General features: G+C 52.7%; 4 protein-coding genes across 5 annotated transcripts in view; all 4 read right to left on the minus strand.

Moving 5' to 3' along the window:
- Positions 1–730: 730 nt before the first annotated feature.
- ADRA2B (adrenoceptor alpha 2B) lies at positions 731–3,767 on the minus strand. Its single transcript, XM_081254401.1, has one exon. It carries the CDS (start codon positions 3,618–3,620, stop codon positions 2,277–2,279), a length of 1,344 nt encoding a protein of 447 aa, XP_081110527.1. The 5' UTR covers positions 3,621–3,767; the 3' UTR covers positions 731–2,276.
- Positions 3,768–11,604: 7,837 nt separating this feature from the next.
- ASTL (astacin like metalloendopeptidase) lies at positions 11,605–26,177 on the minus strand (the record flags this gene model as incomplete). The annotated part of the gene is given in 11 exon segments (XM_081254599.1): positions 11,605–11,703; positions 11,781–11,806; positions 11,809–11,994; positions 17,476–17,630; positions 17,725–17,806; positions 20,483–20,664; positions 21,433–21,550; positions 21,975–22,065; positions 23,311–23,372; positions 25,299–25,424; positions 26,126–26,177. Coding segments are annotated over 11 exon segments (1,179 nt in total).
- Positions 26,178–29,950: 3,773 nt separating this feature from the next.
- On the minus strand, positions 29,951–32,286 carry DUSP2 (dual specificity phosphatase 2). The gene is made up of 4 exons (XM_081254188.1): positions 31,790–32,286; positions 31,577–31,689; positions 30,900–31,119; positions 29,951–30,779 (listed from the first exon to the last, which is right to left on the minus strand). The coding sequence occupies exons 1-4, from the start codon at positions 32,175–32,177 to the stop codon at positions 30,565–30,567; spliced, it is 936 nt and encodes a 311-aa protein (XP_081110314.1). The 5' UTR covers positions 32,178–32,286; the 3' UTR covers positions 29,951–30,564.
- Positions 32,287–63,181: 30,895 nt separating this feature from the next.
- Positions 63,182–70,671, minus strand: part of STARD7 (StAR related lipid transfer domain containing 7) — a 22,083-nt gene continuing 14,593 nt past the window's right edge. Inside the window, exons 7-8 of one of the 2 annotated variants that reach the window (XM_081253624.1) lie at positions 65,867–65,951; positions 63,182–65,062 (exon numbers count right to left, since the gene is read on the minus strand). In XM_081253624.1, the coding sequence (XP_081109750.1) occupies positions 64,878–65,062; positions 65,867–65,951 (270 nt within the window). In that variant the 3' untranslated portion in view covers positions 63,182–64,877. The remainder of the gene's footprint in view (positions 65,063–65,866; positions 65,952–70,671) is intronic. The other variant, XM_081253625.1, reaches the window with a different exon arrangement.

Below are 70,671 nucleotides of genomic sequence, written 5' to 3' on the forward strand. Positions count from 1 at the left end.
CCACCCATCAGGGCTGGCTTCAGGCTGACTCTTGAACTGCCACAAATTCACCAAACACAACATGTTTTGCCTATGCTTTCTCCCACCCAGAATACCTTCCCGTCTTCCCTCTTGGTATACTCCTGATCTTCCCCCAAGACCCTGCCCAAAGGCCATCTCCTCTGGGATGCCCTCCCTTCCTTCCCTTCCCGGGCAGCCAGTCTCAGGCTCCCCTGGCGACTCTCGCCCCCACTGACTTGTAATGATGGATAAGGGATGCTGAGTGGACAAAGCAGGCAGGCAGGTGTGTGGGTACCAGCCAGCCGCACCCAGAGGAGGAAAGGGCAACTGGCCCTGGGAGGGCGCCGATGCCCAGGGTCTACTACTCAAGTAGGTGAGGAATAGCTACTCCTGGCAGCCCTTGGACAATGAGGACGCAGCTTGCTTATTACAAAATATCCTTTATTGATAAAATAGCTCAGACTTAAAAAAAAAAACCCTGCATATCACAACAAGGGAGTCACAGGCAACACTAGCAGGGGTCCCATGGGGCACACACAAGACCAGTCAGCAGATGTCATAAGCCAGCCCCTCCCCTGGGCCCAACTTCCCCAGCCCTGCCCAGAGGCAATGCACTGGCCTCACACTGAGACCAGGGAATGAACTGGACAGCCTCCCACCCCAGGAGGGACTCTCTTTGGTCCCCTCCATCCTCTCCACCCCAGAAAACTCCCTCAGCAGGCCTCCCAGTCTAGCCAGGCCCATCAGCGTGCCAGCAGTGCCTGTGCTGCTCAGCCCCGCCCCCAAGACAAGATGCTCACCGGCTTAATGGTGAAGCCAGGCACTCACATGGGGAAGACTGCAAAACATCCTCCACATGCTCCCAACTGTTCCAGGTGCCAGTTCTGTGGTGGGGGAGGGGACCAGGAGGGAGAGGCCCCTGGAGGCCCATCAGTGGGGTGGAGCAACATGGCTGGGTCTGAGATGGACAGACGGTACCCACCCGGGGTGGAATCAGTTATGCATCAAAGGGATCTATTTGGGGCTTGGAGCTCTGCCCAGGAACTCCAGTGGGAGGCTCCCCTGGGAGTCCACGGGGCTCCTTCTCACCTGCTCTAGCCCCAGCACCCCACCACATGCTCTCATCTCAGACCGTTCCCATGCGGTGGGTATTTTTAGCGATACTGGGGAAACAATGTGCCTGCTTGATGACAAAAGACTTCTCCCCCATTGGGGGGTCCAAGCCAACGAAAACCCTCTTGGTGTTGCAGGTGAAATGTCGAGAAGTTGTCATGCAGCGTAATGACTCCAACCTTTGCGGGCATAAGAACACATTCTCGAAGAAATCCTTTAACTGAAGTCGGTGGTTCTGTCTGCTACTCACCACTTCCAGTTTGGGGTAGGAATTCACACCCCAGGCACAGAACAAAAGTCTATAGGAAGACAGGCGTGGTAAACCCAGAAGAGGGGGATTTTTATATCACCGAATAATCACATTTTCTGGTTCTCTAGTGCGTTCCCCCACGGAGCTCAAAACTTTCTGCGAAGCCTTTCATCTCCCTGCAGCAAGTAGGCGGCAAGCTATTGTTGCCCTGGGTCTTGCAGGCGGTGAATGCTAGTGATCAGGGCTCTCCTGTGGAGGCAGAGGCCAGACTCCCAGATCACCCCCCACCCCGAGGCAGCCACGCACCCACCAGCCTCCCAGAGGGGCGCCGGGTGAGGAAAATGATCCACAGTTCTGGAGTTACAACTCCAAAAGCAGGGGGAAGGAGAAGAAGAGGCCAAAGATGGTGCCAGCCCATAACCCCCCACCCAGGGTCTAATGGGGACCACGGGCACACAGCACGGATGCCCATCATCGTTTCTGCCTCTCCTCAGCAGCAGGCCCTCCTGGAAAAAGCGGAAGGCTGGCTTCCTGCTCTTTTCAAGGGGAAGATGAGAAAGATACAAAACACCACAAGCAAGTGATCAACCAGAAAACACAGGGTCCTCAAGGTTTGCAGGGATCTGGGGTTCTGCAAGGGAACCTGGCCACAGCTACATTCAGGAAGGTCCAAGCCTCATCCATCTGCCTGTGCACAGGCAGGGGGTGGAGAAGATGGCCCCCCACGGCCAAGCCAGCAAGGGGAGGCTTCAAATAGACCCTGCCCCTCTGAGGGGGTTCCTGGGATGAGGCCTGCAGGACCAGGGAAGGGGCCAGAAAGCCCTAGGGAGGGGGCCACATAAAACAGGGCAAGAAGCAGGGCGGCCCTGGCACCACCTGGCACCAACCCCACACGGGGAGCAGGCAGGCGGGCTCACCAGGCCGTCTGGGTCCACTTGCGGCAAAGGATCCTTCGGAAGGCACGACGGAAGTCCTGGTTGAAGATGGTGTAAATGACAGGATTCAGCGAGCTGTTGCAGTAGCCGATCCAGAAGAAGAACTGGAAGAGGCCGTGGGGCACCTTGCAGTGCTGAGGGCAGATGGCACCCAGGCTGTAGCTGAAGAAGAAAGGGAACCAGCAGAGCACGAAGACGCCGATGACCACGGCCAGCACGAACGTGAACCGCTTCTCCCGGGTCAGCTGCGTCCGCCGCCGCCACCACGGCCCCCCCGCAGAGCCCTTGCCCCTGCCCAGGAGCACCTGGCCACGTAGGGTCGCCAGCAGCCGGGAACCCCGTGGTTGCTGCAGGGATGGGCTGCAAGCTGAGGCGGGAGACGCTGACAAGGCCTTCGGCTCACACCCCTCCTCCTCCTCCTTTACAGTCCCCTCCTCCTCTGGAGATGTCCCACAAACACCTTCCTTTTGACCCTGGCCTGAGCTGGGGCGGGCAGGCCAGCTGGGTGGCACGGCGGGGGTCCCAGGGTCTTCAGGGGTCTCCCCCTCGTCCTTCTCCGCAGTGGGCTGGGAGCATCCATTGGCCTCTCCAGCAGTAGCCAGTTGAGAGGACAGAGTTGGCAATCTGGCTGAGGCTGAAACTTCCCCAGGGACAGGGTGGGCCTGCTTAGACCCACCCTCCCCAGGACCCCCCTTGGCCCTGGGACCTCTGCAGTGGCTGCGCTTGGCGATCAGATAGATCCGCAGGTAGACAAGGATCATGATAAGGCAGGGTGCAAAGAAAGATCCAATGCTGGAGGCCAGGATGTACCAGGCCTCTTGGTTGAGCTTGCACTGAGGGCGCCCTCGGGGCTGGGGACCCGGGTCGCCCTTGTAGATGAGGGGCGGCAGCGAGATGACAGCTGCGATGAGCCACACGGTGAGGATGATGCATTTGATGCGGCGCGGGGTGCGCTTGGAGTTGTACTCCAGCGCGCGGCTCACGGCCCAGTAGCGGTCCAGGCTGATGGCACACAGGTGTACGATGGACGAGGTGCAGAAGAGCACGTCGAGCGCCAGGTACACCTCGCACCAGGTGCGCCAGAAGTACCAGTAGCCCAGCAGCTCGTTGGCCAGCGAGAAAGGGATGATGAGCGTGGCCACCAGGATGTCGGCGGCGGCCAGCGACACTAGGAACAGGTTCTGCGGGGCTCGCAGCGAGCGGCTTGTCAGCACAGCCAAGATGACCAGCGCGTTGCCGAAGATGGTGAAGAGGATGAGGAAGGTGATGACCGCCGCGATGGCCGCAGTGGCCTTCACGGAGTAGGGCTCCTGGTGGTCCATGGCGGGGCCGGACGCGGCCAGAAGGGGCGCTGCTCGCCCAGCGCGTGCACAGCCGGCGACAGCGCTTTCCCACCCAGGTCGGCTAGACCAGGGGGTCGCCCCCGTGGCTGCGCTGAAGGTGCTGGAGCCCCATGGCCAGGCCGAAAGGGGCCAAGAGGGCGGGGGACGCCCGGGGCCGGCCACCGCCCTCCTACATCCTCTTGCACCAGCGCCTGGGCTCCCTGCCGTCTGCCCCGGAGAAGTTTACCAAGATGTCCCGCTGCCGTCCCCGCCCCGCCCGGGACCGAGGGAAAGTTGGGCGCCGCCGCTGGGAGGCTGCTGGACTCACGCTGGGGCGCGGGGCCCCGGCCGGCCGGGCAGGGGTCGCGCCGCCGGTTCTCGGAGGAGGCAAGGAGGGCGAGGCCCGCTCCGCTCCGCCGGCTCTAGCCCGGAGCCGCGTCTGCAGGCAGCCCGCCGCGGCAGGGGAGTGGGGAGGAGAGAGAGCGCGGCTGGAGGAGGGAGGAGACTGGAGGCGGGAGCAGGAGGAGGGAAGGGAGGCGGGGCGGGCGGTGAGACCCAGGGTGGGTGGGAGGTGCGCCTCGCTGAGGGGTGGGCGGACCGCAGCCTCCCGGCGCCCCCGGCCTCCGCCTTGGCACCCCCACCCCATTTTCCTCCCGGCCTCCGCTCTGCGGCAGGTCAGAGGGGCCCGGCGTCTGGGGTCTTCGGGACCAGGGGAAGGATGCTGGCAGAAGTGGAAGGGTCGGTGCACGCGGGGAGCTGGGACGCGGCGCTGGCGGGTCCGCGGGCGCCGAGGCGGGACGTCTCTCCAGCGGACTGAGGGGCTAGGGCCGAGCCCCCGGGTCTAGGACGGTGGGCGCGAGCAGACCTCCCCTCCCACCACCCAAGAGCCCCAAGGAGAGGGTGGGTGGGTGTGTCGGGGCGCCGGAGCATAATAAACCACACCCCCTGACCGGAGCCCGCGAGGAATGAAGCCCAGCGGAGGGCGTGAGGTGAGCCGAGAGACCGCTGGGAACCCCTTCCCCAAATGCCTTTCCGCACCGACTGGACTCCGTCGGGCCTGCGGAGCCCGAGGAGGCGCGGGTGGCCAGGTGGCGAGCGCCCCCTGCCGCCACCTGCCTGCCGAGCTCGTCCGCGGCCAGCCAGAGACCCGCCGCCTGCCGCGTCCCGGGGCCACTGAGAAGGCTCCCAAGCCCGGGGCGGGGGGCAAGCGAGTGCTCAGAGCCTGGGATTGACGACTTCAGCTTTCCCGTTTCTCCTGCAGCTGCCTCAGTTTCCTCCATTAAGGGCAAAGAGGTAAGAAAAAAAACTGGCTTGGACCCAAGTCTCAGCAACAACTGAGACTCAGGCGGAGGCGGGGGCGGTAAGCGGGTGGCGGGGGCTTGCAAACTCCGACCTCGTGACCAGTAGGAAGAGGATGTCCCCAGGTGCAGAGCAAGGAGACCTAGTGAAGGGCGGGGTCTTTTTGACACAATTCAGAGAAAATATTGGTCTCAGGGGCAGCTTCGAAGGGAAGAGCTTCCCTTTGCATTTGTAGGGACCCCCTCCCTGCTCCAGTCCTGCTGACTCCGCCTCCACCCCGCAGGCTACGCACCCGCCTTGGAGTAGCCCTAGAAAAAGCAGTTGGGGTGAGAAGAAATTCCCGACTAAGCACACACCGCACCCTAACCTCACTCTGGCCTCAAAGAGCTGCGCAGGACCAGCGGTCGTCACACACCCTCCCCCTACCCACGCTCCCTGTGGCCACTGCCACCAGCGCCAGCCTGGGCCGCCTCAAGGGCGCTTTTTTCACCGCTTCCGGAGCCCCTAATGCTGTAACCCCAGCCTAGACCCAGGCCTTATATTGCTAGCCCACAGCTGTGCATGGCATCCTCTGTATAAAGCATCAATCCACTTCTGAAAGTAAGTCTCCTCCAAAGGACATGATCTTGATCCAGCGTGCCTGCTCCATCTTCATGGGAGCAGAGAGTATGACCTCAGGGTGCCCAGAATGTGTCACCCCTACCCAGGCTCAGAGAGGTGGTACCCACCCACCCCCCAGCCACATGGCAGAGCTGAGGGACATCCTCCTTGATCCTGGGCTCTCCCTGCCTCTTGCCAGCCTACCCAGCTCCCCTGTTAGATGAGAGTGCCTACAGCCTGGTGGGGTAGGTACTACCTAGGCTAGGTTTGGAGAGGCGGCCAGCCTCCCTTGCCCCCTCCAGAGATAGGTTTCATGAATGCATCCTTCGACTTGCTGGGCTTCCACCCCACGGTCGCCAGGGATGGAGAGGTCTCAGAAACCCCTTCCCTGAGGAAGGACAGAGGGGTGGCCTTTGGATCTGGGGAAGCAGCCACTTAAGCAAGTTCCTTCCTGTCCCCATGGTTCCCTGTCCCACGGCAGGGAATCTCAACACCCTGGTGGCCCAAATGGGCTTTGAGAAGGACCATTTTTCACCCTCTCCCACCATTCTCAGGCTGGGGCGCCAGTGGGTATCTCCCCAGACACTGCAATCAGCAGCAGCCTTTTGTCTGTTGGCTTGTTTTCCTTGAAAGGCCAGGCCTCCAGGACTCTGCAGGAACTGAGGCTAGAGCTGCTCATACCCACCCCACCCCATCCTTTCCCCCCTACAAGTCAATGCTGATGCTCACCTGGGCCTTCCCTGAAGGGGCAGCACCGGGCCCGGCTGGGTACCAGCCTAGGTTGAGGACAGCCAGAGAGAGTCTGCAGGAACCCTTGAGGCTCAGCCACCACCCAGGCTCTGTGCCGCCCGCTGCTGCCGCCCAGCCCCACCCACCCCCAAGGCCAGCGGCTGGCTCTCGGGGCAGTGGGCACTGTTATAACTCGATTCCCGTTCCTCTCTGTGGTCTTCATCTCCCCACACACCCACAGTCCCCAGCTGCCTGCTCCACCGAGCCCTGCATGAATCAGAGCCTCGGGCCCCAGCAGGGCTTCCTTCCCTCATCATCCTGCTCCACCAGGGCTGGCAGAGTCAGTCCCAGATCTACAACCAGCCAGCGGCAGGAGCTGCCTAGATTACTCTCAGCCACGTTTAGGGGGAGGGGGAGGCAGTGTCAGGCACTGGCCCACCTTCCGGGCCACACCAGGCTACGTGCTGGTCCCTGGACGTGCCCTGAGCTCCCATATCTCGTCCTTTCCAGGGGCTGTTTGCTCTGCCAGAAACGCCCTCCTTACCCTTCCTCCTGTGCTTGGTGGACCCCTACTCTGTCTTCAAGGTCTGCTCACCTGTCACTGCCTCTCAGGCAGAGGGAGTTACCCTGCCCTCCCTCGGTGCCAATTTCACGCTCAGAGCGAGATGGAGTCCGATGGTTCGTTGCACCACCCCCTCCATCAGAGCAGACATCACTTCTCTCAGTACCTGGCCGAGATTGTTGAAAGGTGAAGAGTAATGGTAGCAGCCATCAGCAGATGACATACACATGAGTTTTTCTTAGACAGGTGGTACCCACATGAAGGTGCCCCCAAGGGATGTCCTTGGAAAGAGGGGACGTGGGGGGAAGGTGACCTAGTAGCATCGTTTCCAAAGAAAGGGGAGACAGTTGTCCCATCCCTGGCTGTGAGAGCACAGCAAGAGATGTGCCATCTTTTTTTTTTTTTTTCTTTTTTTTTTGCGGTACGCGGGCCTCTCACTGTTGTGGCCTCTCCCGTTGCGGAGCACAGGCTCCGGATGCGCAGGCTCAGCGGCCATGGCTCACGGGCGCAGCCGCTCCGCGGCATGTGGGATCTTCCCGGACCGGGGCACGAACCCGTATCCCCTGCATCGGCAGGCAGACTCTCAACCACTGCGCCACCAGGGAAGCCCGAGATGTGCCATCTTAGTTGAAAGCCGTGGAACCACTTCTCCAGGTCTGAAAGGTGAGACTGGCCCCAGTGCCTCCTGGGCCAGGGTTCCAGCAGCTCAAGGTGCTGCCCTCCCTGCCCTGAGGGCCCATGGGGATGATCCCCAACCAGGGTTCACCCCCACCCCAGCTTCCACCAGAAGCTCCAGCCTTTCAAATCCCTGGGGCCCTTACCCCAGACCACCCTGTATGACCCAGCCTCCGCACCTCCCCAGACCCTTGAGTCATGCCCTCTGTGATGTAAGTCAATCATTCTCTCTCCCTCCATCACACCTCTCCTGACAAAACCCCAACCCTGGTCAAACCTAAATCATCCACCCTGCCTTTGACCAAGCAGCTGCTTTTTCCAGAGCAAAGCACGCACTGCATCGACCGGCCTCGCTTTAAATTCATGACCGCAAATCTCCAGACTTTCCTAGTGTGCTCACTTACCCATGCTTCACAATCGGCATCCTCCTCCTGCCTGCCCCCTACCTGCAAGCTGGAACTTTGCTTTGTACTTAAGAGAAAATGGTAGCCACCCAGCAGGCACCCATCCCCCAAGTGCACCTGTACCCGAGCTGCATCTCCACTCTTAGGGCAAGTCCTTGGCATATGCCCTGGACCCCAACCCCTCTCATGTCCCCCAGGACTCTGCTCCTTCAATTACCCCCTCCCCTACTATCGCTCCCCCTCTCTAAGGGCCAGCCCCCTCTTTAAGAAGCCCTCTATGCCCCCCTGCAGCCGCCACCTTCTCGTTTGCCTGGTCATTGTCTCTAATCCGTCACATTCTCCCCTTCACCCTTGTAGGGCATCTGCACCCCACCCTCCACTGAATCTACTCCTGGTGGGTCATTTGTGACTCCACGCCACCAAGTGCCAGGCTCATTCTGAGTCCTGCTCTTACTGTTTCTCAGCAGCATTTTCTACGATGGACCCTTCCTGGGGGACACTCAGCTCCCTCCTCACAGGCCACGTCTCAGTTTCCTTTCCTTCTCCCAAACCCTAAATCAGTGATTCTCACAGAGTGATTTTTGCCCCTTCCCAGGGACATTTGACAACGTCTGCAGACATTTTTGAATTTAACCACAGGAGGAAGGGGGCTGCTACTGGCATCTAGCGGGTAGAGGCCAAAGATGCCACCAAACATCTTACAAGGTCCAGGGCACCGCCCCCACCACACAGTGAAGACTCATCCGTCACGAAGTGCTGTTAAGGCTAAGAAACCATGCACAGAGTGATGCAGCGCTGGTTCAGCCCTGGGATCCTTTTCTTCTGCACCTGAACTCTTCTTGGGTAATTTCCTCCAGCCCCTGGCGCCCACCTGGATGCTGATGACTCTCCAAAGTATCCCCCGCCCTGAACTTCAGGTTCACTCAGCCCACACACTCCCTGACCCGCCCATTTGACATCTAGTAGCCTCAGACTTCACACGCCCATTTCCCCTGAACCAGGTCTCTCCCCTCAGTTCTCACTGCTGGGATGCCCTCACCCCCTACATCCAACTGCAAGTGCACTTGCCTCGACCTCCAAAACGTACTCCCAAAGCACCCACTTCTGCCCCTTTCCATGACCCCCATCACCTTCACTTGCACAACTGCAGTGGCTACCAGCTGTTCTTCCCGATTGCAATTCGTTTTCCAGGGAGTATCCGGCATGACTTTTTAAATTTTAAGTCAGATCTTGTCCCACCCTTCCTTAGAACCTTCCAACAGCTGCTCCCTGTTGCTCGTGAAATAAAACCATCGATTTCTGGCGGACCAGGCGCTGCCTGTGTCTCCCCCCCACCTCCACCCTCACACACATCCCATCACACTGGCCTGACACACCTTGCTTCTTCCCGCCTCAGGGCCTCGGCACTGGCTGCTCTTTCCCTGGATGTTCCCGGGGTAGCAGCCTCCTGCCATTCAGGTCTCAGGTGAAATGCCAACAGCCTACAGAAATGCTCGCCCTCCCCCATCACTTATGAATCCCAGATGCTTTATTTGACTGTTTACTGTCCATCCCTCTCCCTGTCACTGAATAAACTGAGAATAGAAAACATGCCTTGTTTCCCAAGTTATTCCCAGTGCCTCTAACAGAGCCTGCCTGGCACCTAAATTCAATAGATGTGTGTTGGATGAGTGAATAAACTGATGAGCGAGCCCACATAGCTGTGTGGTTGGGGATTGGAGAATAGGCTCTAAGACTCTGGGAGGTGGCGGCTATCCACCAGGCTCTGGTTGACACCCCAGGGCCCCATATATATCACACCCTCCATGCTGGGGCTCCAGGGGCTGGACCAGGGCTGGACCATCACAGGAAGGATGGGGCTCATGGAACAGGCCTGGGCCCAGAGCTGGCTTGAGGCATGGGCTCTGGAGTGATAGGGAAGGAGAGGACAAGGACAGCTTTGTCCCTGATCACCCGCAAAGAAAGAGTAAGCAGTCTTCCCCATGAGCCATCAGGATCAGCCGGCCCCACCTCCCTCTCTGGAGAACCCAGAGTCCGAGATCAAAAGCCACATCTTAATGGAGGCAGCCTCTGAGCTGGGAGGGCCTCACAGCACACAAAGCACATCACCTCCTCTGACCCAGCGTGGCCACCGAGAAACCCCAGCTGGGTATCAGAGGCCTGGCTTGGCTATTCAGAGACCCACAGGTCGTGATACAGCCACACTTATTTCTGATAAATGGGTATGTGTACTTTCTCTATCCTAGGGTTGGCCCAAAGTCTTTGCTTGGGAATCTCCCAGGGGAGCTGTCACCCTGCTGTGGCCAGAGCCTCCGCTCCCCTACTCTAAACTCTGACACCCCACGTCCCACGTTTGGGAGCAAGGCTATAGGGAGAGCACCCCCAGCCATGATCCTTCCCTGACACTAACACCTGAGGTCAGACCCGTGTTCAGTCTCAGAAAATCCTTGGCTCAAGACTGAAACCCAAGATAGACTGAGGACAGGGGCTCCAGGTCCCCTGACACAGTGAAGAGGTTGGCAGAGGGCACGCCTCAGCCCTGCACGGCTGCACAGCCGTGTTCCCTTGGGCACAACCATTTGCTTCCCTGAGTCTCTTCCCTCCTCTGGAATATGGGTCTCACCACCTGAGGGTCCCAGGGCAATCGGGAGGGTTCAAGGCACTCGGGTATGAGGTAGTCAGCACAGTCCAGCACCAGACTCCTGGAGCAAGTTCCCAACTTTATTTCTACCTTTTCCCAAGACACCTGAGGGACCTGGTCCCACTGGGACGGGCACGGGCTCCTGCTTCCCTTCTACCCCAAGCGGGCCCCCAGAACAGCACCACTGGGGGGCTCCCAGCTTGCTCACTGGCATCCCTGGAGACTTGCTTTGCCCCAAGAACAGCCCTCACGGGGGAGGCCAGGAGCTGATGAGGAGTGGGCTTGGCTGAAGGCAGACCAGCAGGGGGACAGCCCCTTCCCACCTTCCGGGGCCTCCTCGGGCCAAGTCCCCAGGAGGGGCGGGGCGGGTGTCGGATAGAGACAGCAATGCAGGGTGACAACAGCTTTTGAGTCCCGACTTCAGGGTCCTCGTGTTCTGGCCGTTTCCCACGTGCAGTCCTGGAGGGCCGCCACCCCTTCGTCTCCCTGGGCGGCAGGGGAGGATGTTGGGCTCCGAAAGCCTCCTGGAGAGCAGGGCTGGAGGCTGTGGCTGCAGAGCCACGTTCCCAGCACTCAGACATCAGGGGGCGAGGCTGCTCCCAGGGTCCCAGCCACTGGGTGCCCCTCCCCCAAGGCCGACCCGAGGGAGAGGGAGAGGTACCCTTAGCCCATGCTGGGGGGCTGGGCCTCAACTACAGGAGGGCTCCCAGGGGTCTTCAGGGAGGACCACCGCTCCAGATCCCTGTCCCTAGAGCCCTGGAGAGGTCATCTCCCATTCCCAGACTCCCCCAGGGCTGGGGCAGGAGATGGCAGCAGGCAGAGTCAGGAACCCCCCGGCAGGCCTGCCTTCCCCCGACAGACCTAGAGGGTCCCTCTGTTCCCCAGGAGCTCTTGGGGGAACATGACAGGGAAGCAAGGGGCAGAGGGAGAGGCCTGGGCCTTAGGGTAGCCAGAGGGGCTAGAGGACAGGGGTGCCGCCTAGAGGGGCCAAGGGTTATACAAGCTGGCCACCCTGAGCACAGAACGCCCTTCCCACTTGGGGGCAGAAGCCACAGGCGTGACCTCTGGGTGTCCTTATGAAGCGTTTTCTGGGGGCACGGGCTCCTGGCAGAGCAGGGTTCCCCAGAAGAGCCTAGACGATTGCTGGCTGGTCTTCCGCTTCTGGAGATGGGTCTGGGGGTACAGCGGGCACTTGGGCCTGCCAGGACTGCTCCAGGGCAATGCCAGGAACCACTGCTCCAGGTCTTGACCTTAGGGAAGAAGCTGGGGGCTGGGGGGGCCTTGCAGAGGCCTCCACACCAGAACTCCTCAGGGCGGGGGGCTTCCACACACGTGGGCTCTCTTCAGCCCCGAAGCCACCGGGGCCAGGGCTCCCGGATTCTGCCAACAGTGCCTTCAGGAGCTGCTGCAGGTATGGTCTGGATGCAGGAGTGGGGCTCCTACCATCGCTGTGGGTCTGGAGCCCTAGAGGAGGAAAGATACGTCCCGTCCCAGAATCACAGAGGGACAGTGTATGGCAGCTGTGAGAGCCAGAGCCCCCTTCCGCCTCATTCACAGTGACCTAGAGCTCGGCTCACGGGATACGACAACCCGCCGTGCTCCTGCTATGCTACTACCCAATGCCTGCGAGACCCTAGCTCCCAACTCCCCCTTAGAGACAAGGACCACAGAGCCATCCCATTCCCGCCCCGCTTGGCCCCAGAGGTCACCAGCAGAAGGTCAGGCCTCTGGGATCTTCCATGACCTCCCACCCACACCCCCGGCTGCTCTGATGGTCAAACCCCAGATCTAGCATTGCAGCCCTCGTCACCCAGACCACCCGGGGCTGCTCTGTACCGGGCAACACCTCACCTCTCACTCATATCCGAGGCCTATTCCAGAACTTTTCCTACACTTGCAGCTACGCCCAAACCCAGGGCGTCAGCAGGACACACGTGAGCACCACCAGGCCCGTGTGCTCAGTGGGGTGGGTCTTGCTGGCCCTTCACTGCCCCTCCCAGACCACAGCTGGCTGCCACCGGCTGCTTTGTAAGACTCTTCATTTCAGGCCCAAGTTATCTGGCCAGTCGGTCCCATCCCCCCTTCAGCACTGCCCTCATCCCTGTCACTCCTGCCCACCCACCAACGGCTTCCCGATGAGCCATATCTTCCATGCAAGGACACTGACCAATCTGAGCTGCCATGCTCCAACCAGTGACTTCACAGCCCAGTCCCTGCCTGCACCTGCCAAGACCACACCCACTAAAGTCACGGGTCCCGGCTGCCCACCCTCTGACAGCCGCCTCCTTTACTTCCAGCCCACTCGCTTCAGTATCACGATCCTTCAGCCCCACTGAGCCCCCAGACCCCTTCTTGCTCCACAGCCTCCTCACTTCCGAACCCCCCTCATCACCTGGCATGGGTTCCACAGCCCTCGGTGCAGCCTCTCCCTTGGAGACATCCCCAGGCACCTCCCCCTCTGTCAGAACTGCCCATAACACCCCAGTCCTAGAGGACCAGGTGACTAACCTACACCACGCCTCGGCCAGCAGCCCAGCACCACCCATGGCCCGGCCACGTGTCTCTCGCGGGTTTCCTCTCCTGCTCTCCAGTCAGCAGCTTCACACCTTTTCCTTCACATCCATCCTCTTCTCCCCAGCCTCTCGGCTGGAGACCTCACCTCACTCTGTATGCCGCCCGAGCCTGGGACGGAGCCCCTCATCTGCACATCAAGATCTGCACGTGAACTCGCATCTGTTCCCGTCTTCTTCCTTCCCATTAGGTCCAAGGAAGCTCCCCAGCTCCCAACAAGAGCAACTCCTCCCTGAATGTTCTAGATATTTTTCTGCCCCCCCACCATATCCATTCCCCCTTCTCCACTGGGTCATTATTTCAGTATCCAAACTTGCTGTGTGTCCACCATCTTGATAAACTTTCCATTGACCCATGACCCCTTCTAGCCACCTGTCAATTCTGTTCCTCATGTTAGTCAAGCCTCAAATAGTTACCCACAAAGCTCTTACCACGTCTCCTTTTATTTTTAAAAAGGTATGTAATATTTGATATTATATATAGGAAAGAATAGTCTATGAAATGGTGCTGGAACTAGACAGTCACATGCAAAATACATAGGACTAAATCTACATGACCTCGAGTTAGGCAAGTCCTTCTTAGATATGACACCAAAAATACAGTGATAAAATAATAGATAAGTTGGACTTCACATCCAAATTTTAAATGTCTATATTCAAAGGACACCATCTAGAAAGTTAAACTATAACATGTGAGGAAATATTTCCAAATGATATATCTGATAAGGAACGTGTATCTGGAATATATAAAGAACTCCTACAACTCACCAGTAAAAGACAACCCAACTGAAAAACGGGCAAAAGACTTGAACAGACATTTTTCCAAAAATATACAGATGACCGATAAGCACATAAAGAGATGTTCAAAGTCATTAGGGAAATGCAAATCAAAACTACAATGAGGGACTTCCTTGGTGGTCCAGTGGTTAAGACTCCACGCTCCAAATGCAGGGGGCCCAGATTCGATCCCTGGTCAGGGAACTAGATCCCGCATGCCGCAACTAAGAGCCCGCACACCGCAAATAAAAAGAGCCCGCACACAGCAGCGAAGATCCCCCGTGCTGCAACGAACACCTAGCACAGCTAAATAAATAAATAAATATTAAAAGAAAAGAAAAACAACAATGAGATACCACCTCACACCCACTTGCGGTGGTTATAATCAGAAGAATAAGTGTTGACGTGGGCTTGCAGAAAGTGGAACCTTCATACATTGCTGGTAGAAATGAAAAATAGTGCAGCCAATTTGGAAAACAATTTAGCAGTTAAATATGGAGTCACCAAAGGACCCAGAAATTCCACTCCTAAGTATATATCCAAAGGAAAAGAAAATATATGTCCGGGGCTTCCCTGGTGGCGCAGTGGTTGAGAATCTGCCTGCTAATGCAGGGGACACGGGTTCAAGCTCTGGTCTGGGAGGACCCCGCATGCCGCGGAGCAACTAGGCCCGTGTGCCACAACTACTGAGCCTGTGCGTCTGGAGCCTGTGCTCCGCAGCACGGGAGGCCGCAATAGTGAGAGGCCCGTGCACCGCGATGAAGAGTGGCCCCCGCTCACCGCAACTAGAGAAAGCCCTCGCACAGAAACCAAGACCCAACACAGCAAAAATAAATTAATAAATTAATAAACTCCTACCCAAAACATCTAAAAATATATATATATATATGTCCACATAAAATCTTATACATAAATGTTCACAGTACCATTATTCATAATAGCCTAAAAGTAGAAATAACCCAAATATCCTTTGATAAATGGATAAACAAAATGTGGTATATCATTCAACAATAAAAATGAAGTATAGTTGACCCTTGAACTACACGGGTTTGAACTGCATGGGTCCACTTATACGTGGATTTTTTTTCCAGTAAAATATTCACAGTACTACACGATACATGGTTGGTGTATCCAAGGATGCGGAGGACTGACGGTAAAGTTATAGGCAGATCTGACTGCATGGAGGGTCAGCACCCCTAACCCAGGTTGGTCAAGGGTCAACTGTACTGATACACACGATAACATGGACAAACCTTGAAAACATGATGCTAAGTGAAGAAGCCAGTCACAAAAGATCACATACTGTATGATTCCATTTATATGAAATGTTCAGAGTAGGCAAAACTATAGAAACAGAATGTAGATTAGTGATTGCCTATGGCTGGAGCTGGGGGTACACACATGCAACAAGACCTAGGAGTAGGGTCATGGGGTATATACACTTCAACTTCATAAGCTATCAGATTGTTTTCCAAAGTGGTTGCAGCAATTTACACTCCTCGAGCAGAGAATGAATGTTATCACTGCTTCATAGTCTTATTAGTATTTGGTAGTATCTGACATTTAAATTTCTACCAATTTAGGGGGTATAAAAAGGTACTGTGGTCTTTATTTGCATTTCCCCAATTATTAATGATGTTGAATATCTTGTGTTTCCCAATTTGGTTTCTTCTGTGAATTGCTTGTTAAGTCTCTTGCCCACTTTTCTACTTTGTGGGGTTTTTTCTTACTAAGTTCTAAAAGTTTTTTTTAATATACTTTGAGTATAAGTAGTTACAAAAATTCTCTTCTGATCTGTAACTTGTATTTTCACGTTTATGTCTTTTAATAAATAGTATTCATTATGATCAATGTAGTTGGATTTTTTCATTTTTCCAGCTTTGTCTCATGTTGCCTGTCTTATTTTTGAAAGTCCTTACCTATTCCAAGGTCATGAAGACATTTTACTATATTTTCTTCTAAAAAGTTTTAGAGTTTTTTTTGGTTTACATGGAAGTCTTGTATACAACTAGAACTTCTGTGCATGATGAATTAGGAATTCATTTTTTAAAATGAATAACTAGGGACTTCCCTGGTGGCGCAGTGGTTAAGAATCCGCCTGCCAACGCAGGGGACACGGGTTCGAGCCCTGGTCCGGGAAGATCCCACATGCCGTGGAGCAACTAAGCCCGTGCACCACAACTACTGAGCCTGCACTCTAGAGCCCACGAGCCACAACTACTGAGCCCGTGCGCCACAACTACTGAAGCCCGCGTGCCACAACTACTGAAGCCCATGCACCTAGAGCCCGTGCTCTGCAACAAGAGAAGCCACTGCAATGAGAAGCTGGCATATGGCAACAAAGAGTAGCCCCTGCTCGCCACAACTAGAGAAAGCCCACGCACAGCAACAAAGACCCAACGCAGCCAAGAATAAATAAAATAAATTTTTAAAAAATAATTTAAAAATAAAATGGATAACTAGCTGTCTTTAGACCTATTTAATGGCTACCCTATTCTTTCCCTAGTGATCAGTGCCCTTTTATCAAGTGTCCACTTCTGAGGAGGATTCATTTCTGAACTCTCCATTCTGTTTCAGTGGGCAATTATCTACCCTTGTACCAATGCTACACGTTTATATAAAGGTATTTTATATACATTCTGTGTACATATATGAATATATGCATTTATACATTTATATGCTATATATATATATATATATATATATATAAAGACATTTTATAATCTACATAACTTCAGGTCTGCTAGGGCAGTCCCTCCACTTTTTTCTTCAGGAGTGTCTGGCCTATTATTGGTCTTTTGCATTTTTAATACAGATTTTAGACTCATTTGTCAAGATCTCCAAACTTATTGGGATTTTCAACGGGAATTTATTGAGTCTGTAGATCAGTAGAGAATTACATTTTTATATTGTCTTCCTTTTAATATGATACATCTCTGTATTTACTTAAGCATTCTTTAATGATTGTAATAAGGTTTTTTTCCATAAAAGTTTTATACAGCTTCTGTCAGATTTACTCCTTAGGACTTTATCTTCACTATTATAATGGTATCTTTAAGAATTGTGTTTTCTAACTATTGATATACAAAAATAAAGCTGATTTCTATATATTGATTATATTTACTTTTTAAAATTCTTGTTAGTTCTAGTAATTTGTTTATAGATTGCTACTTTCAATGTAGTCATATATGAATAGTGGCAACTTTTGCTTCCTTCCCAAGCCTCAGACTTTTAATTTTGTCGTACCACAATGGCTAAGACTTTCACTACATTGTTGAATAGATGGGACAATAGTGGAAAAACTTGTCTTGGTCCTAATTTTAATGTTTTGACATTAAAAATGAGTTTTGCTCTGGGTTTTTGGTAGGTACGTTAAAGTTAAGAAAGTGACCTCTATTCCTATATCTAACAGTTTTATAATCACCAGTGAGGGTTAATTTTTTCACGTGCATTTCCTGCATCTCCTGCGGTGAGGCCCTGGTGATCTCCCCGTGCTCACCTCTACAGCCTCACCTCCTAGCACCCGACCCTCGCTGACACCACCTCAACACAGGAGCCTCCTTTGGCTCCCCAAATCACTCTGTCCCCTGTCACTTACCTTTTGCACGGGGGTCCTGGCCAAGCGGGCTGCAGTCATAAAACCTGAGGACCCGTGCGATGTCAGAGGTGCTCAGGTTCCATCGTTGGCCAATTTGGACACTGGGGGCCCAGAGCGGCGTGATGGTGGGCCTCCCGCGCCGGCTGAAGGCGAGCCTGAAACCCAAGCAGGCAGGGGCCTGAGTGCAGACCACGGCAGGAGCTGGCATGGCAGCCCAGAGGGAAGGAAGCAAGGAAAGGGGGTCCTCACCTCCCGTAGTGCATCACTGACGAGTAGTCATAGGGCACCAGCATGTTGCTGCTCCGAGATTTGATGAAGTTCATTTCAAAGCCTGAAAAAATACTTGGCGATGTGGGAAGAGGGCCAGGGGAGGAAGGGTAGGTGATAGGGGCTTTCTGGAAATGTACAACCTACCTGAGCCTAGGGGTCCAAAACTACAGCCAGATGTGCATCTCCCCACCCCCGCCACTGATCCCTGATCCCTGTCTCCTCCGTGCCCTGGGAGGGTTCCAGACCTGCACCAGCTGATGTACAAGCACAGGGACTTGGTGGTGGCCTGCGATCGCCCCCTAAGACTTCTCTCCACCTTGCTCCTCCTCTCAAGCTCACCTTGTATGAGACTATCTTTATACGACCTGCAGCTTCCACGAAGTCACACGCTGCTAAGAGTGTCTTGGATGCCCCCTACCGGCGAGATAAAGTGCCTACTCCTCACCCCAGCCTTAGAGGCCCTTGAGCCCATCGTGTGCGGTGGGGACAGCTGGTTCCCAGAAGCAAAGCCACCTGCTCTCCCTGCCTCGGGCCAACAGCACCCGCCCCCCACCCCCTACCCCCACCTCCAGGTGTGGAGTCCAGCCCTTCGCCACCACCGGCCAGAGCACCTGCTTCTCCCTGGCACTTGGCTCCTCCAGGCCTGCGAGGGGCTAGATTCCCTCCGTCAAGTCCTGCCCTTCTCAGTGAGCCTCTGAAAGAAGAGCTGTGCCCTCCAAACCCCCCAGGCCCAGCCAGCCACCTCCACATCCACCCATGGTCACCAGCAGCCTCCTTACCACTAAAATGGAATTCCAACCCCTTTATATCCCATCACCTGCCTGAAAATACCTGCCCAGTAGAGTGCTTAGTTCTTCCTTTTAAAACCCTTTAAGTTATTAAACATAATTTTGAATAGGCAATAGATTCAAAAATCAGAAAACATTAAGATTCATAATAAATCTCCCACTCCGTCCCCCTCCTGAGTCCTCACCTCCCCACCTCCAGTTAATTACTGTTATTAGTTTGCATATTTTAGCAATCTGTTCTGTACATATTAACTAAGTACAAATGTATTCTCATTTCTGTCCATTCTTAAGCAATTTTTTCCATTAGGGTAGCTGGTGTTTAACTTGTTTTATTGTTAAGAAACAAAAACAAAACAGCTTTTCAGTTTATTAGTGCTGTTTGTTTTCTAACTCATTAATTTCTGCTTTTACCTTCAGTAATTCCCTCCTGCTTTCATTTTTTTCTTAACTTGGTTTGAAATGCCTAATTTGTTCTCTATGTTTATTGATGTAAGTATTTGTCTACATGTTTTCCTGTGCATTGCTTTAGCTGTGAACCATTGGTTCTAATGTGTTTTTATGTTTTAAGAATTCCTGCAATTTCTTTTACTTCATAGCTAAAAGAAAGGTTTGTTGTTTTTTAAATTTTAATTTCCAGTTGGATAAAGTTTTTCATTTTGATTTATTATTAGTTTCTGCTTTTTACGTCATGATCAAACTGTTTTTATTAACTCTACTTTTTCAAATTTGAAGTTTTTACAAGAATTCCACGAGCACTTAAGCTTTTTTTTTTTTGGTCGCACCATGACCAGGGATTGAACCTGCGCCCCTGAAGTGGAAGCGCAGGGTCCTAACCACTGGACCACCAGGGAAGTCCCTCCATGAGCACTTAAAAGGATTATCGTCTATTTTCAGGCTATGGTGTCAGTGTCTCCTCCCCACTTCCCTAGACTAATCTCTGATCTCAAGCTCCAATCTCCGTCCCACTGAGAGGCGCTACCCATCTTCCCATCCCCTTCTCGGAGCGGAGGGGCATCCTTGCATGCATCTTGGGCTCCAGCCCTGACCATTTCACCTGGCTAACCCCACAGCAGCAGCAAAGGCGCTCACACCAGAAGCCTCCGCTTACAGGAAGCCTTCCAAACCTTCTTCTGTTTCCGTACCCGCAAACCGAAGTCATCACTTACCTCCTCTGCCCCCCTCCCTCACAGAGCGATTGTCTGGACTCCCCTCACCTCCTGCAGCAGGCTGTCCCCCTCTGCCAAAGGTCAGGGTCCCCGCATTGCTGGAGTCAGATCCCCGGCACCATACCCCGCACCCAGCTGCTGCTCCCTGGCATTCAGTGCAGTGGCCCACTCCCCAGACCAGCCTCAGCTTTCCCACTGCCACCTTTTAGAGCCTGGCCTCCCTGTACTTTCTGTCCCAGGTGCCCATCAGCACCCGTCTCACACACACCGAGCCCCACAGGACTGCCTTGCGCCTCTTGCGTCTGACACTTGGCCCACTACCTCCAGGACTTCTGTCTCGGCTCAGCGCCCCAGCTGGAACACAGTCCCTGCCCTGAGTCCACTCAGCAGTGTCCAGAGCGTGAGGGGCTGCTAGTTGAGTACGAGTGAGCAAGATTCCTAAGACCATCAACTCCATCCTCAGGTAACTGCCAGTGCCCGTGAAGAGAAACGAGGCACACAGCAAACTGCTGCCCTAGCTCAGGGTAACTGTGGGTGGCAGTGAAGGCTCAGGGCCCAGAGCTGCAGCATCTGGACTATTCTCCAGGTCTCGGAGGCAAGCAGGAACCCCACCTTTCCCATGGGAGACAGGCGAGGAGTGGGGAAGATGGACGACCACTCCCAAATAGCCAGGAGACTCCTCAGGCCTGGACCGTGCCTCCTGCCACCTTCTCCCAGAAGGACTACCTCTCCCACCACCCCACCACCCCCTGGCCTAGCCTGGCCTTTCACAACCCGGCTCACCTGGGAGGATCTCGTTCCAGTTCACACGGATGTAGCGGTCCCGGTCGGCTCGCGAATGCTCATGCCAGAAGCCCAGCACGTGCATGAGCTCATGCAGGACGATGCCCGGGCCCCTCTGGAGACAGCTGGGCCCTAGGGATACCACCTGCATCCCTCCACTACGCCCTATGCTCGAGAAGCACCTGCAGGGCCATGAGAGTGCTGGGTGGGCACCAGCCCAGAGAAGCCACAGACCCAGGACCCTCACCCCTCCTCCCAAGACCTGGGATAAGTGAGCACCAACAGCTAGTCCCCATCCTGGGCTCTAGTCCCGAGCCTGCTGGCCCCAAGTCCCCTTACTGCCTGGCCCTCTGCCAAGGGGGGGTGTACTGGAACCCCCTTTCCAGCCTGCACGAGAGGAGGGGGTGGGAGCCGATACTAATGTGGGTGATGGAAGCAGCTCATTACGTGAATGTCCCCACGTGGGGAGCCCCAAGTCAAAGCTCTCACCCACATTCTCTTAGGCCCCTAGCAAGCTAGGAATGCAGTATTGCCGTCACCCCCATTTCAGAGAGAAGGCAGAAGGGGCTCAGAAGTTAAGGGACTTTCCGGAGTCACCTGATTCCTGCACTGTGGAACCCAGATCTGAGGCCAGGTCTGTCTCATGAAACCTGCACTCACTCCCCAGGCCACAGAATCTCCCCAGAGATGGAGTTGAGGGCTCTTTAAAGGACAGTCGAGCACCTCCTTGCCCACGTCTCCTCCACCTCCTGCCCTGAGTATCTGTAGGTCCAGCTCGCACTGGGCAAACCACTCAGATGGGCAGGAGTACTCTGCACCCAGGACAGAGGCCCAGACACAGGTTTTTGACCACAGCTTTGTTAATTCCAGGCTGAACTGAAGACAGCGGTGGCTCTCACCCTGCACATGCACGAGTACACACACTTGCACACATACCCAGAAGCACTTACCCAGACATGGGGACGATGGAAATGAAGTCCCTCTGGCCCTCGTAGGCAACAAACCTGATGCACGTGAAGCGTTCAAACTCAGCAAACGCCTCCAGGATGACTTGGCGGCTGGGCTTATCTGGAGAGGAGACACCCTGGCTGACGCCCCAGCCCAGCCCCTAGAGCCATCACAGCCCCTTGGACGTCTGCACTTGGGGAGGGAACCAAGCTTCAGATCACTCCCCCAAAATGGAATGTCTAGAAAGGGCAGTGAGATGGTGTGGGGAGAAGAAAGCAGGGTTCCAGACAGACCCCGGCTGTGTGACCTTGGGCAGATCACTGTCCTCTGGACCATTTGGTCTTGAAATGGATCAGACAGTCCCTAGATGTACCTCTCTCATCAGCTCCTCCAGGATTTTAGCCTCCCAGCTCAGGGGCCAGCAGGGATAGAAGGGCTACTTGGGTGGTAGCGGTAGGAGGGGCGCAGAGATGCAGGGGAAGCGGGAACAAAGACCCAGAGAGGAGCCTGGGCTGCACTGGGGATGAGGGGCTGGCCCACTCACCATACTTGCTGGAGAGCAGGAAGGGGACCTCCACCACCCCGCCGCTCTTGGGCCACTTGTTGTTGGTCGCTGAGAACAGCCGGAAAGGGCTCTGAGGAGAGAGGGCGGCACAGGGACCCGGGTCAGCCAAGCTTCCCTCCAGCCATGGGAGCCCTAAAGGTGTGAGCCACAGACCCCCCTGGGTACATGAGCGTGGCTGGTCATTACAACTGGGATAGAAGCTGGGAAGTCGGCGGGCCAGCTCCGTGAGTTGTGACGCACAGCACAACCCTTTCTTCTACATAACATAGAACTTACAACTCATTCTATCAAGAAGAGAAACAAGACAAAATGAAGAGGCTGGCTAGGAATCCCAGCACCCCAGGGGGCCTAGTTCAGAGGGGCTCAGCTCCACCAGCAGCCCCCCCCCCAATTCCTTCCTGGAGCACAGCAGCCCACAGAGCTCCTCTGAACATGCAGGTGGGCATGCACGGTCTTCCTCAGGCTGATTCTAAGGCAACACCCATGGCCTTAGCAACTTCCTTTATTCTTCCACCAACTCTGAAGCCTGGGCTTCAGAGCACCCCAGCACGTCCTGCCCCACCGGTACCAAAGGTTTTACTGGATTCTGTTTTTACCCCCGGCACTCACTGGGTGACTGGGAACAGGGGCCAGCCCTGCCCTGGGGGTTCCTGCCCCGCCCCAGGCTGGCCTTCAGTCTTCGGCCCAGACTTATGCTGGGCCACCAGTGGACAGCCTCAGACCAGGAGCACAGTCTTGCTCACACCAGGCCACTGTCCTATTCAGGAGCCTTCTGCCCACCCTCGCCCCAATTTAGGCAAGTGTCTCCTAAAAGATGGCAATGCAAGTCGCCCCGATTCCCATCCAGGCTTCTCCCTTTCTGAGCCTGCCCTCACCCCTGGGCAGGATGGTTCCTGTGTTACTTCTTGTTCCGGCGTCCTGAGACCATCGCCCCCACACCGATGTTCCCCGCAGACACCTCCCTATAGCCGCACCAGCCACTCTGCCCACCTGTGCTTACCTCTTCCTCTGTCCCGATACTCCCTGAGCACCTCCCCCGGGTAGGGTAGCAAGCTGGGTCTTGAAGGTCCAAACCCCCTCCTTCAGGAAGCCCTCTCAGGCTGACAGCTGCCGCCACTCCAGAAGTCACCCTCCCTCAGGCTGGCTTATTCCTAATAGAACATTCGCTCTGACTTTGGCAAGAAGAGCTACGAGCAGCAATGGTGGGTCCCTCACACGTCACCTCCCCATGATGCCAAGGGGTGGACTCAAAGGCCTCTGACACTACCTGTGAGGTTATTTACACCCACGTGTGTGTACGCGTGCTCACACTCACCGGCCGGAGGATGTCCCCCTCGAGGAGGAAGCTGCTCTCTGGGGTTTCCTCTGGGATGAGGCCTGGGGAGGATGGGAGGGGCGTGTGTGGGTCCAGGCCCTCCACAGCACAGACGCGAGGACAGGCCCAGGAGAGACCTTGGCTGCCAGGCCAAGCCACCCCAGGGGCCGTCCTCCTTCGGGCTTTGAGGTTGTCACACAGGCAAGTAACCTCAGGCAAGTCACACAGCCCCTGAGTCCCAGTCTACAAACGTGTGCAATGCTTCTCAGCCTGACTGCATCCTTCCCCTGCTCAGATGGTGCACTTCTCCTGAGATCCACACAAGCCAGGTCCAGGGACTTCCCTGGCAGTCCAGTGGTTAGGACTTCACGCTTCCACTGCAGGGGGCATGGGTTCGCTCCCTGGTCAGGGAACTAAGATCCCGCATGTGAGCCCATGGCGTGGCCAAAAAAAAAAAATCCAGTCCCAGCTCCTGCGTCTGAGGCCTTCTGCTCTCAGGAAGATGCCATTTCTTCCAGCTGTCTTCATCCTCCGCTCCAGCCCAAGCCACACTCCTCAGAACACGCCCTGGGCTCTCCCAACCCACCTCACCCCCTACCCATCGGTGTGATACTCAGGACCCTTACAGTGGCAAGTGACAGAAACGCCAGCCTGCACCACCACAGGAGGGTGGGTACTGGCTCCTGCCCCCCCTCCCCCTCCCTCCAGCCTTGTTTTCTGCCACAGCTGGCAGCCCTCTCCACAGCCTCTTTACTAGGATATCAGCCCCAGCAGGAATCTTAGAAGAGCTCCTGGCATCCTGGAGGTTGGGTTCCCTGGAAGCAGAGCCTGAGCCAGGGAGCCATCTGCAGGTGGTTGATGGTGGAAGCAGGGAGAGGTGGAGAGCGCCGGGGAAGAGCCCCAGCCGGACCCCATAGGAGCTCTGGACCCCAAGTGGCACTACAGACTTATCCCACCTGGAGGCCTGGGGCCAGACCCACGTCCTGTATGAGTCGCTGTGGCTGGGCGGCCCTGGGCAGGGCAGGGCATAGCTTCCCAGGCATCCCTGGCCGAGGGTCTCCAGCTGCGAGGCCTTAGCAGCCAACATTCCCAGCAGCTGGGGAGGGTGTGAGCCTCCCGGTCAAGGGCTTTATGGCCGTTACTACACTAGGCTCACAGGTAGTTGGGCCACCAGCAGCCCTAGCAGAGAGAATCCTCCACAGCAGCTGGAAAGCAATGCCAAGGAAGCCTCAGATTGGTCTGGAGATGGCCAGAACCAGTCACAGTGACTGAAAGGTGGCAAAATGCCCTGCTCAAGCTTTTCACAGAGGAAGGGGAGGGGGAGACCACATCCGGCAGATTCCCATCCCCTACCCCTCACCCCCCAGCCCCGTTCTGAACTCCAGTCTTTATTTCTACTAGCTTTGTCCCAGGTTATCTATATGTTCTCATTCTTCAGCTGAAATCCCCAGGCAGGGAGGCCTGAGACTCACGCTTCCTGGTCTTTGGACCCCCCCACCCCCCCGCAGAGCCTCACACCTGCAGGTCATCCTGAACCAGCTGGCTGACCTGTTTCCAAACAGCCACTAATGACCTTATTCAAAACCAGACCTGGCCTGATAAAAGAACGGGGCTCTCCATTTTTTTAATAAACCTCTGGTTTTCCCCCTTCTTATAAAAGTAACAACCCAGTAGAGAAGATGCAGAAAAATAGACTTAAGAAGTTGCCCGTGATGGTGGTGGTGGGATGAATTGGGAGATTGGGATTGACATATATACACCAGTATATATAAAATAGATAACTAATAAGAACCTGCTGTATACAAAATAAATAAAATTCAAAAAAAAAAAAAAGAAATTGTCCGTGGAACCATGACTCTCCAAGACCCACTAAGAAAGCCAGCACATTTCCTCCCAGCTTTTTCTGCTCTCTGAGCATTCAGCAGTTTTCACACGCCACATGGACAACTTCATACCCCAAACCCCAAGAGAAGACACAGTGCCCTCACCTTGGTTAATTGCAGGAATGTCCTTATCCCAAGACATCTGGGTCCCCTCAGGGGTGAGGTCTTCCGAGAATCTGGTCTCAGAGACTCCTGGGCAGTGAGAGGCCGAGGGCACTCCTAGGATGAAACCTGGCCCAGACACACAGGTATATATGCACGATGGCCAGAGTGCCCCCAATGGTGACACAGGATGACAGGACATGGGGTGGGGTGGGAGTGGGGTGTCAGACGGCAAGACCCAGGCCCTTCACAAAGACAGGTCTCCAGGAGGGAGTCCTGGGAGCCCGCCTGGCCTCCCCGGTCAGCCCCACCTGCTGCTGAAGGCTGGACAACTTTGAGGAAGGAGCTCCCTTAGCGGGACCAAGACTGGACTTCAAAAGGCAGCCCCAGGCTCCAAGTGTCTGGGTGTGTATGAGGCAGGGGAGGGAGGAAGAGGCAGGAAGATCGGGACAGACCTCAGTCTCCAACGCTGACAGCGGGGTGCGGGCTAGCCCCAGACCCTGCCCCCTGCCCCCCTCGTCAGCCCAGGGGTCTGGAAATGGGCTCAGCCCGGGCAAGCCTGGCATGGCCAGCAGAGCACGAACGGCTGGTGTGTCACTCCTGCTCTCTCCTGCCAGGCAGGCCCTCTGCTCCCAGCACCCTCCGGAGGTCCTCCCCGGGCCCCGCAGGAGCCGGCTTCTAGGAACATCCCTGGAAGCCCATTCTCTGAGCCATGCAGATCAATTCACATCCCTTGCAGGCTCCAGCCACACCCTCTGGCCGCCCCCAGGACTCCGCAGGCTAGAACCAAAATGACGGGGGCGGGCAGTAGGGCGAGGCAACCCACTTACCCGGCAAAGAGATCAGAGCTAGCACCCATGGCCAGAGGCCTCCAAAGCTCATGCTGCCGGAGATGGGCCGCTCCGGCCCCGCAGCTAGCAGGAGCACCAATTCCCACGAGATGAGGCAGCCTAATTACAAACTTATGGTCAATGCCCCCCCTTAAATAGCAGCTTTTCCAGCGCTCACCTGCAGCCCCTCCCAACCAACCCCACCTGCAGCCCCGCCCTCTGCTACCTGTGCTTCCCCTCCCAGCCCAGGCCCGAGCCTTCTGGACCCAGATCCTTCCCCGCTTGGCTGAAGTGGGCGAGAGGGTGGGGAGAAGCCGCGCACTAGGCAACCTGCGGGGGGGGGGTCCCACTTGGGGGTGTTATCTCTTCTCAGGTCCCCTCCCACCACCAGGGGGCAGAGAAACGTCGCAGAAAAGTGAGAGACGGCAGTGCTGGGTGGAACCTCATCCTCAAACCTGGGAGACCCCTGTCCTCACCCTGCCCTGTGCTCAGGTGTGGGGAAGACTACCTGAGACCCTGAGGCGCCCCCAGTCTGACTGTGAAAGGAGGAAAAAGTCACTACGCTTTTATAAGCTTTTATTGTAGTATATGTACAGAACAGTAAACAAGCACAAGAGCAGGGGCAGTGAAACCCACAAACTGAACACCAGGGACAACCAGCCCCCCCAGAGAAGCCTGCCTTGTGGAAAAGTGGAACTTCTGGGGACCTATGCCCTCACATGGGGGCTACCCCCGTCACTCCCACAACAGCCTTACAAAATCGGCATTTTATTCCCATTTCACAGGGGCAGGAATTAAAGCTCCTTACCCATATTCCCCCTCCTCTGTACCCCTTGGCCTCTCAAAAGGCCCATCCTCGGAGCCTGGTCACCAAGGGCCCACCTGGATTTCAATCCCGGAGTTGAAGGATCTGGGGACACCCTCCCCACCAATGTCCAGTGAAGGGAAACGACAGAGCCGAGGTCGCTCGGCCTCTTGCCCTGGATGGAACCCAGTGTTTCTCAAAAGGTAGGGGTCAGAGAACGTGAGGAAGACAGGTGGCCCGGCTGCCCAGGCAGGGCGTTAACATTTGTGGCGGTGGACAGAGTTGACCGCTTCGGACGAGCGCTCGGTCAGACAGTCATGACCATAATCACCCTGCTCGGGTAGAGAAACAGACTCGTAGTTAGGAAAGGCCGTTGGTCTTGAGGGCATCGTGCTGGGTGAAGTAAGCCAGTCACAACCGGACAAATGGTGTATGAGTCCATTTACATGGGGTATCTGGAGAAGTCAGATTCAGAGGCAGGTGGTGGAACAGTGGCTGCCAGGAGCTGAAGGAGGGGGACATGGGGAGTTGTTGTCTAACAGGTACAGTTTCAATTCTGCAAGATGGAAAGGTTCTGGAGATCTGTTTCACAATAATGTGAGTGAACACGCTTAACGTTACTGAGGTGCACACTTAAAAATGGTAAAGGTGGGGGCTTCCCTGGTGGCGCAGTGGTTGAGAGTCCGCCTGCCGATACAGGGGACACGGGTTCGTGCCCTGGTCTGGGAAGATCCCACATGCCGCGGAGCGGCTGGGCCCGTGAGCCATGGCCGCTGAGCCTGCGCGTCCGGAGCCTGTGCTCCGCAACGGGAGAGGCCACAACAGTGAGAGGCCCGCGTACCGCAAAAAACAAAAAACAAAACAAACAAAAAAAAATGGTAAAGACGGTACATTTTGTTACATATTTTTTACCACAATTTTTTAAATTTTAATAAATAAATTTAAAAGAAAGGGAGGGAGAGAGGGAGGGAGGGAAAGAAAAGAAGGGAAAGAAACGCAGTTTGCTTGAAAGGCCAACTTAAAAACACGGGGAGGGGAGGGTGCAGTATGGTGGGGTGGAGACAGGATGCGATGAGGCAGGGGTGAGGCGCGGTGGGCAGCGGCCTCAGCCACCCATCCTGTTTCGTGTGAGAAGTACCTGGGGCTCAGGAAGGCTCCGATAACTCAGGGCCCCAGATGCCCCCCACCCTCCCCGAGCTGGGTGTGGGCCTTGTGGACAGGTCCAAACAGACCCACTCGGGGCCTGCAGAAGCCCTGATAACAACCCCTAGCTCTGCTCAGTCCCCGCCAGGGAGCACCCCACACACCCCCAGAGCAGAGGGAACAAGGCACAGCGGGCAGGCTTCGTCCTTCATGCGGCCGTGTGGAGTGGGCACCCACCCCTGCCAGACTCTGGGCACAGGGCCAAGCAGACCACAGGCCCTGCCCTCACCAGCGTCCAGGCTGGTCGAGGTGCACAACTACACACCTGAAAACCTTCGCTTCTCGGACCTTCAGTAACTAACATTTCCTGGGCTAAGCCTTTACCTGGATTGACTGGAGTAACCCTCAACACCAGCCTAAGAGGTGGGAGCTAATGACAAAAGCCCATTTTACAGACAAGGAAACTAAGACACAGAGAGGTAAAGCAATACCAAACAAGCACCCTAACTGTCAAACTACACTGCCCTGCTCAGGCGTGCCCTGCCAGGCGCTCAGAACACCCGGAGCAACAGTCACCATTCTGCAGGGGTGACGCCAGTTTGGAAGGACAAAATAGAGTGAGCCAGATGACACTCCGAGTGGCTGGGAGCATCAGAGGCTGATGCAGGACCTGCCATCACTGAGCTGTCCTCAAGGGCCTCAGCACCCCCAGCTCTCGGGCAAATCACAGCACCCCCTTTCCAGCACCCTCCACTTCTGGCTCAGGCTGGGCCCATGTCTCCTCGGCGGTCCACGCTGGCCACGTAACCAATGTTCAGCGAAGACATGGTAGTTGATGGGTGTGAAAAACAACTAAGCCCATCCCAGCTGACCTGTCCTCTGTACCAGACACCAGGCCACATGCTTTCTGGGGACAGGAAGGAGCTCTGGATCAGGGGCTGCTGTGACCCCCGGCAGGGGCAGGCATTCTGAGGCCTGGGGACCCAGCCCGGAGGTATGGGAGAAGAGGTGACAGGCTGCACTGGCCCAACGTGGGCGCATGTTACACACAGCCCAGGGAAGCCACACGCACGGGCTCACACAGACATGCAGGCATGTAGGAACGTCCGGGACACATAGGTGTGTGCAGGCCAAGAACAGACACCCACACCCAGAGGAAGAGCCACACACGTGGCTGCACGCACACACACACACACACACACACGCGCACACACACGTCCATCCACATGCTCCAAAAAGGAAGTGGGGTCTGACCAGGGCAGTGCTGAGTCCAGCTCTGAATGGTAAACACAGTCTTCTCCCCCACAGGACCAAAGCTGGTAACTGGAATAAGGCTGGAGCCAGCCTCCCAGAAACCATCACTTTCAGCTCTGGAGACAGAAGGCTGCCTAGGAAAGGACACCAGCACAGGGAGGACCGGGCTGCGCGGTGAGGTCACCCCTGCACCTTCCTCCTTCCACTTCCCAGACCCCGCCACACAAGGGAAGGGAAGGTCTGATTAAGAAACAGTTTTGGGGGACTTCCCTGGTGGCGCAGTGGTTAGGAATCCTCCTGCCAATGTAGGGGACACGGGTTCGAGCCCTGGTCCTGGAGGATCCCACATGCCGCGGAACAGCTAAGCCCATGCGGTACAACTGTTGAAGCCCGCACGCCTTAAGCCCGTGCTCCACAAGAGAAGCCACCGCAATGAGAAGCCCACGCACCACAACAAAGAGTAGGCCCCGCTTGCCGCAACTAGAGAAAGCCCACAAGCAGCAACGAAGACCCAACGCAGCCAAAAATAAATAAATAAATAAATTTATCAAAAAAAGAAAAGAAACAGCTTTTGAGCACTTTCCCAGGCACTGACTGGAGATCAGACACTTGAGAAGTTGTTTCTTAAACAAAACAATATTTTATTGACACATCCTGAATGTCCCATATAAATATAAAGTGCTAAGTTTCCCACCCCCGCCCACAGGGCTGGGAGGAAGTGGGGGAGGGAGTGTTAAATGTCAGTTGAACACAACTTTCCAGCGCCAACACAGGCGTGAAACGCTCACGTACACACGCAAGCAAGAGGTCCAGACACAGCATCCGCATCACTTCCCCGAGCCCCACACAGGGCTCCTGGTTGTCACAGCTTGTTCCTTAGAGTCCTCAGGCTGCCAAGGGCTCCAACATGGTGATCGGACCAGTGGGAGTGGTGGGTGTAGAGTCCAGTTGGTTTGTCAGAGGACAGGGGAGGAGGGAAGCAGACCCACCGTCCATCCTCCTTCCGGGATGAGGAATGAGGGCCAGCCCTCAAACCCCCAGAGGAAGAGCACCAGGTAAGAAAGTCCAGCATCCCTGCACCCAGCGTGCCCACCTGGGGGCTTTTTGAACTCCAAGGAAGGGACGGGTCTCCCTGAGGTGAGGGGGACAGTGGGAAACTGGGGCCCCCACTGTCCCCAGGAATCAGGCAGCTCTGTGTGCCTCTGCCCTGGGGGAGCCAGCATGGTGGGACCCAGCCTCAGTGACACAGCACCTGAGTCTCAAATTGCAGCAGCTGCCCCATGAAACCGAAGTTGGGGGAGATGACTCCCCGGCGCTGCTTAACAAAGTCAAAGGCCTCGTCCAGCCTCACGCGGTGGCTCTGTATCAGGTACGCCAGGCAGATGGTGGCGGAGCGCGAGATGCCCGCCTGGCAGTGCACCAGCACCCGGCCTCCGCTGTTCTTCACCGAGTCTGCAAGGGAAATGGGAGGGGTGGGGGGTCAGACGGGAAGGTGGGCAGGGAAGGAGACAGGTGCCCCAGCCCCTTCCCCTGGAGCTCCACCAGGTCCTGGGGCTGAGGCCCGCCTCTTACCAATGAAGCCAATGGCCTCCTGGAACCAGGCGCTGATCTCCACCATCTGGTTGTCCTCCACCGGGATGCTCTTGTAGCGCAACAGGCCCTCAAAGTGGTTGGGGCAACTGGCTGAGACGTTGAGGACGGCTGTGATGCCGCAAGCCTGCAGCCCCTGCAGGTCCGACGAGTGGCTGCAGCTGCCCAGGTACAGGTAGGGCAAGATCTCCACAGGGCCACCCTGCACGGGAAGGGGGAGGGACAGTGGTGAAGTCTCAGTCCAGGCCTGGAGGGCTTGAACACCAGCGGGACAGAGACAGGGCAGACTGGCCCAGGCAAGAGGAGCTCTTAGCCAGGGATCTCTGACTAAGGATCAGACTCCGGAATACCAGGAGGACCCAAGGGGACATACGGAGATACACACACAAAGATACACACATTCCCCTCAAACCCCCAAATTATGCTGCTCACAGGACATACGCAGACTCACAGAGATGCACACCAGCAACGCCCGCCAGGCACACACAAAGGTGTGCTCCCACTTGGGGGCGGAAACACACACACACACACACACACACACATACACCCCTAGGTGACCGTGGACATGGACAGGCTCCTGCATCCACAAATGGCAGACTCTTTCCCCAGAGGCGCCTTACCCTGCATGACACTGACAAGGAGCCCTGATCTCAACTCACCTGGTCATACGAGGGACCCCTGGGGTCGGGGCGGCTGTTTTCTGGTGGCATCGCGGGGCCGGGGGACTCAGAGCACAGATCGGGGCAGCAGGCTTGAAAGCTGTCGAAGCCTCCTGCAAGGAGGACCAAGACACGGTTAGCCCGGAGGGCCCGGCGGGGGTCGGGAACGGGGCGGGGGACGGGGGCGGGGGACGAGGGCGGGCCGGCGCTCACCCTGCAGGAAGCACACGGCGGTGGGTCCGGCGCCGGTCTCGTGCAGCAGCGCGGCAAGCAGCGCGTGGGCCGGGCCGTCGGGCTGGATCTCTGCCACCGAGGCGCTGCCCTCGTCCAGCACCACGGCCCGCGCCAGCTCCCCGCGGGCCAGGCGCGCCCGCAGCGCGCGGTCAGGCAGCAGGCAGGCGAGGGTGGCGGCAGGGGGGCCGCGCGCGCGGCGCCGCAGCAGCGCGTTCCAGGGCACCGGCCGCGCGGCGCGCACGTGGCGGCGGCAGAAGGCCAGGAAGGGGCGACAGTCGAGCAGCAGCGTGCGCTCAGCCTCCCGCGGCTCCCGCAGCAGCGCGCCCAGCGCCGAGCAGTCCAGCTCTCGCGCCGCCTCCAGCCCCATGTCTGCCGGCCCCGGGCAGCCTCCTCTCCCCTCTTCCCGCACCTCTTCCTCTCCTTCCCCCTCTCCCCGGGAGCGCTCCGGACTCCCGCGGCGGCCGCGCTGCCCGAACCGTCTGTTCTGGGCACCCTCTCCAGCGCTGGGGCTTAAGTAGCCGTGGGCCGGCCTCCCGGGTCACCATATAAGGGCAAAGCAGGAAGGCGCCGGCGCCGCCCCCGCGGCCTCACGCGGGGCTCAGGCTGGGCGGCCCCGGGACTAGGACCGGCTGGGGGGAGGGGGTGCACTGGGAGAGGAAGCCGGGCACCAGCTCTGAAGGGAAGGTGTTTGCCCAAACGCCCCCCTCCCACCTTTGCGCCCCAGGACTCTTCCCGAGCGCTCCCACCCTTGGACCTGCTTCGCGCCGCTCGGTGCTCGGGCGCCCGGCTACTCAGATAGATACACGTCCGCATCCCCAGAGACCTCGGAGCCCGTGGTGCCCCTCGCCCTGCTTCCTCTCCCTTTCCCCTGTTCCCTTACCCTCCTAGGGTTTTCCCCCTCCCAGGAATCTGCTACAACAAAAATTGACTTCTGTCTGTTGCCACGGATGATTTCCGCACTGGAGGATGGGGAGCCGTGCTTTGATGTACCTTTTCTCTTCTGCTTAGAGACCCTGGGCCGGAGGGGCTTTATTTCCCCTCCCCCTCCCCCGTTTCATGGCTGAGACCAGCACTCGGGGTTTTGCAGCTGCTCAGTGGCCAAGCTAGGCCAGAACGTCGTCCTCTGAGCCCAAGACCCTAAGCACTGGCATGAGGAGGACCTCTGGGCCTTGGCATGGGGGGAAGCAGGGGGCCCGTGACGACTTTCCAGTTATTAACGGGACAAAGCTTCTTCCCCTGGAGCCCAGGGAAACCCCAGGGGCCGAGGGTGAAGCACTTCCCCAAGTCGCAGGCCAGCTCTGAAGGGGAACTCTGCTGACGCTGCTGGGCTCTCCCTGGGGCCTTGTGGGAATTTCAGGAGCCTCACCAAGAGGAAGAGGGAGAACTACCAGAATCTGCCTCCCCCACTCCCTCCGCCCACCATTCCCCCACCCCCACCCCAGTCCTCCCTAGGCCTGCAGCGGACCCCCTGGACAGCAGGGACCCAGGACTGGACTGGAGCAAGGCGATGAGCAGTTAAGCCTACCGGTTCGTAAGCCTACCGAATGGACAAATAAATATACAAATCTGCCCCACGCTCTGGGGCTGGCACTGGATGTCGGACGCTGGAGGGAGACTATCCTAGTCCAGAAGAGTCTCTGAGGTCATATAAATATAGAATAATTTATAGCAGTAGGTCAGCATTAAATACAAGTCACTGAACTTTCATAACTTGTCTCATAGGCTGAAAAAGTTGTGTACATCTGACGTGTAGAGACAGTCCTTCCCCAGCTGGCCCAGCCCATCAGTGCACAGACCTGGGAAGCTAGTTAATCCACATCCCTTCTGCCTGCCCCAGACTCAGCTGCCAGCCCTGGGGCCCCCAGGTGTGTGGGGGAGGATCTGGGCCCCTGCACTGGGGCAAGAGATGTTGGCAGCTGAACTCCTCCGAAGCAGGGACATTCAGGTACCTGGGGACAGTGCCCTGGAGTGGGAGCCACCCCCATCCCCGCCTTAGCTGCATGGGATTTCAGAACCCAACCCCCAAGGCCCCCACTCCCCTGAGTCACTACTCTGTGCCCTTTGTAAGACTCTTCCGGCCCTACTGCAGACCCCTAGGTCCAGACTGTCTTGGAGGGCTACCACTAGGAGCCGTCGTGGACCCCCAAGCCCTGCACTTGGATTGTGTAAACTGTAAACTCTTCCCCATAGTGTGTTGATGTGTCTGTTTGTGTGTGTTGGAGCATCATCTGTTGCTGGAGACAGAGCTGGTAGCTTGTGTGGGCTGCGAGGGAGAGGGGATGCGGGGGAGAGAAGCCGCAAGGACTCCAAAGAGTCCTGGGGCAGTTCACCCTCTCAGGCCTCAGTGTTCCCACCTGTAAGATGGGAGTGTATAATAGGCCAACTGCTCATCTACACTGGTTCCGAGGCTCTGAGGCTGTGGCAGTGCCCGGACACCTGCAATGTTCCATCCCTCCCTCCCAGGCCAGTCTGGAGGCTGATGCAGCAGAGCCCACAACAGAGCCAAGGAGTCTGGGCCACAGGTCCCAGCGACTGATTCGGGCTCATATCGTTGGCATCAGCCCGGCAAATGACTTAATGGCTGGCTCCAGGGGTAAATTACAGAGCACACAAAAGGATAGCAGGTCCAGTCTTGCTGACCCATGGGGCTGCTCTGCTGGGAGACATGGGCTTCCAGCTCCACGGGGAGGAGCAGAGAGGACTGGCCAGCTGGGATCCTAGCTCAGGGGTGAAATTCAGTCCAGCTGCATAGGGGCTCCAGACCCTGGACTCCCATGCTGGGCTGAGCCTCTTCCCCTCCTAGGGTGAATGGCGTGCACCTTGCCGGGAAGTCCCACGTGGGAGTGGGAGTGTGTTGGCAAAGGTTTGCGCTAGTGACACAGTGCCCAGTTGCCCTGTCCAGCGCTCTGGCCAGGACCAGTGATTTCCGCCCAAGGTGACTACATGTATGTACCCCCATCAATGCCACTGGCTTTGGGGTGTCCCCTTTTCAGCTCTGGAACACAGGCTCAAGGAGGCCTGACTTAGCCATGAAGGAGGGGCTCCCCTTGGCCTCTTTCCCCTATTCCCAAACTAGGGAAACGCCCACCCTCATAACTGGGTGAAAGTCCAAGCTCGGGGTAAGGAGAGAGTGGGAAGAAGATGGAACCCAAGTCCCACGCCCACTTCTCCTCTGACTAAAGATCCCCCCACCCTTGGTGAGTCATGGCCCCGGGATGTCTCTCCCCCTCTGCCACCTCCTCAAGGACCACCATTTCCCGGCAGAGATGAGGCAGGGTTCTGGACACGTGGGTGGAGAAACGGGTGAGGAGGGGTCTCCGTTACACTGGCTGCCCCACAGGTCGCAGGTCCCGGAGGGATGACCCCGCTCCTCTTCACTAGGTGGTAAAGGGACAGCAGGGGCCAGGGATGGGGGATGGTGCCATACTCGGGTTTTGGGGGGCTTTGTTTCCCTGGTCTGGCTGTTACAGAGCTGACACTATCAAGCAAGTTTGGGGCTCAGCTTTTTTTTTTGAATTAAAATACCCAACTGGAACAAATGATGATTCTGTGTCATTCTTGTTTGTAACCATGTATTTTGATGGCTGTTTACGTGTCACTAGCCTCCTGCCTTTGGGTTTCGGGGTCTTTCCCTGCCCCCACCCCGCCCCCAGCCCCATGCAGAGCGACTTCCCTTCCACAGAAGCCCGAAGCATTGTGTTGTGTTCTTGTGTTGTCCTCCCTCCTCCTTCCAAACCCATACCCCAAGCAGATGCTCCGGGGAGAGAGGAAGGGATGAATGGTGTGACTATGATCCTTAGGTCAAGGCAGGTGTGAAGGTGAGAGTGACAAGTGACAACCACCCCCAGCCCGCCTGAGCCATGAGTCAGGATGACGTCAGGCTTCCTGTGCCAGGCCTCTGCCCAAGTGGCATGGTGGCCACTCCCACAGGCTCCTGCCAGGCGAGGACAGTGACTCCATGCTCTGCGAAGATGGCCCTGTCCAGCACAGCGGGGAAGGCGGGGAGGGGCCGGTAAAGGAGAGAGTCCCCTTAGGCAGCCAGCCCTCAGCAAGGTAGACTCAGAAGTGGCCACATGTGGCTGAGGGGGCTGGTGTCTGTCCCCACACGCATGTGTCCCATCACTGGGACAGCCTTGCTGAGGACCCTCTCCTGGACACGATGGATACATGCAGAAGAAAATCTCCTGGAGAACAGACTTGTGGTTGCCAAGGGGTGGGGGGATGGGGAGGGATGGATTGGGAGTTTGGGATTAGCAGATGCAAACTATTATATAGAGAATGGATAAACCACAAGGTCCTACTGCATAGCACAGGGAACTATATTCAATATCCTGGGATAAACCATAACGGAAAAGAATATGAAAAGGAATGTATATATATATGTGTGTGTGTGTGTGTATATATATGTATAACTGAATCACTTTGCTGTACAGCAGAAATTAACACAACATTGTAAATCAACTATACTTTGATAAAATAAATTTTAAAAAAAGAAGAAGAGGGCTTCCCTGGTAGCACAGTGGTTGAGAGTCCGCCTGCCGATGCAGGGGACACGGGTTCGTGCCCCGGTCTGGGAAGATCCCACATGCCGCAGAGCGGCTGGGCCCGTGTACCATGGCCACAGAGTCTGCGCGTTCAGAGCCTGTGCTCCACAACGGGAGAGGCCACGACAGTGAGAGGCCCGCGTACCGCAAAAAAAAAAAAAAAAAAAGAAGAAGAAGAAAATCTCCATTTGGGGCTGGTGTGGCTTTCATGCCTCTCAAATACTCGCTTTTCCTCATTTTTAAAAAAATATTTATTTATTTATTTGGCTGCGTAGGGTCTTAGTTGCGGCATGCGGGATCTTTCGTTGCAGCACGCGGCCTTCTCTCTAGTTGTGGTGCGTGGGCTCCAGAGCATGCAGGCTCAGTAGTTGCAGCACGTGGGCTCTCCAGTTGTGGCGCAGGGGCTTAGTTGCCCCATGGCATGTGGGATCTTAATTCCCTAACAAGGAATAGAACCTATGTCCCCTGCATTAGAAGGCTGATTCTTACCCACTGCACCACCAGGGAAGTCCCTGCTTTTCCTTGTTTTAACAAAGGCTCCGAACCTTCTCTAAGCATCCACATCCAGGTCACACATTCTTTTCTATATTTATTAATTTACCCGGCCCTTCATTCAAAAAATATATGTTGAGTACCTGTTATATGTCAGGTACTGTTCTGGGTTCTGGAGATACAGCAATAAATCACAAACCACTGCCCTCAGGGAGCTGATGTCACTGTTTGAATATTAATTTTGGGGACCATCTTGTACTCATGGTTATTCACCTAGAGCAATGATATAGTTTCCTTTAAAAATAAATTTTAGGTTTGTGAAAACTGAGTTGGATGGTACAGATGGTACCCAAAGATGTTAAAAAGTGTGATGCAGGAAGTAGACGCCAGAGTCTTGAGGGCAGCCCTGCGGTCCCTTCCAGCTTTGGCGTGATGCGCTTCTGTGGGGTCTGGTTCTCCCTCCTGCCACAGTCTCCCATCAAGAAAGAAGGCTGGGGCTTCCTTGGTGGCGCAGTGGTTGAGAGTCCGCCTGCCGATGCAGGGGACGCGGGTTCGTGCCCCGGTCTAGGAAGATCCCACATGCCGCGGAGCGGCTGGACCCGTGAGCCATGGCCACTGAGCCTGTGTGTCCGGAGCCTGTGCTCTGCAACGGGAGAGGCCACAGCAGTGAGAGGCCCGCATGCCGCAAAAAAAAAAAAAGAAAGGAGGCTGACCATTGACAGACGAATGGATAAAGAAGGTGTGGCACATATATACAATGGAATATTACTCAGCCATACAAAGGAACAAAACTGAGTCATTTGTAGAGACGTGGTTGGACCTAGAGAGTCATACAGGGTGAAGTAAGTCAGGAAGAGAAAAACAAATACCGTATATTAACGCATATATGTGGAATCTAGAAAAATGGTGCAGATGAACCAGTTTGCAGGGCAGAAATAGAGACACAGATGTAGAGAACGAACGTATGGACACCAAGGGGGGAAAGTTGGGGGGGGATGAACTGGGAGATTGGGATTGACATGTATACACTAATATGTATAAAATAGATAACTAATAAGAACCTGCTGTATAAAAAGAAATAAATAGAATAAAATTCTAAATAATTTTAACTTAAAAAAAAAGGAAGAAAAGAAAGGAGGCTGAGGCACAGAGGGGAGAGGTGGCCACAGCCCTGAGGAAGGGAATCTGGGAGAGCCCAACCCATTGCCAAGGCCAGAGATGGCTCGGCTTGTTGGGGTCCCTGCCTGCTCCATGGGCATGTCCATCAAGGGGATCTGGGTTTGGCTGCACCCCTAGATGTGCCTGGGGTTGCAGCTAGAGGAGACCCCGCCTCCCTGGTCTCTCCCCCGTCAGGCACCCACTCCCAACACACCCCTGGCCCCCAACCCATGGCCACCGCCGTGATTAAACTTGTCCCGTTCCCACCTGTCGGCCAGAGGTGCCCTTGGCTTGAGCCCAGGTAGCCAAGAAGGGGAGAGGATAGGTTGCTAAGGAAGAGCTCTGTCACTAGTGGTAACGATTGGGCAAGCGGTGTGGGATTCTCAGAAATGTGACCACACTGCGGTCACAGGGCTTCCCCACAGCCAGAGGTGGGTGCAGTGTGAGAAGTAGCAAGGGGACTTCGAGGCCCAGAGGATCCAGAGACTACTCCTTCCCACCCCATCACCCCTGACACCTTTACCTCCATCAAAGACCAGGCTGGGCCACTCCCCTGAAGACCAGCAATACCATGAACAGTGGGGCAATGGCAACAGTGGTGTGCATCAGGGAGCCACGGGGGCTCTGGAGCCACATTGCCTTGGCTCAGACACAGCTGGGCTGCTTCCTTGCTGTGTGGCCTTGGGCAAGTGATTTAACCTCTCTGTGCCTTCTTAAACAATAGCAGTTACTAGCACTATTCTAGGTGTCTTCTAGGCATGACTGCCTCTAAGCTTCAGGGCTTGGGGGCAGCATCGTTACCCTCACTTTGCAGATGGGGAAACCGAGGCCTAAAGGGGTTACAGGTGGCTGAACAAAGGCCACCCAGCCTGTAAATGGGAGCACTGGGTTTGGAACCTGGGCTTCAACCACTCGATTGCCCTGCGTCTGGGCCCACTTGTGTCTGCATCCACCCCTCCACCAGCGCACACCTCCTGCCAGGTCTCGTCTCTCTTTATCATGACAACCACACAACTAACACTCATCAGCGCTTGCCCTGTGCCTGGCCCCGTTCTAAGACCTTTACAGGAGTTACTGCATTTAAACTGCAAGGAGCCCTCAGGGGTGGGAATGATTGGTACCCCAAATACAAATGGGGAAACCCAGGCACCAAGGGGCTAACGGACTTAACCCAAACTGTCACAGTTAGTAGATGGTAGAGCCAGAGTTTGAACTCACAATTCTGTGTCCCTCCTGCCTCTGGAATCCAGGTCCCCACCCCGCCTTCCCAGGCTCTTCCCATCCACCTTCCACCCTCACCCAAGCCCTCCTATCTCTGTGCTGGGCTCTGGCCACGCAGGCTGTGCTCTCACGGGACCTTGCGATTTGTAGGTCATCAGTGCTGTCTCAGCTCAGCTACAGACTCCTTGGGGATGCACAGGCCATGGGGAAGCACAGAGCACAGCTCACGGTGGGAGACCAATGATGCACCTCTGGAGATGTGGTGACTTGTCCCTATGCCCTCAGCTAGCCGTCAAACAGGAAGTTGATTACAGTTGAAAACCCACAACGTTGGACAAAGGTCAGTGTCAGGATGGGGCCCTGCCGCACCCTTCACCCCCAACTTGCCCTGCTCCAGGGCAGAAGAGATACCCTCAGGTCCCCAGAGCAGAGGATGGTTCCAGAGAGTAAACATGCCAGCATGCGAGGGGAAGAGCCCCCTTGTAACTTGTGCAGGGAGCTAGGTGTCCTGGGTTCGAGAGGGAGCCCTGTCATCTAAGGGGGAGGGGGGTGGGAGAGGGTTGGATTGGGAGTTTGGGATTAGCAGATGCAAACTGGTATATACAGAAAGGATAAACAACAAGGTCTTACTGTATAGCATAGGGAACTATATTCAATATGTGATAAACCATAATGGAAAAGAATATGAAGAAGAATGTATATATGTGTAATGGAATCTCTTTGCTGTACAGCAGTAATTAACACAACATTGAAACTCAACTATACTTCAATTTTAAAAAATTAAATAAAAAACAAATAAATAAAAGGCATTCTTCACTAAAAAAAAAAAAAAAAAGAGCGAGCTCTACCAGCGCAGCTCAGAGGCCCTGGGCTCACAGAGTGCCGCTGGCTTCCCTCAGGTCCCAGCACTCATACGCTCACTGGGTATTCAGAGCCAGGCTCCGTTCTGGGTGCTAGGGCTGCACCACGAACAGGACAGATCAGTTTTCTGCCCTCATGGGGCTGACCTTCCAGTGGGGAAACAGAAACGAGAGTGGTAAATTTAAAATTTAATAATAAAATAAAATTTATTATTAAATAACAGAAATAAAAATAATAAACTAAAATAATAATAAATGTTAATAAATTTAATAATAAATTTAATAAATAATGGGGGGAGGAGAGAAATAGGTGAGGGAGATTAAGAGGTACAAACTTTCAGTTGCAAAATATATGAGTCACGGCGATGAAATGAAGAGTGTGAGGAACACAGTCAATAATTTTGTAATATCCTTGTAGGGGGACAGGTTGTAACTAGACTATGGTGGTGATCCTTTTGAAATGCATAGCGATATGGAATCATTCTATTGTGTAAGAGGAACGAACATCATGTTGTAGTTCAATCATACTTCCAAAAAAAACACACAAACAAACGCACAGAAAAGTAGATCAGATTTGTGGTTGCCAGGCGTGGGGAGTTGGCAGGGGAGGGGATGAAGACAGTCAAAAAGTACAAGCTGCCAGTTATGATGTAAATAAGTGCTAGGGAGGTAACCTCCAACATGATAAATGTAATTAACGCTGCTGCATGTTATACATGAAAGTTGTTAGGAGAGTAAGTCCTGAGTTCTCCTTACAAGGAGAAAATATATTTTCTCTGTTTCTCTAGTTCTGTATCTATATAAGATGATGGATAGTCACCAAACTCACTGTGGTCATCTTTTCACGATGTATGTAAGTCAAATCATGAGGGTGTACGCTGTAAACGTATACAGTGCTGTATGTCAGTTATGTGTCTATAAAACTGGAAGGAAAGAAAAAATGAGCTAATGTCATATAAGGGTAGGTGCTGTGGATATAGCCCCAGAGGGGAAAGAGAGAGAGCAGGGGGAGGCCTCTGGGGGGAGTGGCCTTGGAGCTGTAATTTGAGGGATGAGAAGGGGTCGGTCAGGAAGGGGGCAGGGAAGAGCAGTCCAAGCCAGCAAGTGGAGGTACGGGGAGAGGGGAGGGACAAAGGCCCTGGGGTGGAACAAGCTGGCAGGCCCCAAGAGTTGCTGGGCGGATGACTGGAGAGACAGGTCCCAGCAGCCTCACAGCCAGCTCCTGTTGGGTCTGGTCAGCCTGTGTGAGTCTGATTTGATTAAAAGGACAGTAGGAATCCTTGGAGGGTCTTGATTAAGTGGGGCAACCCAAACTGAACAGCCCCTCCAGCTGTGGGTGGAGAATGGCTTGTGGCCACAGGGAGGTCAGGGTACCGTGACTGCACAGGGCTGGCAGGGAAAGTGGAGGTGGAATCCAGGGTCAGGAATTATGGACAGAGCAGAGGAGGAGGGCTCCCGGCTTTGGGCTGACTAGGAGAAGGAGGAGGCCCAAGCCTTCCTCCCCTCCCTCCTGCCCCCGGCCCTGCCTGGGCACCCACTCCACACGACCGGGGACTGAGGAGCCCGCGAGGGATGCCGGCTGCTGCGTGCACTCCTGCCACCCCATGACTTGGTTTTACAACTGGAAGAGGGACATTGTGAGGGCAAAGGGCAGAGAATTGAAGTCGCCCACGGGGGCCACTGCCAGAGAGGAGCTGTGGGCCGAGGCTGGGGTCAGAGCAGCACAGATGGCTGGGGCTCTGAAGCCAGAGAGGAAATGCCCGGAAAGGATTAGGGAGGATTAGGTCCCCACATCGGATTACGCTGCCCTTGAACATGACAGCTCCTGATAAAGCTGAAGCCATCACGGCTCAGAGAGTCGCCCTGGATATCCACAGGCACATATAGACACACAGACACACACTAACACCCCATCCTTGTACACACGTTGTCACACGCATCACACATGTTCAAAGCCAAGCCCCTTCCCATCACCCATGGACACTTGCACACGCCACTGGGAAGTGGCTTCCCAGCCCCAGGACAGCCCCCAGAAGCCCCTCCACGAGCGGTCCTGCCCCAGTGGCTCCAGGGGCCAATCCACAGACCTGGCTCCGGGGCCTACTGCGTCGTCTCACAGACACCCACCTGCCTGTGCTGCCACAGGAAAAAGCTGGCTCTCCTACCGGCGAGGGTGCAAGCAGGGCGGTTCCTCCCCGGAGCCTCACACACACACACACACTAACACACACATTCGCGCACACACACTCACACACACAACACACACACTCACACTCACACAGCATGCACATTCACACGCACACACACACTCACACACACGCTAACACATACATTCACACACACTAACACACACATTCACACGCACACACACACATTCACACTCACGCACATTCACACATTCACACACACTAACACATACATTTGCGCACACACACTAACACACACATTCACACACACAGCACGCACATTCACACGCACACACACAACACACACATTCACACTCACACACACATTCACACACACACTCTAACACATACATTCACACACACTCACACACACTAACGCACATTCACTCTCACACACACACACACACTAACACACACATTCACACACAACACACACATTCACACACACTAACTCACTCACACACATACATTTACACACTCACACTCACATTCACACTCACATTCACACACACTAACATACATTCACACACACTAACACACACATTCACACACACATTCACACACACACTAACACATACATTCACACACACTCACACACACTAACACATACATTCACACACACAACACACACATTCACACACACACTAACACATACATTCACACACACACTCACACACACTAAGACATACATTCACACACACACTCACACACAAACACATACATTCACACACTCACAACACACACATTCACACTCACACACACATTCACACACACAACTTGCAAGGTGGTCCCATCATCAGTGCTGTTCTTTGGCGGGGATGTCACCTTGAGGTTGAACAAGATGGCCCATATTAGTGGTAAGTGCCCCCCTGGGTATCAGGCACTGTGCTAGGTGTCCCAGGGACACTTCACTATGAGCTGGGCTTTGTGTCATCCCTACCAACGCAATCCCTTGGAGCCCATCCACTGCCCCAAGTCAGGAACCCCGGCTCCAGGGAAAGGGCGGCCCAGCCAGAGCTGCCCAAGGAGCCAGGCCACGTCCTCAGCAGCCCCTTCTCGAGCATCCCATCCAGGAAAGGTTCTCCCTGCTGCCCCTGCTCCTTTCTGGAGTGTAACTCTCGCCAGCATGACTCACACACAGCCAGGTCTGGGCAAGGAGTGCCTGCCTCAGTTCCCCCAGGGGCAGGGGCAGGGGCAGGGGCAGGCCTCCAATTTAGTCTGAGACAGGAAAGGCCCCTGGAGGCTAGGCCAGGCAGAGGCAGGAGTGACCCAGGCCAGCTTCCCAGAGCCTGCAGGGGCCAGGCACGGCCAGATGCCCGGTGTTCCTGCCATCATGCGGCTGCAAGATCACCTGGCAGTGGGGAGGGCAGGAGGCCAGAATGCGGCCCCAGGCCCCAGGGTGCAGCTCCAAAGACAAGAGTAATTAGGCCAGGGACCCAGGCAGCTGGAGCTTCCCCACTGATGGTCTGGTTGCTGAGGGCGAGGGAGGGACGCCAGGGACACAGGAGGGCCAGGGAGGATGTGCTGTCCCTGCCTGGACCCCATAGGAGGACCCACAGAAAGGCAGGGGCAGTGCCCCGGGTAGGCATCTCGTGCAGCATCCAGAAGGGCCTGCAGCTGGGAAGCCACCTGCCCCTCTTCCTTCTCTCTCGGCTCCCTTCACCCATGCTAGTGCTCGGGCTTTCTCCTCTCAGGCGGATCTCCCCTACTCCTCCCCCACCCCTCCCCTCCCCGCCCCCCTCCTCCCCCAGCCCCTCTCTCCTCCCCGCCTCTTCAGGCTGCTTCCCATCTTCAGTCTTTCTACTAAATATACCGCTTCTGGCAGAGGCGGCCGAGGGAGGTGGATGGGGCAGTGAGCTGAGGCACAGCCCCTGGTGCTGGCAGCCTGGCTCCAATCTCAGCGGGTGACCCTGGACAAGCCCCCCCCAGGACTGCAGCCTCCTCGTGTGGACAAGAAGGGCTGGGGCCCCTGATGGCAGCGCCTGCCTGGGTGTGGAGCCCACCTCTCCCTGCTCAGAGACCACGTGCGGTGACGGGCCAGACCCCACTCCTGGGCCTGGCCTTGAGGGCTCACCATGACCCCGTCCCACTCTGCATCCCCACTTCCAAACTCTGCCCTTGCTGTTCCCTGTCCCCAGATCGCTGACACCACCTTCTCCGGGAAAACTTCCCTGTGCCCTAACCCAGCCCCTGCTGATTTCTCCTCGTGCCAGGGTCTCTGGGAGCACCCTCCATCCTGCCCTGCGGCTCCACACCCATTCCAGACCCAGCACAGGTGCCTCTCCAGCCTGGGACACACACCTTGTGGGCAGAGGTGGGTGGGCAGCCTCGGCCAGAGCAGGACCTCAGCCACCGCTTCCTGGGCACCAGGGTCCACCCCAAGCTCAGCCCCAGCCAGGCCTACCCTCAGCCTGAGGCACTTGTCCATTAAGGCAGAAGGGGTGAGAGGAAACCAGCACCATGAGAGACCAAGGTCAGAATGCAGAACTTTCCCCGCCCCCCCATAGTGTAGTTGCCCCAGAGCCTTTTCCCTCTGGGCACTGAAGCCCCTCCTTGAGGCAGGGGGATGGCAAACATGACCTAGACAGGATCCGGCACAGGATGCTCACCAGGTAGAACAAGATTTTTGGTAGCTCCCCAGGCCCCAGAAGTACACTCCCCTGCCCCTTCTCCACCCACCAGGCCCCTCTGCCCAGGCCTCAGACTCCAGACCAGAGCGTCCACTTTGCTGATGGGCCCCGCTGGGAGCCACCCAGAAGCTCTCCCAGATTCCCCAGGTCCTGGAGGCCAGACTGGCGCTGGATACGGCTGGTGCCTGCCTTATGCAGCCCCACTCGAGACCCCAGGGGCTTCCTTGACTCTCTTCCAGCAGCCCCAGGCATCTGGGCGTTGCCTCATTCTGGCTGAAAGCAAGAACCACTTGGCGGGGACCTTACCTCTGGCGGTCCAGCAGTTAGGGCTCCGTGCTTCCACGGCAGGGGGCCTGGGTTCCATCGCTGACCGGGGAGCTAAGATCCTGCAAGCAGCGTGGCACAGCCAAAAAAAAACCACTTGGCAATGTTTTCAAACTCACACTTCTTGTGACCTACCATGTGCTAACTAGCCACGTTCCACCACATCCTTATCGGTTTTACATCACTTTAAGAGACAGGAATTACTCATTCTCCCTGTTTTGCAGATGAAAAAACTGAGGCTCGAAGGTTTTCCCCAGTGTGCTCGGGCTGGGATGCCAGCCCTTTCTTTCCCCACAAAGTCCCTGTGCTCTGTGCGTTGGCCCTGCCACTCCAAAAACAGCCAAGGTGTGCCTGGGCCCCGACCCCCCGACCCACGGCCTGCAGGAGATACTGCCCAGAGATGGGAGCAGGCCTGATGCGCTGTCTTTCCCCGTGGCCCCTGGCAGCCTCTGATCTTGTGGACAGCAGGCACTCCCCTTACCCACCCGAAGGGAGCGGGATCTCACGCGTGATTACAAATGAGAGGGGCCAGATTCCATCCTCCAGGGGCTGGGGAACCGCCTCCACCTTGGCTCAGAGAGGAGCCCACCTCACCTCTGCCTCCAGGAAGCCCCCTCGGTAACCCTAGGGGAGAGCTGACTCCCTCTCAGGAGCCCTGCTGAGCCCCCAGGGCCTACTACCCACTGGAGCCCCCCACTCCCCGCACGCAGCTGTTGCCGGCCCACTGCCCTCTCTGCCTACCGGTGCCACTGGGCATAGGGCCGGGGTCAGGGAGGCTGGGGCGACATGACTCACCACGCCTGCCCACCGCCTGCCCACCACCCGCCCGCACAGAGGGGCTGCCCAGCAGCGCTCACTGGAAAGGGGAAGACACCCGCCCTGCTGTGTTGGTGGGACCTCACAAAGTGCAAAGTCCTGCCTGCCTTTCCCTTGCCCAGGCCTCACCCCAGGGATTTTCATCAGATGAGGAAACAGAGGCCCAGAGAGGGGAAGTGAGTCCTGCAAGGTCAAGTCCACAGCAGGGGCCGCTGGGGAGGACAATCTTGTTCAAGCAGCCCAGAGCAGCACTCCTTCCCGCCCACGTCTTTGCGGAACTCTCCTGCCCCGGGGCCAACCCCAGAGCCCCATGAGCCTCCCACAAAGGGCCCCAGTCCTGACCACAGAGGTGCCCCACACCAGAGCCAAGCTAGGCCGTGGGCTGTGGACAGCTGATAGCCAGGGCTCCTGCGGGGGAGGGGCAGGTCTCAGAGGAGCCGCCAGGCTCATCCTCAGTGAAATCCCACCTCCCCATCCAGAGCTCCAGGGGCTGGAAGAGCAGCCGTGGAGGGAATGGACGCTGGAGCATCCAGAGACGTGGGGTGGCTGAATGGGTCTGGGGGCCCGGGGCAAGGCAGTGTCCAGCTGCCTGAAAACCCTGAGGCAAGGCCAGCCTGCAGGGGGTGTCAGGGGTTTATTCGCCCATCAGGTTGGCAAACATTCAGTGCTGAGAGGGTTGGGTAGATGACTAACCTTGTATCTTTTTGGTGGGAGTGTAAGTTGGTATCCTTCTTTAGAGGGCCATTGCGCAGGACCTATCCAAATGTGGGAAGCACATGCCCTTTGACTGCACAACCCCTATTCTGGGTATCACTCTGGAAAGAGAGAATTATACAAAGATTCCCAGTGCAGCATTGTCCATACTGGGGGAAATGGGATACACAGTTTGCATAGTTCCCCTAAGAACTTTTTTTTTTTTTTTTTTTTGCTGTACGCGGGCCTCTCACTGTTGTGGCCTCTCCCGTTGCAGAACACAGGCTCCGGACGTGCAGGCTCAGCGGCCATGGCTCACGGGCCCAGCCGCTCCACGGCATGTGGGATCTTCCCGGACCAGGGCACGAACCCGTGTCCCCTGCATCGGCAGGTGGACTCTCAACCACTGCGCCACCAGGGAAGCCCCTCCTAAGAACTTTTGAAAAGACCTTTTGAAAAGACCACACTGATGCAAAACAAGATCCAAGACAAGGGGGGAAAAATGTGAGTTGCAAATGAAGGTCGTTCTGTATTCTATATAAACATAAATATGTATGAAACGCTCTAGGAAAGAAAAATCTGGCTGCAAACCAAGGAAAAGCGTTGAACCACCAGGAGGTTGATGTTGAGTTGGCGAGAGCCTCAGGGGTGACGCCACCACGGCTGGGCCGGGGAGAGACTTCTGGGGGAATGTGGGAAGGGGGGTTGCGCTGACCAGGAAAGAGAATGCTGGTGAGTGGCCAGGCCAGAGGGGAGATTGCAGGCCCTGAGCAGGCCAAGCAGGTGGGCTCTGGCCAGGTGGGCCAAAAGAAGCCCCTAGTGACACTGAACCACGCACCTTAGGCCAGGTGTCCCCTCAGCACCCTGTGTTGGCTGACCCTGCGTGGGATGCCTTTACCCGGGCTTCAAGCCTCCCCTTAGGTCTCACTTCCTTCAGGAAGCCTTCCCAGATCCTCCGGCTGAAACCAGGGCCTCTCCCAGGGCCTCCCAGAGCCCTGGCTCACCTCTGCCCTCCCAATACTTGCGCCTCCCTGAAGTCAGGCAGTGGGCCCTGGCAGTTTCACTTTCCCTGCTTCTGGCTCGGGCTTGGCCCGGGCAGGTCCTCCATCAGTGTGGGCTGGGTGGAGGAGTGAACTGTTCTCCCTGTCCCTCCTTCATTTTTGCTTTCACCCTTGAGTACCAGGCCTCCCTGGGGGAGCTGGGGGCCCTTGTTATAAGATTGAATCCCCATCCTTCCAAAAGGCCACAATCCTGTGCTTCTCTCACCCGGTCCCCCAGCCGAGGAGTCAGACTCTGCCTGTCAGGGAGCCAGGTGGGTGGGGGGAGGCCTGGCTGGGAGCAGGATGTGACGACTGCCACGCAGCCCAGGATCTTTTTCCGTGATCAGAACACGCTGTACCAGGTGGCCGCCTTCGCCAGGAGCCACCTTGTTCTCACGGCCCCCTCTCTGCTCACATCCTGTTTCCACCCCACTGACACCCAGGGCCCCAAGCCCTGGGCCCCCAGCCCCGCCTCCTGGGTTTTCACATTGCCTTTCCTGGGTTGCTCTAGGGGCACCGGCCTCTTCTTTTCAACCCCCGGGGGTTTGAAGGATTTTACACCTGAGTCTGCTGTCCTGAAGGGACAGTCTTACCATGTCGAATGTGGTCTTGCAAGGCAGGCTCAGCTGAGGCCAGTGCCCAGATCGGGGGAAGGAGCGTGTGACCTTGGGCCAGGCCCTTAAGCGACCCAAGCCCCGCTTTCCTCAGCTTCCAAGTGGGAATCCAAGGGGGTGGCCTCCCCAGTAGAAGGCGGTAGCAAGGGCGCCCACAGCAGGGGCCTGGAGGCCCTTGAGAATCCAAGTCAGGGCGAAGAGACCCCAAGTCTTGTCTCCCCCGGGACAGGGGCCTCGTCCATCACACCCACCCTGCACGCACTTGTCACACAATAGTTGTTATTTTCCTAGCTGTCCCAGACATCTATTCACACTGTAGAAAACATAGAACAGGGAATTCCCTGGTTGTCCAGTGATTAGGACTCCGCACGTCCACTGCTGAGGGCCTGGGTTCCATCCCTGGTTGGGGAACTAAGATCCCACAAACCGCGTGGTGTGGCCAAAAACAACAAAAAGAAAAAGAAAAATCAAAAAAAAAAAAAAAAAACATAGAACAAACAGAAAAGAAGGGAGAAGATCAAAAAAAAAGGGAGAAGACAGTAAAACACTGCCCATAACCCACCTTGGTTCATTCTTGCGGTCCCCTCCTCCCTCTGTGTGAGCCCCTGGCAAGGCCCTCAGTGAGAAGGGCCAGGAAGGGGAATCCATTACTGAAAACGAGGCCCGGTGGGGAGCCCTGGGCCGTGTGCACGGGCCCCTCCTCAGGCAGCACGGAGGGACCCGAGCCCCCTCCCCTCCCCCTCCCCGGTCCCACCAGCCCCTCCAGGGGCCCCTGCAGTCTCCCCTCATCAATGTCTCCCGCTATGGGGCAGGCCCACAGGAGGCCAGTCCTGACTGGGGACCGGCACTGAACATCCTGCGTGGACAAGCCCTCCACTGCCAGGTGCCCAGAGCCCGCCCTTCACCCCCCACCCCCGGCCGCCCGAACCTCCACAGTCGGGAGATCCACGTGATTCCGTGACTCAGTGCAGACAAGGAAGCATCACCTCTGGGCTGAGGTGGCACTTTCCAGTCTTGCTCTCTTCCTCTGCCTCTTTCTGATGGAGAAGAAGACGCTCTCCAGGCAGTGCCGCTGCATGGGGGAAGTCTGTGAGGAGCTCAGCATCTCCGCCACCGTGTTAGGAGGTTGGAATCTCCTGACCAGCCCGGCAGTCGGCCTCAGCGGGCGAGCTCCACACCTGCTTCCACTGGGACAAACCCACTTTCGGTGGCCCTGGTCCCCTGCCCCCTCAACTTCCACGGCATGGCTGGGTCTATCCAATCCCTCTGCTTCCTGCCGCCTGCCACCATTCTGGGGTGAAGGGGGTCTCACCCCCTGAAAGCTGCGCCTTCAGGACAACCCAGCCTTCCCCGTGTGGAAGTGCAGCTGCCGCTGGGCCTGTCTCTGACTGCCCTCGTCCTAAGAGCCTCCTCCGGCATCAGTCTACTCTGGTCTGTGCCGACTCCAAGAAAGGTGAGAGAGTGGAGGAAAGTCCCCCCATCACATTCAGGCGCTGAGTTACTGCCCAGCAGGAACCAAAGACCCTCGCTCCTGCCCTCAGCACTTCACGCCTTCCAGGTCCACTCCAGCCCTCGCCAAGCCCTGAAGGCCCTTCCCTCCCGGCCCTTCCCACTCTGATACCTGGAAAGCCCTAATGTCCTCTCGATCCAGCTCTCGGGCCTGGCAGCTAAGTGATGATGGAGAAAACCACCCCCGGGTCAGACTCAGGGGTCCCCTGACCCCCGTGCCCCTCTCCTGATCCTCGGCTGCCTCACTGCCATGCTAGCGACGTTTAGCACCTAGCGTTGGGAAACCAGGCTGGAAAATTTAAGGTTGGATCCCTACTTCACAGCACTTACCTAACAGAGTAAATATCTACATGTAAAAGGTAAAAGTCTAAAGCTAAGAGATGAGTATGTAAGACACATCTTTTTTACTTTGAGGGAGTAAAGGTTTTAAAAGTACAGACTGTAGTTGAAAAAATGATGGATTCAACCACATAAAAATGAAAGCTCTCGGGACTTCCCTGGCGGTCCAGTGGTTAGGACTCCGCGCTTTCACTGCAGTGGGCCCGGGTTCCATCCCTGGTCAGGGGACTAAGATCCTGCAAGCTGCGTGGTGCAGCCAAAAAAGAAAAAAAAAAAAAAAAAAAAAAAAACAGATCTCTGTTCAACAAACAACACCTTAGAGTTAACAGATGGGGGATAGATTGGGAAAAAATGTTTGCGATGTCTAAAACTGACAACGGTTATTGTATATATATTATATATAATATCATAAATAAAATAAACTATTAAGGAATTCTAATTCAGCATTTACAAGGAATTTTTGCAAATCAAGGAGAAAAATAGACAAATTACAGAAAAATACTAATAGAGAAATGGATATAGCCATAATCAGCAACTCATATAAGGGAAATCTGAACAATTAACAAGTCTGTGAAGAAATACTTAAACTAAGAAATACTTAAACTCCCTAGCAATTAGAGAAGTCAAAAATAAAACTATGGGCCGCAACTACTGAGCCCGCACGCTCTGGAGCCCACGGACCACAACTAGAGAAGCCTGTGCACCGCAGCGAGGAGCCCACGTGCTGCAACTAAGACCCGACGCAGCCAAATAAATAGATAAATAAATAAATAAAACTATGAGGCATGCTTTTACACCATTCAGCTTGGCAAAAAATAAATAAAAATTAAAAGTCAAAGTCAGATAATACCAAATGTTGAGAAGGATGTAGGGAAAGCAATGTGGCAGGACTGAGTCAAAAATATATTCCGAATTAGCAAAATCTCTATGTATCTTTACTCTTAAAAAAAAGAAAAGCACACACACAAAAAACCCAAACTAGAAAACTATCCCTATAACAGGTGTAGGATAGGGTGGGATAGGGTGAGGAGGAGAAAAAAAGCAGGGGAAGAAGGAGAATGACACTCCCATTCTGCCTCATATGAAATATGAAATGACATGCAGTGTGGATTGATATGTAACAATATAGAACAAAAAATAACTGGAAATATACTCAATGTCAAACATGACTCGTACCTCACACCATACATAAAAATTAACTTGAGCAGATCACAATCCTAAATGTAAAAACCTAAAACTATAAACTATCTAGAAGAAAACATAGGGGAGGGGCTTCCCTGGTGGCACAGTGGTTAAAGAAGCCCGCACACTGCAATGAAGAGCAGCCCCTGCTCACCGCAACTAGAGAAAGCCCGCATAGCAACAAAGACCCAGTGCAGCCAAAAATAAAATAAAATAAATATATATTTTTAAATCATTAAAAAAAAACCTCTTACAGTATAATAAGACAAACAACCCAATAAAAAAGGAGCAAATGATTTCAAATGACACTTCATAGAAGAAGATTCTTGAATGCCAATAAGCACATAAAGATACTAAATATTATTAGTCATTAGAAGGGACTTCCCTGGTGGTCCAGTGGTTAAGACCCCACACTCCCAATGCAGAGGGACCAGGTTCGATCCCTGGTCGTGGAACTAAGATCCTGCATCCCGCATGCCGCGGCCATAAATAAATAAATAAATAAATATCATTAGTGATGAGGGAAATGTAAACTAAAAGTATAATGAGAAGACTGGCCATAACAAGTTTTGGCAAGGAGTTGGAGAAACTGGAACACTCATACACTGCTGGTGGGGATATAACATATTACAACCATTTTGGCAATGCTTTGGTGGTTACCTAAGAATATTTAAACATGCAGCTACAATACAACTAAGCCATTCCTCTCCCAGGTATTTACCAAAAAAAAAAAAAAAAAAAACCTCAGAAACATATTCACACAAAGACTTGTACAAAAATGTTTATAACAGCTCTATTTATAATAGCCAAAAAACTGGGAGCAATCCACATGTCCCTCAACAGGTGAATGAATAGACAAACTGTGATACATCTATTCAATGGACTAGTTCTTAGCAATATAAAGAAATGAACCATTGATAAATGCAAGAAGGACAAATCTCAGAGTCACTATGGTGAATGAAGGAAAAAGTAGCACATACTGCACGATTCCATTTATGAAAAAGCCTAGAAAACGTAGACTATGTTATGGGGACAGCAGGTCAGTGGCTGCCTGGGGATGGGGCTGGTGGAGAAGTACAAGGGGCACAAGGAGATTCTTGTGGGTGATGAAATATTCGTTATCTTAATTGTGACGATGATGTCACAGGTATCTACACATGTCAAATTGATTAGACTGTTCATTTTAAATACATGCAGTTAATTGTACTTTGATGACATTTCAGTAAAGATGCAGGGGGCATGGGGGTGGGCACGGGGTACTATATAAAGAAACCAACAGAAACAGAGCCAGGTAAAGATGTCAGATTGAAAACACACGTTTACTTTCGCTCTCTCCTGAAATCCCACTTCAACAAAAGTAAAGAAGCAAAATTTAAGGCAAACCCACACATTCAAAAAGAAAAAAGAGCAACAGGAAAAATGTTTTGGAAACTGGAAGGCAGATGCACAAAGTGGTAAATGGAGTAGAGGAAATAAAAAACTGAATTCCGAGCCAGTAGTGGGGACAAGAGCCAATCCAGTCTACACAGTAGAATCCCCAAAAGGCTCAGGATAAGTGGGCACGACGTGAGGTGGAGAGAGCGGCTACAATAAGGACAGCTGAAGGTCTGTGTGAAATGCGGCCGGCCCCATCCTACAGTGAAGTTCATAGCCAGCCACTGACACTCACATGCTCACAGCCTCCAGTCCAAGTTTCTTAATATGGACCGATAACCCATGGCTTTTAGCCATCCAAAGAAAGCCTCTACCGTGCAGAAGAGGGATCTGTTGGGGAAAAGCCACTTGGACAAAACAAATAATGCCGGAAGAAGAAATATTAACAAAAATCTAACATCCTTAGAAGGGGAAGATACCACACCCATGAAACGAGGACAATTACCATAAAAAAGGAAACACTCCAAAAAAACAGATCTATTGGGTTGTAAATATAAGAAAGCAAAAATTAAAAACTCAATTTCAGGGCTGGAAGATAAAGATCAGGGAAACTTCCAGAAAGTAGAGAAAGAAGACAAACGATTGAAAAACAGAGAAAAAAGATAAAATGAGAGGACAATTTCAGGTGATTGAACATCTGAATAACAGAAGGGCCAAAAGAGAGAAGAGAGAAAATCAAATAATTCAAGAAAATTCTCCAGAACTGAACGACAAATTTACAAACAAGGGCCCAATGATAGCACGGTAGATAAAAACAACTCAGACAATACCAGAGACCTCACAAGCTTGGAGGATGGAGGATGGGGTGGGGGTGGAGCCGCTACACGTCACAGAGAAGAGATGAGGGAACAAACCATCTTCTGACTCCACCAGAATTCTCAAGGAAAACTATTTCCATCTGGCATTGCAGTACTCAGCTGAACTACCCAACATGTGAGGACCTTTCTTCTTTGACAGTAGAGGAGGAAATAAACCAAGACAGAGGAAAAATGGGATACAGAGAACACGGATGGACCTGAAAGGAATACCAGGCAGGAGGAGAAGGTGGATCTCGGTGCCAGGTGGGCACCAAGTGCAGCACATCTGCCCAGATCCCCTCAGGGAGGAGAAAGTGTTATCACCTGAGGGGCTGAATAGCAAGAGATCACAACTGGCACAGAGGGTGCAGTTGGATTTGTGACAACACAGCAAACAAGCAAACAAAACACCAAGGACTCACTCTAGGAAAAGAAAAGGGTGTGCAAGACAGTAGTCAGTGTTTTGTCTTGTCTGCGAATGACATTTTCATGCTCATATCAACATAAATGCTAAATAATGCTGTAACTAAAATTCAGTGTAACTACTTTGGGAGGATGAGGAGTTGGAAAGGGTGGAGGAAAGGGAAGGAAGAGAGGAATATTCATATACATTTGTCCCTCTGTGTCCCTAGGAGCTTGGTTCTAGGAACCCCCCTCAGATACCAAACTCCTGGGATGCTCAAGTCCCTTATATAAAATGGCACAGTATTTGCATAAATCTACACACACACTCTCCGTATACTTTAAATCATCTGTTGATTACTTATATTACCTAATACAATGTAAATGCTATGTAAATAGTTGCTGCCTTTTTTGGAACTTTCTGGAATTTTTTTTTTTTTTTTTTTTTTTGGCCGTGCTGTGTGACATGCTGGATTTTAGTTCCCTGACCAGGGATTGAACCCAGGTCCACTGCAATGGAAGTGTGGAGTCTTAACCACTGGACCACCAGGGAAGTCCCTGGAATTTAAAGATATATATTTTCAGGGACTTCCCTGGTGGCGCAGTGGATAAGACTCCACGCTCCCAAAGCAGGGGGCCCAGGTTCGATTCCTGGTCAGGTAGCTAGATCCCACATGCATGCTGCAACTAAGAGTTTGCATGTCACAACTAAGGAGCCCGTGTGTCGCAACTAAGGAGCCTGCCTGCTGCAGCTAAGGAGCCCACATGCTGCAACTAAGACCTGGTGCAACCAAATAAATAAATTTTTTTTTAAATATTTTCAATCCACTGTTGGTTGAATCCATGGCTGCAGCACCCTGGGAATATGGAGGACCAAGTGTAATGCCTAAAATAAAAAGTTGGAGACACCATCAAACTCTTAGAGGAAAACATAGGCAGAACACTCTATGACATAAATCACAGCAAGATCCTTTTTGACCCACCTCCTAGAGAAATGGAAATAAAAACAAAAATAAACAAATGGGACCTAATGAAACTTCAAAGCTTTTGCACAGCAAAGGAAACCATAACCAAGATGAAAAGACAACCCTCAGAATGGGAGAAAATATTTGCAAATGAAGCAACTGACAAAGGATTAATCTCCAAAATTTACAAGCAGCTCAGGCAGCTCAACATTAAAAAAACAAACAGCCCAATCCAAAAATGGGCAGAAGACCTAAATAGACATTTCTCCAAAGAAGATATACAGATTACCAACAGACACATGAAAGAATGCTCAACATCATTAATTATTAGAGAAATGCAAATCAAAACTACAATGAGATATCATCTCACACTGGTCAGAATGGCCATCATCAAAAAATCTAGAAACAGGGGCTTCCCTGGTGGCGCAGTGGTTGGGAGTCCATCTGCCGATGCAGGGGACGTGGGTTCGTGCCCCGGTCCTGGAAGATCCCACGTGCCGCGGAGCGGCTGGGCCCGTGAGCCGTGGCCGCTGAGCTTGCGCATCCGGAGCCTGTGCTCCGCAACGGGAGAGGCCACAACAGTGAGAGGCCCGCGTACCGGGAAAAAAAAAAAAAATCTAGAAACAATAAATGCTGGAGAGGGTGTGGAGAAAAGGGAACCCTCTTGCACTGTTGGTGGGAATATAAATTGATACAGCCACTATGGAGAACAGTATGGAGGTGTCTTAAAAAACTAAAAATAGAACTACCATATGACCCAGCAATCCCACTACTGGGCATATATCCTGAGAAAACCATAATTCAAAAAGAGTCATGTACCAAATTGTTCATTGCAGCTCTGTTTACAATAGCCAGGACATGGAAGCAACCGCAGTGTCCATCAACAGATGAATGGATAAAGAAGATGTGGCATATATATACAATGGAATATTACTCAGCCATAAAAAGAAACGAAATTGAGTTATTTGTAGAGAGGCGGATGGACCTAGAGTCTGTCATACAGAGTGAAGTAAGTCAGAAAGAGAAAAACAAATACCGTATGCTAACACAAATATATGGAATCTGAAAAAAAAAATGGTCATGAAGAACGTAGGGGCAAGATGGGAATAAAGATGCAGACCTACTAGAGAATGGACTTGAGGATATGGGGAGGGGAAGGGTAAGCTGGGACAAAGTGAGAGAGTGGCATGGACATATATACACTACCAAATGTAAAATAGACAGCTAGTGGGAAGCAGCCACATAGCACAGGGAGATCAGCTCCGGTGCTTTGTGACCACCTAGAGGGGTGGGATAGGGAGGGTGGGAGGGAGGGAGACGCAAGAGGGAAGAGATATGGGGACATATGTATATGTATAACTGATTCACTTTGTTATAAAGCAGAAACTAACACACCATTGTAAAGCAATTATACTCCAATAAAGATGTTAAAAAAAAAAAAAAAAGGCGGGGTGTGGTAATATAAGCCCATTATTTAGAGACCTGGAGGAAAATACCAGTATCATGCCCTGTGAGAGATGAGCCTGGCTGGTCCTGGGCAGGGGAAATGGTAGGAGAGAGGTTTTTGCAACAAACTTTGTAAGAACTATTTGGCTTTTTAGATACGCAAACTACCTACGTGTTCATTGATGGATAAATGGATGAAGAAGATGTGGTATACTTATACAATGGATTATTATTGTTCAGCCATTATTAATATTATTCAGCCATAAAAAAAATGAAATCCTGCCATTTGCAACACGAATTGACTTTGAAGGTTTATGCTAGGTGAAATAGGTCAGATGGAGAAAGACAAATACCGTATGATTTCACTCATACATGGAATCTAAAAAAAACAAAAACAACATAAAACAATAAGAAACTCATAGATAACAGAGAACAGATTACTGATTATCAGAGGTGGGGGGTTGGGAGGTGGAGAAATGGGTAAAGGGATCAAGTGTATAGTGAGGGAGCATTCTGTAGTGTATACAGATGTTGAACTGCAATGCTGTACCCCTGAAACTTATATAATAAACATTTTAAAAGCAAAAAAAGGGCTTCCCTGGTGGCGCAGTGGTTGAGAGTCCGCCTGCCGATGCAGGGGACTCGGGTTCGTGCCCTGGTCTGGGAGGATCCCACATGCCGCGGAGCGGCTGGGCCCGTGAGCCGTGGCTGCTGGGCCTGCGCGTCTGGAGCTTGTGCTCCGCAACGGGAGAGGCCACAACAGTGAGAGGCCCGTGTACTGTAAAAAAAAAAAAAGCAAAAAAAGAGAATTATTTGACTTTTTAAACTGTGTGCATGAATGCTTAGATAAAACTGCACAAAACTATGTACAGATGCAAGTAAGTAGGAAAAAGACACTGAATCTCTAACTTGTAAGGATTCTAGATAATTTTTCTTATATTTTTATGTATAAAATAAATTTATTACCTTTTTAGTCACATAGGTATTACTTTGGAAAATAAAAGAGTATGAAGGCAAAATCCAAAGGAGTGTCAAGAATGTTCTCAGTGGAGGGGGGGGTGGGCAGGAGGGATACACTGGGAGACTGGGATGGACATATACACACTACTATATATAAAATAGATAACTAATAAGAACCTACTGTATAGCACAGGGAACTCTACTAAGTACTCTGTAATGACCTATATGGATATATATAGGTCATTAAAAAAGAGTGGATATAAGTATATGTATCACTGACTCACTCAACTATACTCCAGTTAGAAAACAAATTTGGGACTTCCCAATCGGGCCAGTGGTTAAGACTCCGTGCTTCCACTGCAGGGGCTGTGGGTTCGATCCCTGGTTGGGAACTAAGATCCTGCAGGCTGTGTGGTGCAGCCAAAAAGAAAAAAACAAATTGTAAATCAAGTATACTTCAATTAAAAAGCAAAACAAAACACCAAAAAGAAACCAAAAAAGCTTTTGAAGAAAAGTCATATTATGTAAAAATTAATAATAATCCAGGAATAAAATCCCAGTTTATTAAAATAAAAAACGGTCTCAGTGATGCATCAGCACGACACTGGTTTAAATATGTCCCAGACTGTCTGTTGGCCTTGTGAACGGAGTCTCACCCACACCAGCTGCCCTGCCCCTGCCACACAGAACGGGCCACAGAGAACTGGCCACAGAGAACAGGCCACACAGAACGGGCCACAGAGAATGGGCCACACAGAACAGGCCACACAGAACGGGCCACACAGAACGGGCCCACCGTTGGTTCTCAGTGCTGAGCTGTTTAATTATGTCCACTCCCGTGCCGTCTGCCCAGCTGCTTCACCATTCTTTTCAAAGTCACAGGCACATAGTGGGCGTTCAATAATTCCTTGCTGAATATCACCACATCCTGCCTTCTTTCTAGGCACAGAAATACAGCAATCGGACAAGCATTAAAACGGGAAATGCAGGAATGATAGCTGGAGGATGGGACATCAAACAGCGGGGTCCTCCACTTGGCCTGCCAGCCTCGTGGCTGGGTCTGGAGAAGCCAACCCTCCTCCTAGCTTGGGACTGGCATTGGCCCCTCGGAGCAGGACGCCTCGAGGGCAGCAAAGTGGAGCTCTCTCCTTATCCACACCTGTCTCTCCCAGGCGCACACCCCGGCCCAGGCTGGGGCCTGCAAACCTCCACTTGCCCTTGGCCTCCTCTTCCCACCAACCAACTCCACACACCCACACAGGCTGTGGTCATCTGACCCACTTCCTCTCTCGTTTATTCATAGGTCTTGATGCCAGTGCAGGCTTTGGGGAAGGGATGGTGGTGCCCAAGGAGACCACAGTGAACCGTTGGTTTCGATGAGCTGTGAAGTCTTCCAGCAGTCACAGGCGGCCTGAGAAACGGCTCCCGGTGGGCGATGCAGCCCTGCCCCCTGCTGCTGCCGCAGTGAAGTTCAGGACAGGTGAGCCAGGCCAGGCAGGGAAGTCGTTCTGGACTCCGTGAGGGGTTATTGCTTTTGAAAAGTCGTTCTGAAATGGAGTTCTCTGAGATCCCCCCTTGTTACGGGTTGAATTGTGTCCCCTCAAAACTCCTCTGTTGAAGTCCTAACCCCCAACACCACGGAATGTGGCCTTATTTGGAAATAGTGCCATTGAGATGTCATTAGATTAAAATGAGGTTATACTGCAATAGAATGGGCTTGCCACCAGTAGGACCAGTGTCCTTACAAAAAGGGGAAATCTGGACATAGACACATGCACAGAGGGAGAATGCCACGTGAGCATGAAGGCAGAGGTGGGGGGATGCATCTAGAAGCCAAAGGAAGCCAAGGATGGCCGCCAACCACCAGAAGCTGGGGGAGGCCAACCCTGCTGACACCTTGATCTCAGACTTCCGGCCTCCAGAACTGGGAAGACGACACATTTCTGTTGCTCAAGCCACTCAGTTTGTGGTACTTTGTTATGGCAGCCCTAGCAAACTAGAATATCTCCTGGCATTTTTGCCTTTTTAACTGAGTCCAGAGTCTTTGAAGTGATGCACTTAAAGTTGTAGGTGTGTCTTAGCTGTAAATTGGCAAAGCCTACCAGCTGCCCCCGTTTCTGTTCTCTCCTTCTTCCTCAGCAAAATGGCCTCTGAATTTTCTTTTCTTTTTTTTTTTTTTTTTGGCTGCACTGCACGTCTTGCAGAATTTTAGTTCCCTGACCAGGGATCGAACCCGGGCCCTGGCAGTGAAAGTGCCGAGTCCTAACCACTGGACCACCAGGGAATTCCTGATCTCTGAATTTTTACTGGGCACATGGCTGCTCAAAGTATAGTCTACTTCTCAGCAGCTGGGTGTGGTCTTTGGCCTAAGTTCTGGTCCCTGTGGTTTTAAGCAGCAATGATGTGCCACTCTGGGAAGGATCCTCAAGGGGAGAGACATTCTTTTCCCCTTGCTCCTTCCCACTGGCAGAGCACAGACATGATGGCTGGAGGGGAAGCAGGCCCCACCGGGCACTGAGCAGACACAGGCCCCGTCCACGATGCTCACCTGCCAGGGAAGAGTCAAGTGTAGTCCTGGGCTCCACCTTTTAGGAAGAGCACTGACAAACTATAATATATCTAGAATTATAACACAATGCTTGGGTCTCACCCCAGAGATTCTGATGTAACTGAATCCACCTCCGTGTGATGTGGGCAGGACGTGACTGTAGGAGCCTGAGTCTGGGAGGACCACGGAGCCACCGTGCCAGCCCTGGACCGGCTACATTCAGAAAAGAACATCAACGTTAGTCTTCTTTAGGCCATATTGTGGGTGTCTGTCCCTCAAGGATGAACATAATCCTAACTCATGTTAGAGCAGAGAGTTTTAAGACATGGTAAACAGCAGAGTTTTAAGATATGGTAAAATGCATTAACCATAAAAACACCCAAACATTACTACTTTCAAACATCCACCCTACCTTTTTAGGTATGGTGAGGCTCTTTAAAAATAGATGATAAGGGACTTCCCTGGTGGCACAGTGGTTAAGAATCTGCCTGCCAATGCAAGGGACACGGGTTCGATCCCTGGTCGAGGAAGATCCCACATGCTGTGGAGCAACGAAGCCCTTAAGCCACAACTACTGAAGCCCGTGTGCCTAGAGCCTGTGTTCCGCAACAAGAGAAGCCACCGCAGTGAGAAGCCCGTGCACCACAACAAAGAATAGCCCCCACTCAACCCAACTAGAGAAAGCCCACGCAGCAACAAAGACCCAACCCAGCCAAAAATAAATTTAAAATATATTTAAAAAAATAGACGTTAGGTCATTTATAAGTTATCTGTCTGAAAAAATTTTTAAATGCATTTGTGGACCAGAATCAACCAGAATGAGGTTATTAAAGCAACTGTGACAGTGTGTGGCCTGGGAGTCCCTTTGGAATGATGCTCTATCAAGTACTACTGAGGTTTGTAAAAACAGGCACATTTTACATCAAAATCACTTCCATCCAGAGGTTATAGTTTAATTTTTTAGACATTTTTCAAGCTTATTTGTTAGAAACCAGAGTTCTCAAATTTTATGAAGAATATTTTCATTTTGAAAAGAATTTCCTAGACTCCCCTGGTAGCTCTGTGGTTAAGAATCCGCCTGCCAATGCAGGGGACAGGGGTTTGAGCCCGGTCTGGGAAGATCCCACATGCTGCGGAGCAAACTAGGCCCGTGCGCCACAACTACTGAGCCTGAGCTCTAGAGCCCGTGAGCCACAACTACTGAGCCTGCGTGCCACAACTACTGAAGGGGGAGTTTGCTAGAGTCATATAGGGGGCAACTGGGGAAATTTTAATATGGACTGAATTATTAGATATTATGACATTGTTTATCTGTGTGCTAATGGCATTGTGGTTACACAGAATATCCCTATTATAAGACAGCATGCTCGGGGACTTCCCTGGCAGGCCAGGGGTTAGGATTCGTGCTTTCACTGCAGGGGGCACGGGTCTGATCCCTGGTCAGGGAACTAAGATCCCGCATGCTGCATGGCATGGGGGGTAAAAAAAAAAGCATGTTCCAGTATTTAGGGGTGAAATATGTTTGCAACTTAGTTTCAAATGGTCATGAAAAAGTGTATTAGTCTAATCAGGCCACCATAACAAAATACCACAGACTAAGTGGCTTAAACAACAGAAATTTATTTCTCACAGTTCCAGAGGCTGAACATCCAAGATCGAGATACTAGTCGATTCCATTTCCTGGTGAGAGCTCTCTCTGGCTTTCCAACCTCTGTGTCCTCATACGGTGGAGAGGGAGAACAAGCCTCTGGCAGCTCTTCGTATAAGGGCACTAATTCCATCATGGGGACCCACCCTCATGACCTCATCTAAACCTATCACGTTCCAAGGGCCACATCTCCACCATCATGTTGGAGTTAGGGCCCCAACCTATGAATTTTAGGACACAGTCCAGTCACAGCAAAGTGTATAGAGAGAGGAAGATAAAGCCTTTGTTAACAACCAGCAAAGGTACGGAAAGGGTATATGAGGGTTTTTTTTTATTACTCTTTCAACTTTTCTATATGTATGAAATTGTTCAAAATAAAAAGTTGGAGGATTTTTGAAGCTGCTGGTGACATAAAGCCTGGGAAGAGCTGTCACACGAGCACCATCTTCAAGAATATGAAGCGCTACCCCATGGGAGTTTTCCAGTGTTGCTCCAAGGACAGGGCTTGACCCATCGGTAGACAGTATGAGGCCCATTTGGTCTCAATGTAAAGAACGTTCTGAAAGCCGGAGCTATCCGACAACAGAAATGCTGCTCAGTCAAGAACTCAGCTGTTTCTCCGTGGAAGTGTTCACGCAGAGCCTGGAGAATGGCAGGGGTGCTGAGCAGGGGCCTCCACAGCAGGCTGAAGGCCAGTGCGACCAACTCTCCAAATGTGAGGCTACACAGGGACTTCCCCAGTGGTCCAGCGGTTAAGACTCCGTGCTCCCTATGCAGGGGGCCTGGATTCAATCCCTGGTCGGGGAGCTAGATCCCTCATGCATGCTGCGACTAAGACCCGCACAGCCAAATAAATAAATAAGTATTCAAAAAACCAAAACAAAACAAAGAAACAAATGTGGGACTGTACACACACACGTGCACCGGCAGCATATGACCTCTGACAAGGAGTCTTCCAGCACAGATTTCTTTCCAGAGATTATCTGAGAGCAATGTGCAGGAAAGAGCCGTCGTAGTTTGGGCATGCATCCGTGTTCACCTCGTGTCTCCCACAGGCAAAAATTACACATAAACTCAAAATTCATGCTATGCTCAGTGTCTCTAACGTATCAATCACCTTGTCACAAATCTGCATTCCAGCAGAACTGCCTGTGTGACCTAACCATGCCCTGGGTTTCGCGCTCACCACCCTCCCTCTCCAGCCCCAGGACTTCAGCCCCAGGCCTGAGTCCCCTCCTCTCCTCACTCCCTCCCTCCCAGCAAAGCTCTAACTCTGTTTCCTCCAAGTCAATCCTTCTTTTAAAGCAAAGGGTGTGGGTTACTAGTAGATCAAGACAAAGAAGCGCAAACAGGTGGTTTGTTTTCAGTTGCCAAACTGGTCACCTGGAAAGGGCTTACAGTCTAGACAAGGTGGTGAGTGCTGTGTCAGTTACCACCAAGAAAGACCAAGCCCTGCCGCTTCCAAGTGCCAACTCTATGAGCAGAAACACACTTCAACTTTATGATCAGGAAGAAATAATAAGCCCAGTATGCAAGATTTCCCCACCAACATCTGTCCAACGACACACTCTTTCATACCAATCTTTATGTATTTATTCACACATTTGATAAAAATGTCACAGGAGTGAAATCATTACAATGACATAAGTAACTATATAGACCAACCCCAAGTGCAGAGTCACATTGCCAAAAAGCATATGGGCAACGCCCAGCCCCTTATCACATGTGCACTCACACCACTCGCCCACGCCACCCACGTCCCAACAATCACAGGCGCTAACGTCCATCATAACCGGGGGACTCTTCCTGGTCTGTCAGGTCCTGGGGATGAGGAGAGAGACACAATCAACGAAAAGAAGCTGGGACTGCCTGATGCATCTCCCTGCTCTGCCGACGCAGAGAACAGAAGAGTTGGAACACCGGGGCAGGCATTTCCTTGGCACAGTACTTAGGCAACAGAAAGGTCGAGGGGCTTAAAGTTCGTCTCAGGTTTAGCTCCCCTTTCAACAACGCAAAAGGGTAGCGAGTGAGGTGGGGAGCAATCTGGTCATTCAAATTCTAAGAAATAAGCGGACGGAAGAGGATTTGAAAGCTGTTCCCGATTCTCCAGTCAGACTGATCCCATCTGGTTGTGACTTTATCTGAACAGCGTAGTTTGCTCTTATTTTAGCTTGGAAGAGGAGGAAAAGCTTTTCAGAGGGACAAGAGGGTCACACAAACCACATCCCCCTTTATATTAGCACTTGGGACAAGGTTCCATCTATCTGTTCACACAGCTTGTCTACAGCTCTGAGAGCTCCAAGGGAGGCACCCAATCCCCACTCCTCTGCCTTTAGCCTTCCAGGATGGGCAAGTGCTCAGCATCCAGTCAAACCTGAAGTGTGAAAAGTAACGCCTCAATCAAAATGGTGTTTTCTATACAGACTATGGAAAAATCCTATTCAACTCCCCAATTCCCACTGTTTAACACAAAGCTAAAAAAAAAAAACAGAGCTAAAGTGTAATGTTTCGAGCATCGCCACTGACCCCGTCGAAAACACTGATGATACAGAGAGCCACCGTCTCCCAGTGTTCTTGGTAAACGGCCTGCGGGAGGAGGCAACGACCCAGATGAATACAGCACACGAATACAGAAGAACTGGTCAACTCAAAGGAAACTGCTCTGGGTAGAGGGAGTCAATGGGGTGTGAATGGGAGGCCAAAAGTGATATTCCTTGGTACAAACTTTATGTCCCTAAAGACAGGAGAAGGTGAGGACAAGGCACTTACACTGCCAAGCAACAGTTCACACCCACTCAACACCAGGACTGTGAGCAAGAGCACTCCCCACTATCCTTCACTGAAGACGCAACCGTCCAGGTGGGCCAGCTGGACCTTCAGAACCGAAGGAAACCCAGAGTACTGCAGAACCGAGGCTGAGAATGGAATGTGGGCAGAGGAAACCACGCAGAGGAAGTAAAAGATGTTGTCCCCTCTGGCCTGACGTGAGAGGCTTGTTCCAGATTAGCTCAGCGAAACACCAAATTTCCAAATGCTTGGCCTGAGAATATGACGATGCCCCCTCGGATGCCTCCTTCTTCTGTTTTGATAAAGAGCAGTAGGGCTCTGAACAACACCGGACACCAGTATTGAGTTATCTTGCACTGGTGGTTACAGCAGACACCTTCAAATACACGTCCTGTTTGTTCTGCAACAGAGTGAGTGATAAGACACGGAGACGGGGCTAGAAGCAGCCTGTCCCTGCTTATCTGAAAGTCCTTCAGGCGTACTCAATCCGGGCAGGGCCACAGCTACCCTCGCTCTTCCGCTCAGAAGATGGGGCGGTGGCCTTGGATTCACTACCCACTTCCAGAGGCTTAGACGAGATATAGTCCTTTACTTTGATCTCCATGTTCTTGGCTTTCAGAGTGGCCATGTGCAGCTTCTCCAGGAAATCCGGCATGCCTGTTGGGAGAAAGGGAAATCTGGGTAGACTGACACACAAACCAACAGTAGGCTCAAAATTAGAAGGGCCTATCTCTTTCCTGGTAAGGAGCCAATGCCTCCTTATAGAGATCATAGATGGACTGACAGACAACCAAAACTTCTAGGGAGTGAAAACAACCCATGACCTCTGAGATCCTTTGAAAAGGGGTACTGATCAGGCCACATAAATCCCCAAAGGCTTTTATGTGATCAAAATATCATTTATCAGCGGCACAGCGTAAATATCTGCCAATTTTGTTTCGAGAAATGTCAAACGGAAACACCTAATCTCCTCTCCATTCTCCCCCTGAGGTATAAGAAGCCGCCTACAGAGAACCAGAAGAAAGAAAATCACGTGAGGCTGCTTTTAAGGCAAGAGATTGGAAGGGAAAGATGCAGTCACCGCAGTGATGTGTAGCCTCCGTTAAGGAAGAAGGGTGAGGGCCCCTTTCTCCAGGTGGCTGTCCTATAACCACATTTTCTATGCCAGATTTATGGCTTTCAACACTAAGAAGAAAAATTTTAAATGCATTAATGTACACAGTCCATATTAAGCAAATGTTCTTCAGCTTGCCTCTGGGCCTAAGTTCCTTTTTGGGTCTCCAGAATTCTTAGCCCTCCAAACCGCAGCTGGAGGCTTTACTACCTTCAAGGTAGTATTCAACAATGAACTCAGAAGGGCTCCAGTGAGACAAGTACTAATCTCCTTGAAGCCACCAAGAAGCTAGAGAAAAACAAAATGTTCAGCCCAGGTCCAGGCCCTGTACACAAGCGCCCACTCACCACTGGAAACCATCCAACTAACGCAGTAGCGAGGAAACACTGTCTGGGGATTGTCACTGTACGTCAGCAAGTAGTCAAAGCCATTCTGGAAAAGAAAAGCAGCAAAGATGAAGGTACCTGAACTATCCCCATAGCCTCCGTATCCAGTACCACCGAATAACCAAGATCTGACTCTGAGGCGGAGAGTGGCAGTTTTTCACTGTGAGCAGAAAAGAGTGAACACTGAAGACCTGAGAGGTTACCATCTCACGAGGTTGGCCCCGGCTGGTGTCTGGGAACTTGGCTCCAGTCAACAGTTAAGTGCTAAGGGTGGCTCCCTGTGTCTCCTCTGTGCAAACAATGCACTTCATACTGAGCACCTGCTTTCCTCCTGGGGGTCTGGGATTTTAGGACACGCTAGGCAGAGGGCGTTCATGTGACCAGCCCCCAGTACAAATCTTGGGCGCTGAGTCTCTACTGGGCTTCCCTGGGCAGAAACATCGCACGCATGTTGCAGCTGGGAGAGGATGTGCTCCGTGGGCCCTCCCGGGAGGGAGAGCATGAGGAGACTGCAGTGGGCTCCTCCAGACCCCGCCTGGGTCTTCCCCTTTTGATCCAGCTGTGCATCTTTCCATCACTGTAATGAATCTCAGCCATGAGTAAAACTATAAGCTGAGTCCTGTGCGTCCTTTTACTCGATCTTCGAATGGGGGTGTGGTCCTGAGGACCCCAACACTTACCCCCAATGTTTAAATACCTTAATCTTTACCAAAATGATATGAACTCTACTACTATTACTGCTAACAGCAAACATGTATACAGCACTTAACCACACGTCAGGATACAGCACTTAACCACGTGTCAGGAACTGCTTCAACCGCTCACAACGATCTTATAATATAGGCACCAATATCCCCCAGTTTACAGATGAGGAAACTGAGCACAAAGAGGTTAAGGGGCTTTGCCCAAGGTCACCCACATACTCAACGAGAGCCAACATGAACCCAGAATTCTGACCACAGGGCCCACGCACCCATTCTCTCTGGCTCAACCTCTCACTGGTACAGTGAAGGACAGGGATTTAAGAGATTTACAGGTGTCCCGATCCCAGGAGAGGTCTGAACCAATTATGCTCCACCCAAAGGGGTAAGAGATCATCCACTGCTGCTTATATGGAAAAAAAGGAGGTCAGAACTGAAAACAGGGGTTACCTACAGGAAGAAGGAAGGAACTGGGTAGATGCCACAGGGATATAAGCAAATCACTCCATTTCTTATTTTACATATTTGACTTTGAAAACACAATTTTTTTTATTATTTAATAAAACAAAATTATATTTAAAAAGCAGTTATCTAAACATCAAAAGTAGACAACAAGGAACCTAACTATGAACTGAGTTGACAGGAAAAACCACGAAGAGAGGACCTATTTCAAGTGACCTTAAAACTCAACATTTTGGAGACTTCCCTGGTGGTCCAGTGGTAAAGAATCCGCCTTACAATGCAGGAGACGCAGGTTTGATCCCTGGTCAGGGAACTAAGATCCCACATGCCACAGGGCAACTAAGCCCGCGCACCACAACTCGGGAGCTAGTGCGCCTCAAACTAGAGAGCCTGCATGCTGCAAAGTACAGAGCCCACATGCTCTGGACCCCGCATGCCACAACTAGAGAAGAGAAAAACCTGCACGCCATAACAAAAGATCCCGCGTGCCGCAACGAAGATCCCGCGTGCCGCAACTAAGGCCCGATGAAGCCAAAAATAAATAAATCTTTAAAAAAAAAAGCCTTAACATTTTGTACAGTGCATACATATCCTAAAGATAAAAAGACATATACCCTACAGTACTAAATTTTGAGTTAAAAGTAGTTGTGTGCACTTAGGATGTATCTTTAAAACAAACAAACAAAATTTATTACTTAGTGCTACCTTCTGAAAAAGCCTAAAAACAATGAGTAGGCCCAGAGCCGTGAGAACTCCTAGAAGCCAACCTGTGGTATTTAAATGACATTTCCTTAAAGGGAACCAGGGCTCCCAGAAGAAATGCTCATTTCCAGGTTTACACCTAAAACTATACAAGGTGAACCTGGAACATCTTATAACACCAGAAACCAGGCGAGTCCTGAGGTCAAGTCAAAAGGACTCCAGTCAGTAAGAAGAGGCTCCTAATGACCAAAAATGGGACAATTTGAACACCGATAAGAATAACTGGGAACAGACTAAAACCAACAAGTTCGTGTAAATTTGTGAGTTTCTAATGGCATTTCTTAAAAAAAAACAAAAACACTCTACCTTTGAAGGATTGCTAGCTGAAAGAACCAATTCATTATTTTAAAAACTAGTAAATGAAGGAAACAAATCAAGCATTTCTCTTACTTCCCTTTCCTCTGTGAACTATGGGAAACCAAATAGTTAATGAGGAAATTTTCCCTTAAAGTATGTCACCTAATAAATGGAAATAAATGAAGAAAAAATGGAGGATTTACACAATTAAAATTTTGTTAACCTCTAATGAAATAGTGGATCTGAGCAATAATCATTAATCACTTCCAAATTCACAAAGAAAGGGACAATCAGACATTATTTCCTTCTAATAAAGTGGTCTTGCCCCAAACAACCTGAATCTGTTCAAGCCTCTAGATCTAAGTACCCATATACAGGAAACACAGGGGACAAAGAAACATGTTAAATGACACTATGGACACTACAGGAATATAACCAGCAAGATCCAGGACAAAGAACCTGCTTCTTCAATAAATACAATTGCAAGGGAAAAAAAGGAGGGAGGGACTTCCCCGGTGGTCCAGTGGTTAAGACTTCACCTTCCAATTCAGGGGGCCCAGCTTCGACCCCTGATCGGGAAACTAGATCCCGCATGCATGCCGCAACTAAAGATCCCACATGCTGCAACAAAGGTCCCGCGTGCCGCAACTAAGACCCAGCGCAGCCAAAATAAATTAAAAAAAAAAAAAAAAAAGGAGGAAGAACTCAAGAGATAGATACAAAGCTACAGACAGTATGAACCCATTTCAATGTCTGGATCTTATCTGAATCCTGATTCAAATAAACCAACTACAAAAAAATACATGGACGATCAGGAAAATTTGAACACTACAGATATTTGATATTAGGGAATACGATATTCTGTTTTCAAAAATCTCTTTTCCTTTTGAGATAAATACTGAAATTTCTATAGAAGAATTCTTCTTTGGTTCTTCTATAGCAAAACTAGAATCTGCTTCGAAATAATCAGGCGAGTGGGAAAGGGAACAGAAAGAGTACAGATAAAACAAGTCTGGCCACGAGTTTGGTCATTGTCAGAGCTGGGGATGAATACAAAAGGTTCATTCATTATACCCTCTACTTCTTTATCTTTTGTCTACATCTCAAATTTTCCATAAAAACTGGGGAGTTCCCTGTTGCCTGGGAGTTAGGATTCCGGGCTTTCACGGTCATGGCCCGGGTTCAATCCCTGGTCAGCTGGGTCAAACCCAAACTCAGCTGCCTGGTTTTCAAGTACCCTCTGCACAGGTCAAGGTAATTACCGCTCCTCCCTCAACTCTGCCCTCCTTTCCAGCAGTGAGTCAGTCTCTCAACATCCACGGCTCATTCCTATCTTTGTCTTTGGTTGAATTGTGTCTTCTACCTCCAGGGTCCTTCCTGTTTTCCTCTATCCACAGTCTGCCGTTTTATAAGAACCAACTCAAGTCTCACCTTTCTCTTAAGAGCTTGCCACAATATGCTAAAAGACTTACACAGATAATTCATACTGTTGCCCCACCCCAGCTGAAAGAAGTTATTTTCTGGGTGCAACACACTCTGCTAGGTGCCAGACTCTGCCTTAGCTGTTTCATGGTCAGGGTTTCTAAAGGCAGTAATGCTGGGACTCAAGTCACTTTTTTTTCAAATAGGAAATACACAGACAAGGTTCCAATTTCAAAAGCAACGTCAAGGAAAAGAGTGAGGCACAATTCTAATTCCCAGCGTCCCCAGCCAGGCTCCCCTTCCTAGAAGCAGCTAGCTATCAACAGCAGCCTTCTTGTCCAGCTTCTAAAGCAAGGACTTTAAAACATTTTTTAACTGTATTTACAACACACTGTAAATACTCCTTTTTACACTGTAACCAAGTTCTCTCTCTCTCTCTCTCTCTCTCTCTCTCTCTCTCTCTCACACACACACACACACCTGTACATACTTATGTAATCAAACAAAAGTTTCATGAAATATGCTTACACTCAGTTTCTATTCCATTTATTCCTTTTCTCTTTAAGCACTAAATTAAGTTTGTCTTCCACTAGTGGGGAGCAATGCGTGGTTTGAAAAATACTGCTCTAGGGTTTCCCTGGTGGCGCGGTGGTTAAGAATCTGCCTGCCAATGCAGGGGACACGGGTTTGAGGCCTGGTCCGGGAAGATCCCACATGCCGCGGAGCAACTAAGCCCGTGCACCACAACTACTGAGACCGTATGCCACAACTACTGAAGCCCGCGCTCTAGAGCCTGTGCTCCACAACAAGAGAAGCCACCGCAATGAGAAGCCTGCACACCACAACGAAGAGTAGCCCCCGCTCGTTGCAACTAGAGAAAGCCCGCATGTAGCAACGAAGAGCCCATGCAGCCAAAAATAAATAAATATTTTTTTAAAAAAAGAAAATAGAAAAATACTGCTCTCAAAATGGTACCGAAGTCAACACACATCTCCTAGTAAAACAAGAGCAAAACATCACACTGACTGAGGCGAACCACCATTTGTGTCACTCTTAAAGTCCTACTATAGGTGGTATAGACAAAACAACCTGCTGGAAACAACAAAACCATGGTAAGAGAAC

Source organism: Mesoplodon bidens (genome assembly GCF_964165515.1).
Source record: "Mesoplodon bidens genome assembly, chromosome: 14".
NCBI classification, from domain to species: Eukaryota; Metazoa; Chordata; class Mammalia; order Artiodactyla; family Ziphiidae; genus Mesoplodon; species Mesoplodon bidens.

Excerpts from the sequence above, each read along its gene's own strand:
- ADRA2B (XM_081254401.1), bottom strand. The coding sequence starts at position 3,620 with ATGGACCACCAGGAGCCCTACTCCGTGAAGGCCACTGCGGCCATCGCG.
- DUSP2 (XM_081254188.1), bottom strand. The coding sequence starts at position 32,177 with ATGGGGCTGGAGGCGGCGCGAGAGCTGGACTGCTCGGCGCTGGGCGCG. Across the intron at positions 31,690-31,789 it reads CGCCGTGTGCTTCCTGCAGG|GAGGCTTCGACAGCTTTCAA; the intron begins GTGAGCGCCGGC and ends TCCTCCTTGCAG. Across the intron at positions 30,780-30,899 it reads GGAGGCCATTGGCTTCATTG|ACTCGGTGAAGAACAGCGGA; the intron begins GTAAGAGGCGGG and ends TTTCCCTTGCAG.